Source organism: Triticum urartu, chromosome 6A (assembly GCF_056163025.1).
Source record: "Triticum urartu cultivar PI428250 chromosome 6A, HENAU_Tu73, whole genome shotgun sequence".
Taxonomy (NCBI): Eukaryota; Viridiplantae; Streptophyta; class Magnoliopsida; order Poales; family Poaceae; genus Triticum; species Triticum urartu.
The window spans coordinates 192,725,366-192,797,454 of NC_141878.1; positions in this window are offsets into that span (position 1 = coordinate 192,725,366).

Consider the following 72,089-nt stretch of genomic DNA (forward strand, 5'->3'; position numbering starts at 1 on the left):
TTTGAAATGCTTGCCTTTCTTTCTTACGGGATGCCTGCTCGGAAGAAATCGACGATGCCCCAGGTACACATTCTTCTTACAATTAGCCAAATATATACCGTCGGTATTGTCCAAATAGTGCGTGCATGCGCGGTATCCCTTGTTTGTCTGTCCTGAAAGGTTACTGAGAGCAGGCCAATCATTGATGGTCACAAACAGCAACACCTTTAGGTCAAATTCTTCCCCCATGTGCTCATCCCACGCACGTACACCTGTTCCATTCCACAGTTGTAAGAGTTCTTCAAGTAATGTCCTTAGGTACACATCAATGTCGTTGCCGGGTTTCTTAGGGCCTTGGATGAGCACTGGCATCATAATGAACTTCCACTTCATGCACAACCAAGGAGGAAGGTTATACAAACATAGAGTCACAGGCCAGGTGCTATGGTTGCTGCTCTGCTCCCCAAAAGGATTAATGCCATCTGCGCTTAGACTAAACCATACGTTCCTTGTGTCATCTGCAAACTCCTTCCCATACTTTGTTTCGATTTTTCTCCATTGTGACCCGTCAGCGGGTACTCTCAACTTTCGGTCTTTCTTCCGGTCTTCTCTGTGCCATCGCATCGCCTTGGCATGCTCTTTGTTTTGGAACAAACGTTTCAACCGAGGTATTATAGGAGCATACCACATCACCTTGGCAGGAATCTTCTTCCTGGGGCGCTCGCCCTCGACATCACCAGGGTCATCGCGGCTGATCTTATAGCGCAATGCACCGCATACCAGGCAAGCGTTCAAATCCTCGTACTCACCGCGGTAGAGGATGCAATCATTAGGGCATGCATGTATCTTCTGCACCTCTAACCCTAGAGGGCAGACAGCCTTCTTTGCTTCGTACGTACTCTCGGGCAATTCGTTGTCCTTTGGAAGCATATTCTTTATCATTACCAGCAACTTTCCAAATCCCTTGTCAGATACACCATTGTCTGCCTTCCATTGTAGCAATTCCAGTGTGGTGCCCATCTTTTTCTTGTCACCTACGCAATTCGAGTACAACAATTTTTTGTGATCCTCTAACATGCGCTGCAACTTCTTCTTCTCCAAATCACTTGCGCAGTTTCTCTTTGCATCGGCAATGGCCTGACCTAGATCATCAACGGGCTCATTCGATGCCTCTTCTTCAGCTTCTTCCCGCATTGTCGGCTCAGCTTCTTCCCGCATTACCGGCTCAGCTTCTTCCCTCATTGTTGTATCATCGTATGCAGGGAACCCATGGCTAGGATAGCTGTCGTCGTCCTCTTCTTCTTCATTGTCTTCCATCATAACCCCTCTTTCTCCATGCTTGGTCCAAACATTATAGTGGGGCATGAAACCGGACTCAAACAGGTGGACGTGAATGGTTCTTGACGTAGAGTAATTGTGACCATTCTTACAGCCAGCACATGGACAAGGCATAAAACCATCCGCCCGCTTGTTTGCCTCAGCCGCAAGCAGAAAAGTACGCACGCCATTAATGAACTCGGGAGAGCACCGGTTATCGTACATCCATTGCCGACTCATCTTCAATACACAGCACCGAAAACACCAAATTAATACAATACATAAAGATCATACAACACTTAAATGCAACAAACAAATAACTCTCTAGCTAAAGAATTTAAATGCAACAACAAATGCGATCAAGATCGCAACTAAGGTAACAATTGATCCAACATCATAATGATACCAAGCCTCACTATGAATGGCATATTTTCTAATCTTTCTAATCTTCAAGCGCATTTTCTCCATCTTAATCTTGTGATCATCGACGACATCGGCAACATGCAACTCCAATTCCATCTTCTCCCCCTCAATTCTTTTCAATTTTTCCTTCAAATCCTCGCTTTCTCTTTCAACTAAATTTAACCTCTCGACAATAGGGTCGGTTGGAATTTCCGGTTCAACTACCTCCTACATACAAATATCTATGTCAACTTGATGGGCATAATTTGTCATAAACACGAAATGCAATGAATAGTTTTAAAAGAGAATATACCACATCCGAATCATAACCCGGACGAGGGCCGACGGGGACGGATATCAAAAGCATGGCACTATGTATAACAAACAATGTATGGGTAAGATAATTATACGAGTAACTACATATCCAAATCACACAAAAATCATTTTTTTTATATAAAACTTCATGAACAAGAGGCTCACCACAAGGTGGTGCCAGCGATGGGACGTTGCGGGCGATCGACGGTGGTTACGACGGAGATTTAGAAGGCACTAAGTAAACCACACCTACATATGCAAACTAAGTGTTATTTTTGACCTCAAATTGCATATAAATCAAATACTAGCACATATATATAATTCCTCCCAAATTACTAAACTCAAAAATCAATCACTATATAAAGCATTGCACGAGCTAATCTAGCAATGAGAGATGAAAGGACAAAGTTGCTAACCTTTGTGATCATTTGAATGGATGGGGGCCTTCAAATCTTGACAAATTTTGGGCAAAATGTGTGATGAGCTTGAGAGGAAGAGGGAAAAGAACAGAGAGGAGAGGGGAAAGGGGAAGAACAGAGCGAGCTCGGGTGGATGAAGGGTCTATGTAGGACGACCTTTAGTACCGGTTCATGATACGACCCGGTACTAAAGGTGCTGGAGGGGCCCCGGAATGACAACATCCTGCCACCACTCACTTTAGTACCGGTTCATGGCATGAACCGGTGCTAAAGGTTCACCACGAACATGTACTAATGATGTACGCCCGCCTAGCCGTTGGAACCGACACTAATGGACACATTAGTGCCGGCTCAAATTCAAACTGGCACTAATGTGCTTCACATTTGACCCTTTTTCTACTAGTGATACTACGCTGCCAAGCAGCTTAGAACCCTTGTCGGTATGGTACCTTACATCATCGATGTTAACACGGTGCCGCACTTCTCTGAGTATTCTTTGCCGCAACTTGTCCGGGCGCGGACGGCGGCTGGGGAGCAGATGGGTGCCCACATGTTGTTCGTTGCAATGCCTAGAGTTGGGGAGTCGGCGTACGACGCCGATAGGGAGATGCTCAACATCATCCGGACGGAGCCGAGGAAGGAGGAGGGGGCTATGAGGACGAGCAGATGGAAGACTCGGATCCCACCCAGTCCGGCAACTACCAGGAATAGCAGTCCTACACTGAGACGGCCACACAGCAGCCCTACACCTAGACCGGCGATGACACACAATAATAATAGCATTGGGTCGCCAGAGAGCAGTAGCCAGATGGGGAGGAGGAGTGTGGCGCCCGGATAATTAAGCTACAATAATCCCTGCTAATGATGCCAGGTCATCACATTACTATTGCTAATCCTTGCTTGATCCAAATCTTAGTTCAAACTCAAATTCAAATAAAAGCTCAAAATTCAAATTTCTCAAACATGCAAAATAAAATGTTCAAAGTGTGGAAAATATTCCATAACTAATTATGGTGATGGACCAAAAAGTTTATAAAGTGGCTTAATGCCCTAAACTAATTAAAACAGTGGCTAAAACAATTATTAAATGCCTTTAATTAATAAACAAATACAAACCTATTTTGTTAGGGTGCCAAAATAATTGTGGAAGTGGTCTAACTATTAAAAATAATTTAGGGACTAATTTTGTGTTTTATAAACGAAATTGCTCCATGCACGACACGTAAATCTAGCAGCCGACGCCCTTCTCAATCAACGTTTGTCCGGCCAGATTTAATCCATCGTTTGTGCATTGTCCAATTTCATCGTGTGTGTAGCAATACTCTTTTATAAAACCTAAAATAAAAAGAAACTAGAAGAAAATAGAATCTATAAAATGAAAATCCTATAAAAGAAAAACAAAAACTAAAAAGCAGAGAGGCCCCCTCCCCCATGTTTCCCTATGGGCCTTAAACCCCCTGGCCCGCCCAAACCTTTTCCCCTCCCCGGTCGCCTCCCTGTACGACTGACCAGAGGTGTGGTCGCCGCCGAACCCCCTCGCCGGCATCGACGGGGGAGGATAAGGACCCCCGCTCCCTCGGGCTCTTCCCCTACTCCACCCACTCCCCACTTGCCCCCTCGCTCCCCACTCCTCCTCTCTCCCTTTCCTCCAGATCCGCTTCGCCGTCGCGCCCGGCGAAGTCCGCCTCGCTCCCCGAGGCCACCGGCCACCTCCCGCGTAACACCCATGATGCGGCTATATCTCCCACGTGTCAGAGCACGACTTAGAGGCATAACCGCATTGTAGGCAATGTCGCAAGAGGGGTAATCTTTACACATCCCATGTATTGAATAAGAAAGAGGTACATAGTTGGCTTACAATCGCCACTTCAAGCAATACATAAATATAGCATTACAATCATCCAGATACAATCAAGGTCCGACTACGGAACCAAAATAAAGACAACCCCAAATGCATAAGATCCCCGATCGCCCCAACTGGGCTCCACTACTGGTCGTCAGGAAAGGAAATGTAGTATCGTCCTGAGTCCTCATCGAACTCCCACTTGAGCTCAGTCGTATCTCCTGGAATGGTATCACCGACACCTGCATATGGTTTTGGAAGTAATTTGTGAGTCACGGGGGACTCAGCAATCTCACACCCTCGCGATCAAGACTATTTAAGCTTATGGGTAGGGGAAAAGGTAGTGAGGTGGAGCTGCAGCAAGAACTAGCATATATGGTGGCTAACATACGCAAATGAGAGCAAGGAGAGAAAGCCAAGCACGGTCGAGAACTAGAAGTGATCAAGAAGTGATCCTGAAACTACTTACGTTCAAGCATAACACGAGACCGTGTTCACTTCCCGGACTCTCCCGGAAAGAGACCATCACGGCTACACACGCGGTTGATGCATTTTAATTAAGTTAAGTGTCAAGTTCTCTACAACCGAACATTAACAAATTCCCATCTGCCCATAACCGCGGGCACGGCTTTCGAAAGTTCAAAACCCTGCAGGGGTGTCCCAACTTAGCCCATCACAAGCTCTCATGGTCAACGAAGGATATTCCTTCTCCCAGGAAGACCCGATCAGACTCGGAATATCGGTTACAAGACATTCCGGCAATGGTAAAACAAGACCAGCAAGACCACCCGCTATGCCGACAAATCCCGATAGGAGCTGCACATATCTCGTTCTCAGGGCACACTAGATAAGCTAAGCGTACAAGAGCCGACGTAACCCAAGTTGCCAAGGGATGGCCCTGCACGGTGCTCTGGTTTGGACCAACACTCAGAGGAGCACTGGCCCAGGGATTTAAATAAAGATAACCCTTGAGTCTGTAGAACCCAAGGGAAAAAGGCTTAGGTGGCAAATGGTAAAACCAAGGTTGGGCCTTGCTGGAGGAGTTTTATTCAAAGTGAACTATCAAGGGGTTCCCATTATAACCCAACCGCGTAAGGAACGCAAAATCAAGGAACATAACACCGGTATGACGGAAACTAGGGCGGCAAGAGTGGAACAAAACACCAGGCATACGGCCGAGCCTTCCACCCTTTACCAAGTATATAGACGCATTAATTAAATAAGAGATAATAATGATATCCCACTATAAACATGTTCCAACAAGGAAGAAACTCCAATCTTCACCTGCAACTAGCAACGCTATAAGAGGGGCTGAGCAAAGCGGTAACATAGCCAAACAACAGTTTGCTAGGACAAGGTGGGTTAGAGGCTTGTCATGGCAATATGGGAGGCATGATATAGCAAGTGGTAGGTATCGTGGCATAGGCATAGCAATAGAGCGAGAAACTAGCAAGCAAAGATAGAAGTGATTTCGAGGGTATGGTCATCTTGCCTGCAAAGTTCTCCGAGAAGACGAAAGCTTGATCCTCGAAAGCGTACTCAACGGGTACCTCGAACATGAACTCGTCTCCCAGATCTACCCAAAGCAAGAACACAAGCAAAGGGAACAACCATCAACCACGGTACAATGCGCAAGCAACCTGATGCAAAACATGTCATGATATGCGGGATGTGTTATGCAATGCATATGCGTGTTCCAGAAGGAAAAGATTGAACCAGGCCTCAACTTGGAAAACCAATAGTGCCGCTGGAAATATGAGTTGATTTCGGTCGAAATCGATATAAAGATCACCGGAATCGGATGCACGGTTTGCAAATGGCAAGCAAAACAATAATGGCACAAATCTGTGATTAACAGCACGATACCATCTAAATGCATCAAGAAAAATAAGCTAATGCACTCTAACATAGCAACAATGCACATGGCAGTGATCCACTCAAGATGCTTGAAAAAAGATTAACATTGTGCTACGACTAAATCACACAAGAGTAGGTTCAAACAAGCATGGCAAAAGAGCAAAAGATATCAGGTTCACAGACTTAGCGAAGATACTAACATATCAGGAATTAACATCAGGAAGCAATGTTTAGAGCAAGATAACAACATACTACAGTAACATATCATGGAAAACAAGGCATGGCATGAAACTACTCAAAGCATATAACAAAAGTCCCTTACTGACCATAAGCCAAAAAGGATCAGAAGATATGATAGCACCCATGTAAACATAGCAAGTTTCATTAACAGATTCAGACTTGGCAGAAAACTGGACATGGCATAAACAGAGTTATGAAGGCATGTTTGCGAGCTCGATGCACTCACCACAAGGCATTGCATGACAAACTAAGCATACACCCAGCAAGAAGACATGATAAAGAAGCTAAACATGGTAAGAAAAATCTCATAGCATGCATGGATCAACTACAACAACCTTGGCAAAATTGATTAACACGTAAACAATCTGCCAGGAACATTTTATAGCAAAAGTAGAGCAAGATTGAGTCATGCTAGGGTACTCCATAACTGCAAACAAAGACATGGATGGATAGAACATAACAATATCTCAAAATCATCCTTACTGGACATGCTCAAAAGAGGCATGGATCACTCTATAGCAACATGAATACATGGCATAAAAATAACATTAGGGAAAAGACTTAGAAGAATTCTAAGTCCCTGAAATCAGCAATATCACGAGAGCTACTTTGCATGCATGTGCTAGTCACCACATTAATCACAAAAATACATGGCATACACCCCTGTAAAGATGGCATGGCATATAACAAAACACATGTAGAGCTCATGCCCATATGCAGCACACAATAATCATGGCAAAAATGACAAATGTCCAAAATCTGATAAGAAACAGAAACTAACATTTTATAGCACTCTTGCAACAGCTATTAGGGCATCAAGATGGACTCAAACAAGCATGGTGCAATGGAATGAAATGAAGAGGGCATCCTGATGAACATTTTGATATCTCAAGCACGCCAAACGGAGCTATATCCATGAAGTTATGGCAGGTCAAGGATGCACATAAAATGTTTGAAATCTAGGACTTAGAGAAAATAACCACCTCGCGGGAAAATGGGATCAGACGGTTCAGGAGATCTGTTTGGCTTGCTGGATCCGGGACGGGATTGGACGGGGTTGTCTAAGTCGGGAGGTGGAAGAAGACCCATGGCAATGCCGTCGTGGGGCTCCGGCGACGCTCGGGATGGCCGGGAATGGATCCGTGGCGGCGCGGTCTTGCCGGATCTGGGCGCGGATGGGTTGGAGGCGACCGGAGAAGACGAATCCGGCGAGGGCGGCGTCTCCTGCGGTCTGGTACGAAGGGAGAGAGAGATCGTGAGGGAAAGAGAAGAACGAAGGGAGAGGGAGGAGAAGGCCGGGGCGGCGCGGGCTCACCGGAAGGGCGGCGGCGCTGCGGGACGCCGACGGGAAGACGAGGGCGGCGGAGCTGCGACAGAGACCGGGCCGAGCGGCGAGGAGGCAGCGAGGCGATGCCTGCGTGGGGGCTCGGGCGCTCGGGCCCGGTCGCGGCTCGGGCGGGCCGGCCTCGGGCCCCGCGGGCCGCGGCGGCGGTGGGAGGACGGCGGGGACAAGTGGCATGCTGTGAATGGAGGGGAGCGTCGGCGGGATGACATGTCGCACTCCTATTGGATGGAGCGATGTGGCGGCTGGACATGTCCGGCGGTGGGAAAAATTGTCCGGCGGCGCGAGGGAGAGGAAGGCTAGGGTTCATCTGCGAATTTTTGGAGAGGCACACACATATATATATAGGTAGAGGGAGCTAGGAGAGTCCAAATGAGGTGCGGTTTTCGGCCACGCGATCGTGATCGAACGACCGAGAGGATGGAGGGTGTTTCGATGGGTTTTGGGCCACTTTGGAGGGGTGTTGGGCTGCAACACACGCAGGCCTTTACGGTACCTCGGTTAACCGTTGGAGTATCAAACGGAGTCCAAATGACACGAAACTTGACAGGCGGTCTACCAGTAGTGAACCAAGTCCGCTTGGCAAATCTCGATCCAATCCGAGAACGTTTAACACCCACACATGAAAAGAGGCAAAAGGAGGGCGCCGGAGGACATAGGAGTGCCGGAATGCAAAATGGACAACGGGGAAAATGCTCGGATGCATGAGACAAACACGTATGCAAATGCGTTGCACATGATGACATGATATGAAATGCATGACACGCAAGAAAATGACAAGGCAACAATATTGAATAACTGGAAGACACCTGGCGCAACGCTCTCGGGGCGTTACATCCCGCCACGCCGTCGTGTCCATGAAGGCCGTCTCCATTTGCTACGTCCTCCACGCCGACGCACTGGAGCCGACGGCCGCTAAGACGCTGCCCCGAGCCGTCTTCCTCCTCGGTAGCTCACCGCCGTATCCATCAGTGCCGGTTGCCTCTGCGCTCCCGTTCACTCACCGGGCCCCCGTGCGCCCCCACTGTGAGGTCTCATTCCCCTCTGTTTTCCCTCTGTCGGGCCGTAGCCTGCTTACCGCGTCGTCCCCGCCATTGCCGAAGCTTTCTCCCCTGCGTAGGTCGTCGCCGGTTGCGCTTCGGCGACCGTTTGTTTACTCCAGCGAGTCTATCGCTTCCCTGCAAGCCGTAGAGCCTCTCCAGCCCCTTGGTTTGCCCTCGCGCGTGCGGTAGCTACGAGGCCGTGCTTGTTGGGGAACGTAGTAATTTCAAAAAAAATCCTACGCACACGCAAGATCATGGTGATGCATAGCAACGAGAGGGGAGAGTGTTGTCCACGTACCCTCGTAGACTGAAAGCGGAAGCGTTAGCACAACGCAGTTGATGTAGTCATACGTCTTCATGATTCGACCGATCAAGTACCGAACGTACGGCACCTCCGAGTTCAGCACACGTTCAGCCCGATGATGTCCCTCGAACTCCGATCCAGCCAAGTGTTGAGGGAGAGTTTCGTTAGCACGAGGGCGTGGTGACGATGTTGATGTTCTACCGACGCAGGGCTTCGCCTAAGCACCGCTACAGTATTATCGAGGTGGACTATGGTGGAGGGGGGCACCGCACACGGCTAAAAGATCAAACGATCAATTGTTGTGTCTATGGGGTGCCCCCTGCCCCTGTATATAAAGGAGCAAGGGGGGGGGTGCGGCCGGCCTAGAGAGGGGCGCGCTAGGAGGAGTCCTACTCCTACCGGGAGTAGGACTCCCCCCCTTTTCCTTGTTGGACTAGGAGAGAGAGGGGAAAGAGGTGGAGGAGAAGAAGGAAGGGGGCGCCGCCCCCTCTCCTTGTCCTATTCGGACTAGGGGGGAGGGGGCGCGACCCATGCCCTGGCCGCCTCTCCTCTCTTTCCACCAAGGCCCACTAAGGCCCATAAAGTCACCGGGGGGTTCCGGTAACCTCCCGGTACTCCGGTAAAATCCCGATTTCACCCGGAACACTTCCGATATCCAAACATAGGCTTCCAATATATCAATCTTCATGTCTCGACTATTTCAAGACTCCTCGCCATGTCTGTGATCACACCCGGGACTCCGAACAACCTTTGGTACATCAAAACATATAAACTCATAATATAACTGTCATCGAAACGTTAAGCGTGCGGACCCTACGGGTTCAAGAACTATGTAGACATGATCGAGACACGTCTCCGGTCAATAAACAATATCGGAACCTGGATGTTCATATTGGCTCCCACATATTCTACGAAGATCTTTATCGTTCAGACCGCATAACAACATACGTTGTTCCCTTTGTCATCAGTATGTTACTTGCCCGAGATTCGATCGTCGGTATCTCAATACCTAGTTCAATCTCGTTACCGGCAAGTCTCTTTACTCGTTTCGTAATACATCATCCCGCAACTAACTCATTAGTTGCAATGCTTGCAAGGCTTAAGTGATGTGCATTACCGAGAGGGCCCAAAGATACCTCTCTGACAATCGGAGTGACAAATCGTAATCTCGAAATACGCCAACCCAACAAGTACCTTTGGAGACACATGTAGGGCACCTTTATAATCACCCAGTTACGTTGTGACATTTGGTATCACACAAAGTGTTCCTCCGGTAAACGGGAGTTGCATAATCTCATAGTCATAGGAACATGTATAAGTCATGAAGAAAGCAATAGAAACATACTAAACGATCGGGTGCTAAGCTAACGGAATGGGTCAAGTCAATCACATCATTCTCCTAATGGTGTGATCCCGTTAATCAAATGACAACCCATGTCAATGGTTAGGAAATTTAACCATCTTTGATCAACGAGTTAGTCAAGTAGAGGCATACTAGTGACACTCTGTTTGTCTGTGTATTCACACATGTATTATGTTTCCGGTTAATACAATTCTAGCATGAATAATAAACATTTATCATGATATAAGGAAATAAATAATAACTTTATTATTGCCTCTAGGGCATATTTCCTTCAGTCTCCCACTTGCACTAGAGTCAATAATCTAGATTGCACAGTAATGATTCTAACACCCATGGAGTCTTGGTGCTGATCATGTTTTGCTCTTGGAAGAGGCTTAGTCAACGGGTCTGCAACATTCAGATCCGTATGTATCTTGCAAATTTCTATGTCTCCCACCTGGACTAAATCCCGGATGGAATTGAAGCGTCTCTTGATGTGCTTGGTTCTCTTGTGAAATTTGGATTCCTTCGCCAAGGCAATTGCACCAGTATTGTCACAAAAGATTTTCATTGGACCCGATGCACTAGGTATTACACCTAGATCAGATATAAACTGCTTCATTTGCTGCTTCCGAAGCAGCTATGTACTCCGCTTCACACGTAGATCCCGCCACAACGCTTTGTTTAGAACTGCACCAACTGACAGCTCCACCATTCGATGTAAACACATATCTGGTTTGTGATTTAGAATCGTCCAGATTAGTGTCAAAGCTTGCATCAACGTAACCGTTTACGATGAGCTCTTTGTCACCTCCATAAACGAGAAACATATCCTTAGTCCTTTTCAGGTATTTCAGGATGTTCTTGACCGCTGTCCAGTGATCCATTCCTGGATTACTTTGGTACCTCCCTGCTAGACTTATAGCAAGGCACACATCAGGTCTGGTACACAGGATTGCATACATGATAGAGCCTATGGCTGAAGCATAGGGAACGTCTTTCATCTTCTCTCTATCTTCTGAAGTGGTCGGGCATTGAGTCTTACTCAATTTCACACCTTGTAACATAGGCAAGAACCCTTTCTTTGCTTGATCCATTTTGAACTTCTTCAAAACTTTGTCAAGGTATGTGCTTTGTGAAAGTCCAATTAAGCGTCTTGATCTATCTCTATAGATCTTGATGCCCAATATTTAAGCAGCTTCACCGAGGTCTTTCATTGAAAAACTCTTATTCAAGTATCCCTTTATGCTATCCAGAAATTCTATATCATTTCCAATCAACAATATGTCATCCACATATAATATTAGAAATGCTACAGAGCTCCCACTCGCTTTCTTGTAAATACAGGCTTCTCCAAAAGTCTGTATAAAACCAAATGCTTTGATCACACTATCAAAGCGTTTATTCCAACTTCGAGAGGCTTGCACCAGTCCATAAATGGATCGCTGGAGCTTGCACACTTTGTTAGCTCCCTTTGGATCGACAAAACCTTCTGGTTGCATCATATACAACTCTTCTTCCAGAAATCCATTCAGGAATGCAGTTTTGACATCCATTTGCCAAATTTCATAATCATAAAATGCGGCAATTGCTAACATGATTCAGACAGACTTAAGCATCGCTACGGGTGAGAAGGTCTCATCGTAGTCAATCCCTTGAACTTGTCGGAAACCTTTTGCAACAAGTCGAGCTTTATAGACAGTAACATTACCGTCAGCGTCAGTCTTCTTCTTGAAGATCCATTTATTCTCAATTGCTTGCCGATCAACGGGCAAGTCAACCAAACTCCATACTTTGTCCTCATACATGGATCCCATCTCAGATTTCATGGCTTCAAACCATTTTGCGGAATCTGGGCTCACCATCGCTTCTTCATAGTTCATAGGTTCGTCATGGTCTAGTAACATAACTTCCAGAACAGGATTACCGTACCACTCTGGCGCGGATCTTACTCTGGTTGACCTACGAGGTTCAGTAACAACTTGATCTAAAGTTTCATGATCATCATCATTAACTTCCTCACTAATTGGTGTAGGTGTCGCAGAAACCGGTTTCTGTGATGAACTACTTTCCAATAAGGGAGCAGGTATAGTTACCTCATCAAGTTCTACTTTCCTCCCACTCACTTCTTTCGAGAGAAACTCCTTCTCTAGAAAAACTCCGAATTTAGCAACAAAAGTCTTGCTTTCGGATCCGTGATAGAAGGTGTACCCAACAGTCTCCTTTGGGTATCCTATGAAGACACATTTCTCCGATTTGGGTTCGAGCTTATCAGGTTGAAGCTTTTTCACATAAGCATCGCAGCCCCAAACTTTCAGAAACGACAACTTTGGTTTCTTACCAAACCACAGTTCATAAGGCGTCGTCTTAACGGATTTTGATGGTGCCCTATTTAAGGTGAATGTGGCCGTCTCTAAAGCATAGCCCCAAAACGATAGCGGTAAATTAGTAAGAGACATCATAGATCACACCTAGTAATGTACGATTAGGACGTTCAGACACACCATTATGCTGTGGTGTTCTGGGTGACATGAGTTGCGAAAGTATTCCGCATTGTTTCAAATGAAGACCAAACTCATAACTCAAATATTCTCCTCCACGATCAGATCGTAGAAACTTTATTTTCTTATTACGATGATTTTCAACTTCACTCTGAAATTCTTTGAACTTTTCAAATGTTTCAGACTTATGTTTCATTAAGTAGATATACCCATATCTTCTTAAATCATCTGTGAAGGTGAGAAAATAACGATATCGGCCACTAGCCTCAACATTCATCGGACCACATACATCTGTATGTATGATCTCCAACAAATCTGTTGCTCTCTCCATAGTTTCGGAGAACGGCGTTTTAGTCATCTTGCCCATGAGGCACGGTTCGCAAGTACCAAGTGATTCATAATCAAGTGGTTCCAAAAGTCCATCAGTATGGAGTTTCTTCGTGCGCTTTACTCTGATATGACCTAAACGGCAGTGCCACAAATAAGCTGCACTATCATTATCAACTCTGCATCTTTTGGTTTCAATATTATGAATACGTGTATCACCACGATCGAGATTTAGCAAAAATAGACCACTCTTCAAGGGTGCATGACCATAAAAGATATTACTCATATAAATAGAACAACCATTATTCTCTGATTTAAATGAATAACCATCTCGCATCAAACAAGATCTAGATATAATGTTCATGCTCAACGCTGGCACCAAATAACAATTATTTAGGTCTAATACTAATCCCGAAGGTAGATGTAGAGGTAGCGTGCTGACCGTGATCACATCAACTTTGGAACCATTTCCCACGCGCATCGTCACCTCGTCATTAGCCAATCTTCGCTTAATCCGTAGCCCCTGTTTCGAGTTGCAAATATTAGCAATAGAACCAGTATCAAATACCTAGGTGCAATTGCGAGCATTAGTAAGGTACACATCAATAACATGTATATCACATATACCTTTGTTCACCTTGCCATCCTTCTTATCCACCAAATACTTGGGGCAGTTCCGCTTCCAGTGACCAGTCTACTTGCAGTAGAAGCACTCAGTCTCAGGCTTAGGTCCATACTTGGGTTTCTTCTCCTGAGCAGCAACTTGCTTGCTGTTCTTCTTGAAGTTCCCCTTCTTCTTCCCTTTGCCCTTTTTCTTGAAACAAGTGGTCTTATTGACCATCAACACTTGATGCTCCTTCTTGATTTCTACCTCCGTTGCCTTTAGCATTGCGAAGAGCTCGGGAATTGTCTTATCCATCCCTTGCATATTATAGTTCATCACAAAGCTCTTGTAGCTTGGTGGTAGTGATTGGAGAATTCTGTCAATGACGCTATCATCCGGAAGATTAACTCCCAGTTGAATCAAGTGATTGAAGTACCCAGACATCTTGAGTACATGCTCACTGACAGAACTATTCTCCTCCATCTTGCAGCTGTAGAACTTATTGGAGACTTCATATCTCTCAATCCGGGCACTCTTTTGAAATATTAACTTCAACTCCTGGAACATCTCATATGCTCCATGACGTTCAAAACATTGTTGAAGTCCCGGTTCTAAGCCGTAAAGCATGGCACACTGAACTATCGAGTAGTCATCAGCTTTGCTCTTCCAGACGTTCTTAACGTCGTCAGTTGCATCAGCAGCAGGCCTGACACTCAGTGGTGCTTCCAGGACGTAATTCTTCTGAGCAGCAATGAGGATAATCCTCAAGTTACGGAACCAGTCCATGTAATTGCTACCATCATGTTTCAACTTTGCTTTCTCAAGGAACGCATTAAAATTCAACAAAACAATAGCACAGGCCATCTATCTACAATCAACATAGACAAGCAAGATACTATCAGGTACTAAGTTCATGAGAAATTTAAGTTCAATTAATCATATTATTTAAGAACTCCCACTTAGATAGACATCCCTCTAATCCTCTAAGTGATCACGTGATCCATATCAACTAAACCATGTCTGATCATCACGTGAGATGGAGTAGTATCAATGGTGAACGTCACTATGTTGATCATATCTACTATATGATTCATGCTCGACCTTTCGGTCTCCGTGTTCCGAGGCCATATCTGTTATATGCTAGGCTCGTCAAGTTTAACCTGAGTATTCCGTGTGTGCAACTGTTTTGCACCCGTTGTATTTGAACGTAGAGCCTATCACACCCGATCATCACGTGGTGTCTCAGCACGAAGAACTTTCGCAATAGTGCATACTCAGGGAGAACACTTATACTTTGATAATTTAGTGAGGGATCATCTTATAATGCTACCATCAATCAAAGCAAGATAAGATGCATAAAAGATAAACATCACATGCAATCAATATAAGTGATATGATATGGCCATCATCATCTTGTGCTTGTGATCTCCATCTCCGAAGCACCGTCTGTTGGAAATATGCCCTAGAGGCAATAATAAAAGCATTATTATTATATTTCTTTTTTCATGATAATTGTCTTTATTCATGCTATAACTGTATTATCCGGAAATCGTAATACACGTGTGAATACATAGACCATAATATGTCCCTAGTAAGCCTCTAGTTGACTAGCTCGTTGATCAACAGATAGTCATGATTTCCTGGCTATGGACATTGGATGTCATTGATAACGGGATCACATCATTAGGAGAATGATGTGATGGACAAGACCCAATCCTAAGCATAGCACAAAGATCGTGTAGTTCGTTTGCTAGAGCTTTTCCAATGTCAAGTATCTTTTCCTTTGACCATGAGATCGTGTAACTCCCGGATACCGTAGGAGTGCTTTGGGTGTATCAAACGTCACAGGTATCTCCGAAAGTGTCTGTTGGGTTGACACGGATCGAGACTGGGATTTGTCACTCCATATAACGGAGAGGTATCACTGGGCCCACTCGGTAATGCATCATCATTATGAGCTCAAGGTGACCAAGTGGTTGATCACGGGATCATGCATTACGGTACGAGTAAAGTGACTTGCCGGTAACGAGATTGAACAAGGTATTGGGATACCGACGATCGAGTCTCGGGCAAGTAACATACCGATTGACAAAGGGAATTGTATACGGGGTTGATTAATCCTCGACATCGTGGTTCATCCGATGAGATCATCGTGGAGCATGTGGGAGCCAACATGGGTATCCAGATCCCGCTGTTGGTTATTGACTGGAGAGTCGTCTCGGTCATGTTTGCTTGTCTCCCGAACCCGTAGGGTCTACACACTTAAGGTTCAGTGACGCTAGGGTTGTGAAGATATGTATATGCAGTAACCAGAATGTTGTTCGGAGTCCCGGATGAGATCCCGGACGTCACGAGGAGTTCCGGAATGGTCCAGAGGTAAAGAATTATATATAGGAAGTGCTGTTTCGGCCATCGGGACAAGTTTCGGGGTTATCGGTATTGTACCGGGACCACCGGAGGGGTCCCGGGGGCCCACCGGGTGGGGCCACCTGTCCCGGGGGTCCACATGGGCTATAGGGGGTGCGCCTTGGCCTATATGGGCCAAGGGCACCAGCCCCTATAGGCCCATGCGCCTAGGGTTTCCATATGGGAGGAGTCCCACTAGTGGAAGGCACCCCTAAGTGCCTTGGGGGGGGAGGGAAACCTCCCCTGGCCGCCGCACCTAGGAGATTGGATCTCCTAGGCTACGCACCCCCCCTTGGCCCTCCTATATATAGTTGAGGAGAGGGAGGACTTCATACCTCAGCCTTTGGTGCTTCCTCTCTCCCCGTTACGTCTCTCTCTCGTAGTATAGGCGGAGCCCTGCTACTGTGACGCCCTGCATCCACCACCACGCCGTCGTGCTGCTGGATCTTCATCAACCTCTCTTCCCCCCTTGCTGGATCAAGAAAGGAGGAGACGTCATCCGTTCCGTACGTGTGTTGAACGCGGAGGCATCGTCCGTTCGGTGCTAAGATCTTCGATGATTTGGATCACGTCGTGTTCGACTACATCATCCTCGTTCTTTGAACGCTTCCGGTCGCGATCTACAAGGTACGTAGATGCATCTAATCACTCGTTGCTAGATGAACTCCTAGATGGATCTTGGTGAAACCGTAGGAAATTTTTTGTTTTCTGCAACGTTCCCCAACTGTGGCATCATGAGCTAGGTCTATGGTAGTTCTCTTGCACGAGTAGAACACAAAGTAGTTGTGGGCGTTGATTTTGTTCAATATGCTTGCCGTTACTAGTCTTATCTTGATTCGGCGGCATCGTGGGATGAAGCGGCCCAGACCGACCTTACACGTACTCTTACGTGAGACAGGTTCCACCGACTGACATGCACTAGTTGCATAAAGTGGCTAGCGGGTGTCTGTCTCTCCTACTTTAGTCGGATCGGATTCGATGAAAAGGGTCCTTATGAAGGGTAAATAGCAATTGGCATATCACGTTGTGGTCTTTGCGTAGGTAAGAAACGTTCTTGCTAGAAACCCATAGCAGCCACGTAAAACATGCAAACAACAATTAGAGAACGTCTAACTTGTTTTTAGAGGGTATGCTATGTGATGTGATATGGCCAAAGTTGTGATGAATGATGAATGATCTATATGTGATGTATGAGATGTTCATGCTATTGTAATAGGAATCACAACTTACATGTCGATGAGTATGACGGTGACAGGATGATCATGGAGCCCCAAGATGGAGATCAAAGGAGCTATGTGATATTGGCCATATCATGTCACTATTATTATTTGATTGCATGTGATGTTTATCATGTTTTGCATCTTGTTTGCTTAGAACGACGGTAGTAAATAAGATGATCCCTCATAATAATTTCAAGAAAGTGTTCCCCCTAACTGTGCACCGTTGCTACAGTTCGTCGTTTCGAAGCACCACGTGATGATCGGGTGTGATAGATCCTTACGTTCACATACAACGGGTGTAAGACAGATTTACACACGCAATACACTTAGGTTGATTTGACGAGCCTAGCATGTGCATAGACATGGCCTCGGAACACAGAAGACTGAAAGGTCGAGCATGAGTCGTATAGAAGATACGATCAACATGAAGATGTTCACCGACGTTGACTAGTCCGTGTCACGTGATGATCGGACATGGCCTAGCCAACTCGGATCATGTTATACTTAGATGACTAGAAGAGGGATGTCTATCTAAGTGGGAGTTCATTAATAATTTGATTAGATGAACTTAATTATCATGAACTTAGTCTAAAATCTTTACAATATGTCTTGTAGATCAAATGGCCAACGTTGTATTCAATTTCAACGCGTTCCTAGAGAAAACCAAGCTGAAAGACGATGGCAGCAATTATACGGACTGGGTCTGGAACCTGAGGATCATCCTCATAGCTGCCAAGAAAGATTATGTCCTACAAGCACCGCTAGGTGATCCACCCGTCCCACAGAACCAAGACGTTATGAACGCTTGGCAGACACGTGCCGATGACTACTCCCTCGTTCAGTGCGGCATGCTTTACAGCCTAGAGCCGGGGCTCCAAAAGCGTTTTGAGAGACATGGAGCATATGAGATGTTCGAAGAGCTGAAAATGGTTTTCCAAGCTCATGCCCGGGTCGAGAGATATGAAGTCTCCGACAAATTCTTCAGCTGTAAGATGGAGGAAAATAGTTCTGTCAGTGAGCACATACTCACTATGTCTGGGTTATGTAACCGCTTGACTCAGCTGGGAGTTAATCTCCCGGATGATGCGGTCATTGACAGAATCCTCCAGTCGCTTCCACCAAGCTACAAGAGCTTTGTGATGAACTTCAATATGCAGGGGATGGAAAAGACCATTCCTGAAGTATTTGCAATGCTGAAATCAGCAGAGGTAGAAGTCAAGAAGGAACATCAAGTGTTGATGGTCAATAAAACCACTAAGTTCAAGAAGGGCAAGGGTAAAAAGAACTTTGAGAAGGACGGCAAGGAAGTTGCCGCGCCCGGCAAGCAAGCTGCTGGGAAGAAGAAGTCAAAGTATGGACCCAAGCCTGAGACGGAGTGCTTTTATTGCAAAGGGAAGGGTCACTGGAAGCGGAACTGCCCCAAATACTTAGCGGACAAGAAGGCCGGCAAAACAAAAGGTATATGTGATATACATGTAATTGATGTGTACCTTACCAGTACTCGAAGTAACTCCTGGGTATTTGATACCGGTGCCGTTGCTCATATTTGTAACTCACAGCAGGAGCTGTAGAATAAACAGAGACTGGCAATGGACAAGGTGACGATGCGCGTCGGGAATGGTTCCAAGGTCGATGTGATCGCCGTCGGCACGCTACCTCTACATTTACCTACGGGATTAGTTATAAACCTCAATAATTGTTATTTCGTGCCAAGTTTGAGCATGAACATTGTATCGGGATCTCATTTAATACGAGATGGCTACTCATTTAAATCTGAGAATAATGGTTGTTCTATTTATATGAGAGATATGTTTTATGGTCATGCTCCGATGGTCAATGGTTTATTCTTAATGAATCTCGAACGTAATATTACACATATTCATAGTGTGAATACCAAAAGATGTAAAGTTGATAACGATAGTCCCACATACTTGTGGCATTGCCGCCTTGGTCACATAGGTGTCAAACGCATGAAGAAGCTCCATGCAGATGGACTTTTAGAGTCTCTTGATTATGAATCATTTGACACGTGCGAACCATGCCTCATGGGTAAAATGACCAAGACTCCGTTCTCAGGAACAATGGAGCGAGCAACCAACTTATTGGAAATCATACATACTGATGTGTGCGGTCCAATGAGTGTTGAGGCTCGCGGTGGCTATCATTATGTTCTCACCCTCACTGATGACTTAAGTAGATATGGGTATGTCTACTTAATGAAACACAAGTCTGAAACATTTGAAAAGTTCAAGGAATTTCAGAGTGAAGTTGAGAATCAACATGACAGGAAAATCAAGTTTCTACGATCAGATCGTGGAGGAGAATACTTGAGTCACGAATTTGGCACACACTTAAGAAAATGTGGAATAGTTTCACAACTCACGCCACCTGGAACACCTCAGCGTAATGGTGTGTCCGAACGTCGTAATCACACTCTATTAGATATGGTGCGATCTATGATGTCTCTTACCGATTTACCGCTATCTTTTTGGGGCTATGCTTTAGAGACTGCCGCATTCACTTTAAATAGGGCTCCGTCGAAATCCGTTGAGACGACACCGTTTGAATTATGGTTTGGGAAGAAACCTAAGCTGTTGTTTCTAAAAGTTTGGGGATGTGATGCTTATGTCAGGAAACTTCAACCTGAAAAGCTCGAACCCAAATTGGAAAAATGCGTCTTCATAGGATACCCTAAAGAAACCATTGGGTATATCTTCTACCTCAGATCCGAAGGCAAGATCTTTGTTGCCAAGAATGGATCCTTTCTGGAGAAAGAGTTTCTCTCGAAAGAAGTAAGTGGGAGGAAGGTAGAACTTGATGAAGTATTACCTCTTGAACCGGAAAATGGCGCAACTCAAGAAAATGTTCCTGAGGCGCCTGCACCGACTAGAGAGGAAGTTATTGATGATGATCAAGATGCTTCTGATCAAGCTCCTACTGAAATTCGAAGGTCCACAAGGACACGTTCCGCACCAGAGTGGTACGGCAACCCTGTCTTGGAAATCATGTTGTTAGACAACAGTGAACCTTCGAACTATGAAGAAGCGATGGCGGGCCCGGATTCCGACAAATGGCTAGAAGCCATGAAATCCGAGATAGGATCCATGTATGAAAACAAAGTATGGACTTTGACTGACTTGCCCGTTGAACGGCGAGCCATAGAAAATAAATGGATCTTCAAGAAGAAGACAGACGCGGATGGTAATGTGACCATCTATAAAGCTCGGCTTGTCGCTAAGGGTTATCGACAAGTTCAAGGAATTGACTACGATGAGACTTTCTCACCGGTAGCGAAGCTAAAGTCCGTCCGAATCATGTTAGCAATTGCCGCATTCTACGATTATGAGATATGGCAAATGGACGTCAAAACGGCATTCCTTAATGGTTTCCTTAAGGAAGAGTTGTATATGATGCAGCCGGAAGGTTTTGTCGATCCTAAGAATGCTGACAAGGTGTGCAAGCTCCAACGCTCGATTTATGGGCTGGTGCAAGCATCTCGGAGTTGGAACATTCGCTTTGATGAGATGATCAAAGCGTTTGGATTTACGCAGACTTATGGAGAAGCCTGCGTTTACAAGAAAGTGAGTGGGAGCTCTGTAGCATTTCTCATACTATATGTAGATGACATACTTTTGATGGGAAATGATATAGAACTCTTGGACATCATCAAGGCCTACTTGAATAAGAGTTTTTCAATGAAGGACCTTGGAGAAGCTGCTTATATATTAGGCATCAAGATCTATAGAGATAGATCAAGACGCCTCATAGGTGTTTCACAAAGCACATACCTTGATAAGATTTTGAAGAAGTTCAAAATGGATCAGTCCAAGAAGGGGTTCTTGCCTGTGTTACAAGGTATGAAATTGAGCTCAGCTCAATGTCCGACCACGGCAGAAGATATAGAAGAGATGAGCGTCATCCCCTATGCATCAGCCATAGGTTCTATTATGTATGCCATGCTGTGTACCAGACCTGATGTAAACCTTGCCGTAAGTTTGGTCGGAAGGTACCAAAGTAATCCCGGCAAGGAACACTGGACAGCGGTCAAGAATATCCTGAAGTACCTGAAAAGGACTAAGGAAATGTTTCTCGTTTATGGAGGTGACGAAGAGCTCGTCGTAAAGGGTTACGTCGACATTAGCTTCGACACAGATCTGGATGACTCTAAGTCACAAACCGGATACGTGTATATGTTGAATGGTGGAGCAGTGAGCTGGTGTAGCTGCAAACAGAGCGTCGTGGCGGGATCTACATGTGAAGCGGAGTACATGGCAGCCTCGGAGGCAGCACATGAAGCAATATGGGTGAAGGAGTTCATCACCGACCTAGGAGTCATACCCAATGCGTCGGGGCCAATCAAACTCTTTTGTGACAACACTGGAGCTATTGCACTTGCCAAGGAGCCCAGGTTTCACAAGAAGACAAGGCACATCAAGCGTCGCTTCAACTCCATTCGTGAAAATGTTCAAAATGGAGACATAGAGATTTGTAAAGTACATACGGACCTGAATGTAGCAGATCCGTTGACTAAACCTCTCCCTAGGGCAAAACATGATCAACACTAGAATTCCATGGGTGTTCGATTCATCACAATGTAACTAGATTATTGACTCTAGTGCAAGTGGGAGACTGTTGGAAATATGCCCTAGAGGCAATAATAAAAGCATTATTATTATATTTCTTTGTTCATGATAATTGTCTTTATTCATGCTATAACTGTATTATCCGGAAATCATAATACACATGTGAATACATAGACCATAATATGTCCCTAGTAAGCCTCTAGTTGACTAGCTCATTGATCAACAGATAGTCATGATTTCCTGGCTATGGACATTGGATGTCATTGATAACGGGATCACATCATTAGGAGAATGATGTGATGGACAAGACCCAATCCTAAGCATAGCACAAAGATCGTGTAGTTCGTTTGCTAGAGCTTTTCCAATGTCAAGTATCTTTTCCTTTGACCATGAGATCGTGTAACTCCCGGATACCGTAGGAGTGCTTTGGGTGTATCAAACGTCACAACGTAACTGGGTGACTATAAAGGTGCACTACAGGTATCTCCGAAAGTGTCTGTTGGGTTGACACGGATCGAGACTGGGATTTGTCACTCCATATAACGGAGAGGTATCACTGGGCCCACTCGGTAATGCATCATCATTATGAGCTCAAGGTGACCAAGTGGTTGATCACGGGATCATGCATTACGGTACGAGTAAAGTGACTTGCCGGTAACGAGATTGAACAAGGTATTGGGATACCGACGATTGAGTCTCGGGCAAGTAACATACCGATTGACAAAGGGAATTGTATACGGGGTTGATTAATCCTCGACATCGTGGTTCATCCGATGAGATCATCGTGGAGCATGTGGGAGCCAACATGGGTATCCAGATCCCGCTGTTGGTTATTGGCTGGAGAGTCGTCTCAGTCATGTCTGCTTGTCTCCCGAACCCGTAGGGTCTACACACTTAAGGTTCGGTGACGCTAGGGTTGTGAAGATATGTATATGCAGTAACCCGAATGTTGTTCGGAGTCCCGGATGAGATCCCGGACGTCACGAGGAGTTCCGGAATGGTCCGGAGGTAAAGAATTATATATAGGAAGTGCTGTTTCGGCCATCGGGACAAGTTTCGGGGTTATCGGTATTGTACCGGGACCACCGGAGGGGTCCCGGGGGCCCACCGGGTGGGGCCACCTGTCCCGGGGGTCCACATGGGCTATAGGGGGTGCGCCTTGGCCTATATGGGCCAAGGGCACCAGCCCCTATAGGCCCATGCGCCTAGGGTTTCCATATGGGAGGAGTCCCACTAGTGGAAGGCACCCCTAAGTGCCTTGGGGGGGAGGGAAACCTCCCCTGGCCGCCGCACCTAGGAGATTGGATCTCCTAGGCTGCGCACCCCCCCTTGGCCCTCCTATATATAGTTGAGGAGAGGGAGGACTTCATACCTCAGCCTTTGGTGCTTCCTCTCTCCCCGTTATGTCTCTCTCTCGTAGTATAGGCGAAGCCCTGCTACTGTGACGCCCTGCATCCACCACCACGCCGTCGTGCTGCTGGATCTTCATCAACCTCTCTTCCCCCCTTGTTGGATCAAGAAAGGAGGAGACATCATCCGTTCCGTACGTGTGTTGAACGCGGAGGCATCGTCCGTTCGGTGCTAAGATCTTCGGTGATTTGGATCACGTCGTGTTCGACTACATCATCCTCGTTCTTTGAACGCTTCCGCTCGCGATCTACAAGGTACGTAGATGCATCTAATCACTCGTTGCTAGATGAACTCCCAGATGGATCTTGGTGAAACCGTAGGAAAATTTTTGTTTTCTGCAACGTTCCCCAACACCGTCATGATCACCATCGTCACCGGCGCGACACCTTGACCTCCATCATAGCATCGTTGTCGTCTCGCCAATCTTATGCTTCCACGACTATCGCTACCGCTTAGTGATAAAGTAAAGCATTACAGGGCGATTGCATTGCATACAATAAAGCGACAACCATATGGATCCTGCCAGTTGCCGATAACTCGATTACAAAACATGATCATCTCATACAATAAAATTTAGCATCATGTCTTGACCATATCACATCACAACATGCCCTACAAAAACAAGTTAGACGTCCTCTACTTTGTTGTTGCAAATTTTACGTGGCTGCTACGGGCTTAGCAAGAACCGTTCTTACCTACGCATCAAAACCACAACGATAGTTTTTCAAGTTGGTGCTGTTTTAACCTTCGCAAGGACCGGGCGTAGCCACACTCGGTTCAACTAAAGTTGGAGAAACTGACACCCGCCGGCCACTTGTGTGCAAAGCACGTCGGTAGAACCAGTCTCGCGTAAGCGTACGCGTAATGTTGGTCCGGGGCGCTTCATCCAGCAATACCGCCAAACCAAAGTATGACATGCTGGTAAGCAGTATGACTTATATCGCCCACAACTCACTTGTGTTCTACTCGTGCATATGACATCTACGCATAAAACCTGGCTCTGATGCCATTGTTGGGGAACGTAGTAATTTCAAAAAAATTCCTACGCACATGCAAGATCATGGTGATGCATAGCAACGAGAGGGGAGAGTGTTGTCCATGTACCCTCGTAGACCGAAAGCGGAAGCGTTAGCACAACGCGGTTGATGTAGTCGTACGTCTTCACAATTCGACCGATCAAGTACCGAACGTACGACACCTCCGAGTTCAGCACACGTTCAGCCCGATTACGTCCCTCGAACTCCGATCCAGCCGAGTGTTGAGGGAGAGTTTTGTCAGCATGACGGCGTGGTGACGATGATGATGTTCTACCGACGCAGGGCTTCGCCTAAGCACCACTACAGTATTATCGAGGTGGACTATGGTGGAGGGGGGCACCGCACACGGCTAAAAGATCAAACGATCAATTGTTGTGTCTATGGGTTGCCCCCTGCCCCTGCATATAAAGGAGCAAGGGGGGGGTGCGGCTGGCCTAGAGAGGGGCGCGCCAGGAGTAGTCCTACTCCTACCAGGAGTAGGACTCCCCCCTTTTCCTTGTTGGACTAGGAGAGAGAGGGGAAAGAGGTGGAGGAGAAGAAGGAAGGGGGCGCCGCCCCCTCTCCTTGTCCTATTCGGACTAGGGGGGAGGGGGCGCGACCCATGCCCTGGCCGCCTCTCCTCTCTTTCCACCAAGGCCCACTAAGGCCCATTAAGTCACAAGGGGGTTCCGGTAACCTCCCGGTACTCCGGTCAAATCCCGATTTCACCTGGAACACTTCCGATATCCAAACATAGGCTTCCAATATATCAATCTTCATGTCTCGGCCATTTCGAGACTCCTCATCATGTCCGTGATCACATCCGTGACTCCGAACAACCTTCGGTACATCAAAACATATAAACTCATAATATAACTATCATCAAAACGTTAAGCGTGCGGACCCTACAGGTTCGAGAACTATGTAGACATGACCGAGACACGTCTCCGGTCAATAACCAATAGCGGAACCTGGATGTTCATATTGGCTCCCACATATTCTACGAAGATCTTTATCGGTCAGATCGCATAACAACATACATTGTTCCCTTTTTCATCGGTATGTTACTTGCCCGAGATTCGATCATCGGTATCTCAATACCTAGTTCAATCTTGTTACCGACAAGTCTCTTTACTCGTTCCGTAATACATCATCCCGCAACTAACTCATTACTTGCAATGCTTGCAAGGCTTAAGTGACGTGCTTTACCGAGAGGGCCCAGAGATACCTCTCCGACAATCGGAGTGACAAATCCTAATCTCGAAATACGCCAACCCAACAAGTACCTTTGGAGACACCTGTAGAGCACCTTTATAATCACCCAGTTACGTTGTGACGTTTGGTAGCACACAAAGTGTTCCTCCGGTAAACGGGAGTTGCATAATCTCATAGTCATAGGAACATGTATAAGTCATGAAGAAAGCAATAGCAACATACTAAACTATCGGGTGCTAAGCTAACGGAATGGGTCAAGTCAATCACATCATTCTCCTAATGGTGTGATCCCGTTAATCAAATGACAACCCATGTCAATGGTTAGGAAACTTAACCATCTTTGATCAACGAGCTAGTGAAGTAGAGGCATACTAGTGACACTTTGTTTGTCTATGTATTCGCACATGTATTATGTTTTCGGTTAATACAATTCTAGCATGAATAATAAACATTTATCATGATATAAGGAAATAAATAGTAACTTTATTATTGCCTCTAGGGCATATTTCCTTCAGTGCTCACTGAGCTCCTGGCCGCCACCGCGCTTGATTGCCCCGCAGCCACTGCTCCGCAACCGCACCCCGTCGCATTCCAGCCCCGCCTGACCGCACCTCTAGCCGCGCTCGCTCGCCGCTGCGCCTCCCTTTGTCGCCGTTCCCCTGCCGCCTAGCGTCCGCACCCGCGAGAGTTTCCCTCCCCCGCGCGCACCCACCTCCTTTGCAGCCACCTCCACTGCCCCCTTGTTGGGCCTGCTGCCGCCTACAGCGCGTCCCAACCGCGGCCGTTGCGCCCCTCCCGCTCGCCCCCGCGGACTCCCGCTCGTCGCCGTTGCACCCCGTGCCGCACGCAGCTCGCCTCGCCGGCGCGCGCACTTCGCCCCCCCACCATCGACCTCCACACGCCGCACGCGCTACCCGCCGCTGCCTAGTGCCGCCGCTCGCCGCTACTGGCAGCTGTCGGCGCCCCGCCATGCACGGCGGCCTTGCCCGGCACCCAGACGGGTTCGCCCGCCCCGTTTGCCCGCTATGCCCACCCCGGCTGGCGTCCTGGGCCACTGGCCTATAGGCCCCATTGCCCTGTTTTTTGAAAAAGATTTAAAAGATTAATAATAAAAATAAATATAAATTAATTAGTTGTTTAATTATTTAAAAAGTTAATTAACTTAATTAACCAGATGTTCAATCTGTAATTAGTTAAAATGTGTAAATGACAGGGGGCCCACCCCCTGTTGACCAGTCAAACGTTGACTAGTCAACTGGGACCCCTTGGCCCACATGTCACCCTCTGGGTACACAGAGTGTACATAGAGCTGGGTACCCATAGCATTTAACCTTTAATTTTGAATTAATAATAATTTCAAAAAGTGCTAAAACTTTAATAATTCATCGAAAAATATCCGTAACTCGGATGGAAATACTTTATACATGAAAGTTGCTCAGAAAAGCGAGACAAATTCGGATACGCCCTCCGTTCGTCTGTCACACCTCCCTAACATAGAGAACCTGCAATCGCCCCCCTCCGTTTCATCTGCCCGAAAATGCCAAAACTCGGGGAAACATTCCGGGATGTTTCCCCCTTTGTCGGTATAGCATAGTACTGAGTTAGAACCCCCTAGTATTGCATGTTGCCTGTCATGCATCTATTTGCTCTGTATTTGCTGTTTCCCCCCCTCTTCTTCTCTAGTAGACCCCGAGACCGCTGCCGATGCCGCTGTGATCGACTACGTCGACGACGGCCCTTCTTCCCTTTCAGTGGAGCTTCTAGGCAAGCCCCCCCTTTGATCATCCCGATATCGCCCATTCCATTCTCTCATGCTTGCATTAGATTTTTCTACTGTAATTGATTGCTCCTATTTTGATGCATAGCATGCTTTTGTACCTACTGTTGTACCTTGCCTGCTTATCCTAAACTGTTAGTATAGGTTGGTTAGTGATCCATCAGCGACCCCCACCTTGTCCTTATTGCCCCTGCTTCATCATCGATGACTCGGTCAACATGATCGATGACCAGAGCCCGACACCTCAAATCACATCACGCCCCTTTTGTTGCTCGATTATGCAGAGCTAATATCGAGTGCCGAGGGTGATAGCTCGTAACGCACTCCTGATGTTAACTCTGTAGTGTGGCTATTCGGTCATGGTCATCGAGGGTGATCCCTCCTTCACCACCCCAAATATGACCCTGTCGTGCAACCTGTCGGATTTTGGGTTCCGGCAGACCCTTAAGGTTCGAACTCTGGGGTGCGCATGGAGATCTTTCCCCTACCGACTCGCGCTTCTATGGCTCGCAAGAAATCTCGGCTAGAAAGAAGAACACACAAAGGATGCGAGGTTTATACTGGTTCGGGCCACCGATGTGGTGTAATACCCTACCCTAGTGCATGGTGTGGTGGATTGCCTCAGGGGCTGATGATGAACAATACACGGGGAAGAACGGCCTCACGAGAGGTGTTCTTGAGCTAGTGCGGTGTGTTCTACTCGGTCTAGATCTCTCTCTCTCTTCCTCTTCTCTTTCTCCCCTCTCCCCTCTTTTCTCTTCGGGGGCTAGTCCTATTTATACAGGCCCTGGTCCTGTTCCCAAATAATGAGCGGGAAGGGCGCCAACAATTGGCCATTTTGAAGGGGAACATCTAGTACAAGTTATCCTGACCAAAGGTGGTCTTCGGCTGCCAAAAGCACTGGTGATGACACCGTCTTGGGCTCCACGGTGACCTCCGTACTGCCGCTCTGCTGGTCTTGGTCTTGTTGCACCGGAATGGTAACCTTTGCCCGATGCCTTGGCCTGTGCTCGCTCCCTTTGCACCGAAGAGGAAACAAGGACACTGCGCAGGCCGGCGCCCGCCTGGCGCCCGCCTAATCTCGATCGTCATGGCTTGCATCACGGGCTCCTCGCGAGGTACCCCTGCCTTGATCTCTCTGCCTCCTCGCGAGCCTGCCTGATGAGGCTGCTCCTGAGGAAGCCTCCTGTCGTCCGCCCCGCAAGGGTTGGCCCCTTCCGAGGGTCTTGAGCTTGAGCTGATGAACCTGGGCCGCACTGGGCCCCCACTCGAGCCACGCTGCAGGCCGCAGGCAGGCAAGTCTGGGGACCCCCGTTCCCAGAACGCCGACAGTAGCCCCGGGGCCCAAGGCGCGCCCAGGCTTGGCTTAGCAGAGAAGCGAAGGGGCAAGCGTGAAGCGCTGAAGCCCCAATAGCCTGCGGCCTTGGGCTCCGCATGGCGATTGATTGGACGTGGGCGTCTACGCTCCCCCACGACGCCTCGGCAACTGTCCATCTGAAAAAGAGGTGCCCGGGCCAGGCTTACTTGCTTTGTTCTCATTCGACTTGCCCCAGATCCCCTTTCTCGCTCTTCTCCTTCCTGCTCTCGTTCTTCTTTGCTGTTCTCCACCAATACAACTTGCAAGCTCTGCATCTCCACCCCAACTCTGTTCTTCTCCTGGCAATTTTTGCTTACTATTGCGAGGCTCACGTCGGGGTGAAGCCCTCGGTGGCCTTGTTGCACCACTATTTTTCCCTCCGGGTTTCTCGTGCCCATGTCTCCGCATGCGTGAGCTTTATTGCATACTCCAACTCCAATACTATCTCGAAGCCTAGGAAGAGAATTGAAGGCTTCCGGAGCAAGTGGGTCATGGTGGACGACGGGCGCCTCCACCCCCGACTGGTGTTGCCTACGGGGCAGCCCAAGGCCGTCGACACGTGGTCCCGCACGGAGCTCGTCGACCCCCGTGCGAAGGCGGTGCTAAAGAGGATGAACGCGGACCTGAGGCCAGGCAACTTGGGGGCGGCGAAGCTGACCGGGTCTACACTCCTGAGGGAGTTCTTGGAGCACCAGGTGGCTCCACTCCAGGAGCACTCGCTCCCATTGTGGAGGCTTGGGGAAGTGAACGCCGCCCTGCGCCTAAGCTCCGAGGCTTTGACCGATGAGGATCTGGTCGCGGCCCTCCACTCCTTGGTTGGGGGAAACGTGGCGAGCCCAGTGGGCGCCCCCGTCCCCCTGTTCCTTCGTGATGACTGGGACCGAGGATCTGGCGGCGCTGGCGATGGTGGACGTGTCCTCCGGCAGCTCCAGCGGGAGTGAGAGGGAAGAAGAGGCAGAGGAGGAAGAGTCTGACTCTGAGGCGACTGGCGGGGAGTCCGGGGAGTCCTTCCCTTGGCACAGGTCCCGGGCCCTCTGCTCCATGTCGGACGACGATGAGGCTGGCGCCAGGTGAGAAGGGGAGGACTCTCCCTTGGTCACAAGGAAGGGCAGGTCGGGGCCGGTTCTCCCAGGGTCTGCTCTGGTCCCCAGGCGGTCTTAGGCCAGCTCCAACTCTCCTGACATGCCTTCTGCTTCTGGGCCTCCCAAGGCCGACCCCAGCCGCAGGCTCTCGGGCTTCAAGTTTGGCCGGAAGCTGCTAGAGTCCGCGAACGACGATAGTAAGTGCTTGATTTGTGCTTCGCTTGGTTTCTGCCACCGAGGCTTGACGTCTGCATTCTTTTGCCAGGCCGGCACCTCCAGCGAAGAGGTTGAGAGGGGCTTCTGCGGCCCAGCTTGGGGCGAGTCCATCTGCCGGGGTGGCGCCTTCATCTGCCGGGGAAGGAGACGGTGAGGCTCGCACCTCCCCTGCCCGATCGTCTTCGCGAGGCCAACTGGGACGCTTCGGCGAGGAGTCAGCCCCCGTGGCCCCGCTGACCCTGGAGGCGGCTGCGCTCGATGCTGTAGCCGGGGTAGCCAAGGCCCAGGGGGTTCCTTCCTCCCAAGCTGTGATCACGCTACCGTCCTCTCCGCCCGCTCCACTGGTTCCCGTCTCTTCTGATCCCTCTGCCGCCGTCCTGGACCAGGTCGCCAACGAACTGAGCCAGCTGCTGGAGGATCTTCTGAGCGCGGACCCTCGCCTAGTGGCCGGGCACCTGGAGCTAGCTTCTGGCTGGGCCCGTTCTGCCGCCTCCATCCAAGCAGCGCTGAGCCATGCCATGTCGGCCTCCGATGGGGAGAAGCAGGCCGCCAGCCAAGCCAAGGCCGCTCGCGATGCTACCCTGGGCGACGCCGCAGCTGCCCAGGGCCGCTGCAAGGCGCTGCAGGTCGAGCTGCAAGGCCTGCGCGACGAGCTCGCCAAGGAGGTCCGCGGCCGCCAGGAGAAGGAGAAGTAGATGAAGGCTTGGGAGGCTGCCATCAAGGACCGGGGCGCCAAGCTTGATGACCGCCGCGTCCGGTTGGAGACGCTAGAGCGGTTGCTGAAGGCGGAGAGGACCAAGCTAGACGCCAAGGCGAAGGTGCTGGCCGAGGATCGGGTTGCCTTCGCGCAGCTAGAGAAGAAAGCTCACGCCATGCTGAAGACGCTTTACGAGGGCGGCTTGGAGGAGCCGTTGGCTGGTGCGGAGGATGGCCCTGCCGAGCTGCTTCCCTTCCTGGTCCATGCGCTTGAAGATGTCGCAGACCGCCTCGGCCCCACGGCCGAGGCCGAGGCGCGTGCCCTGTCTTCTGCAGCGCTGACGTATGTCCTCAGCCACGTCTACCTGCGCGACCCCAACGTCGACTTCGACAGCCTGCGGGAACCCGTGAGCGGCGACCTTGTCGCTGCTGCCGCTGAGGCCGTGAAAGGCCGAGCCAAGGCTTTGCTGGGGAGGTTCCGCGCCTTCAGTACCTTGCCCGGGCGTGGTGCCGCCAGCTCCGCGGCCTCAGGAGGCGGAGTCGCCCAACGTGTCTCCACCATAGGCGGCGGCGCCACTGGAGAGTGATCCCTTCGTGCCTTCTGTCCTGTTTTTACTCCTGCAACATGCACCATGCCCCGCGGAGGCATTTAAACTTGTGTTTGGCGTCGTGAAACAATCTATGGCTTGTAATATTTGCTTTAAATTCCCTGGAATTTGCATTTTCCCCTCCTATTTGCTTGCGCTCTACGTCGGCAGGGTCCGGCCCCGCGCATACCTCAACCGCCGTTAGCCCCGACCGGAAACCAGGACGGGACTAAGGAGTGAGGGGCTACGTGGCAAGTTAGGCTCCTGAGTCGCGATGCTCAGGAGTCCCCCTTGACGCGCGAGCAACAAGTAGGGAAGGGGGGGAGCAAAGGAGTGGATTGGTCGTTCTGCGTCGGCAGGGCCCGACCCCGTGCATACCTCAACCGCCGTTAGCCCCGACCGAAAACCAGGATGGGACTAAGGGGTGTGGGGCTACATGGCAAGTTAGGCTCCTGAGTCGCGATTCTCAGGAGCCCCCCTTGACGTTCAAACAAGTTTTCATACCTTGGCTCCGCTCGGGGAGGGGCGCGCGACGACCAGGTCCGAGGGACCTGGCTGGGTGGTGTGCATTCGAGCATGGCCCGGGCGTAGCCCCCGTGTCCAGCCCCCTCGTGCGGCACTCCCGAGGGGAGGCGTTACGATGGTGCCAGACACTGAGCTCCGGGCTCCCTAAGGTTGGTACAGCCGTGGGCCGCCCTCAGTTGTTTATCACCAGCACGGAGCATAGCGCTTCCGTATGTGTACGGGCATAGCTGCTCCTCGGCAGTGTCGTCAGCCAACACGGAGCATGGTGCTTCCACTAGTACATGGGAGGGGGGATCCCCTCCGGGAGGAGCCCCCGGGGCGTGTACAGCCCCGCCCTGACACGTGGCCGGCACGGTAGGGCTAGGAGAGGTGTATCTGGGCACTCGTGAGCCAGCGCGGGACTCACGAGGCCCTACCTCGAGGCGGGTTGCGCCTGGCTCTGGGCCTTTATCAATGGTGTGTTCCTGCAGGGTGGTTAGAATGCAAATGCTCTATGCCCTCAGGTCCCGGCCCTCGAGCGAGCTCAGCCGCCGCTCGTATGACAGGTCGCGATGCCGTGGGTCAAGGCCAGGGGGTGAGGGCTGGAGAGCCAGTAGGAGCCCATGAGTCGCGATGCTCAGGTACCCCCTTTTAACGTGCAAGCGCTTTGCATGAGAGCGGAGAAGTCCGCGATAAGCAGTAGATGACAATCATGGGAACCAGATTAAGCACGGAGGAGCAAATTCATTTCAAGTAGATGCGGGAAAAGCAAACGCCGCCGGGCCAGGCCCGAGCAGCTTGGGGATGATGCAGCCCGAGGGGTGCCCCCAACAAGGTAGGTAAAGAGCGTAAGCAAAATGGATACATGCCGCAGGGATGGACCCACGCGACCTGGGAACGACGCAGCCCTATGGGCTCTCGCAGCTAAAAATGGAACTTGAAAGATGTCACCTGACGCCGTTGAAGATGAAGTGATGCCGAAGAAGTGGGTGACGCATGGTGAAGACGTCGACCCTCATGAGCCCCTAGGCCCAGGAGCCTCGGGAGGTTCCGGGGGCACAGGTAGGTCTTCGAGGGCCATATCCACCTCCGCCAGGACCGCACAATGCCTGACCTCCTGAGCCTCCAGAATGCTCCTCAGTAGGTGCTGATGAGCGGCGACCGTGTTCGGTAGGCCGAAGGGCATGCGAACGTAGCTGTGAGGTGGACCCTCGCAACGCCCCACGCGTGAAGGACAGAGGCGCTCCTGAGATGCGGCTCGGTTGAGTCCTGGCACATCGATGCAGACGCGCAGCCCACCATCCTCGCCTGGATGTAGGGCCACGGCGGGCAAGCGGCGGCTGCCGCGCATGACTCTCGACTCCTGTAGCTCCTGGGTGTTTCCTGCGATGAACTCCTGAGGGTTTGGTCTTCCTTGCCTCGCACCTTCCAGAGGGAAACATGCCTGGAAGCACCGCTCCAAGTGGTTCTCGAGCACCTCCCTCGTGACCTCAGCAAAGTCGGTGGCTCTCCAAGAAAGAGCCCCCGAGCCCTACCTGAGGAGGGCGCCGGGCGCGCTTTCCTACGCGACAGAGGGTGGCGCTCCCTGAACGGGCGCGAATCCTGACGCAACGCCTCCGGAGACGCCTGCCTCCTTATGGCTTGGGCCAGGCAAAGCCTTCTTCTTCTTAAGGGTCGCCTCGGGAAGTCTTCCGCTCCTATGATCTGGGTCTTCGATTGCTGCGGCTTGGAACCCACGCTCAAGTGAACACACCGCGTCCCTTTATTCACAGGGTACGGTGATGACTCCACCGCTTCCTGGCATCTTGAGGACATTGTAGCCATGGTGAGTCACTGCCCTGCTAGGGCTGGGTACCCGAGGATGGCGTTGTATGGCAGGCGAATGTGGTCGACATCGAAGTCGATGAGCTCGGTGCGGTAGTTGTTGCGCTGCCCGAAGGTGACTGGCAGGCGAACTTGCCCTATCGGAACAGTGGAACCATCAGTGACTCCTGAGAAAGGCTTGGTCGGCTGGAGCTGATCATATGGCACTTGGAGGTTGTCGAACGTCTCGATGGACAGGATGTTGAGTCCTGCTCCGCCATCAACGAGGGTCCTGGTGACCTGCACATTGCTAATGACTGGGGAGCAAAGCATCGGGAGTACTCCAGCCATTGCCGCTCACTTGAGCTGATCCGCTGAGCTGAATGTGATGGCGCACGCAGACCACCTGAGAGGGCGCGTGGCCTCAAGCTTGGGGAGGACTGCATTCACCTCGCGAGCAAACTGCTTGACGATGCGCTGTGATGCTGGGGCCTGGGCGCCACCCAAGATGCAAGCGATTGCGCGCGGCTCCTGGAAGCCCCCAACCCCCTCATCTTGATGTTGGTCTTCGTTCCTTCTTGGTGGTGGCGGTAGAGGAGGGAGGCCTGCTTTGTCGTGTGGGCGATCCTCACGAGGCTGATCCCTCCAGCCTCCCTCACAAGGCTGGTCCTGCCAGCGATCCTCGCGAGGTCGGTCACGCCACCCCTGGCGAGGGCCACGGTCTTCCCATCGTCCTCCACCTCTTCCTCCTCCTCGGCCATAGCCCCTGTCATTGCGCTCTGGGCGTCGGCCGATACGCCCATCTCGCACGGCCCTGAGCTCTTGGCATTCGTTGGTGTTGTGGGTGTGGAGGTCGTGGTACACGCAGTATCGGCTGCCCTTGGATGACTCAGGCTGATCCCTGCCTCGCTTGGTGTCTGGTTCCGCTGCGTGCATGGCAGCTCCCTTACGCTTCACGTCCTTGGCCTTGGGCTTTTTCTCTTCTGGGTTGGCAGCCGGGAGCTCGAGGAAGGAGAGGCGCCCTTCCTCAGCCCTGGCGCACTTGGTCGCCAAGTTGAACCGCTCCAGGGATGTGCACAGGTCTTCATGGATTGCTAGCTCCTCCTTCATCTTGATGTCGCGCACACCATCGGAGAAGGCTGAGATAATGGCTTCCTCAGTCACCCTGGGGATCTTGAGGCGAGCGTTGTTGAAGCGCTGGATGTATTTCTGCAGGGTTTCCCCTCGCTGTTGCTTGATGCGACGCAGGTCGCTTATGGCCGGGGGCCGGTCACGCGTGCCCTGGAAGTTGGCGATGAAGCGACTGCGCATCTCGTCCCAGGAGGAGATCGTGCTGGGAGCCAGGTTTAGGAGCCAGGTGCGGGCGCCATGGGAAACCAGTTTGCCATGACCTTTTCGTCTCCATTGGCGGCTTCGATGCCCAACTCGTAGAGCTGTAGGAATTGCACAGGGTCCGCCGTGCCATCGTAGCGAGGGGGCAGATCAGGCTTGAACTTGCCTGGCCATGTGACGCCACGTAGCTCGGGGGTGAAGGCGCGGCAGCCTGCTGTGGCCACCGGTGCCCTTTGCTGGTGCTGGGCCTGCTCCTGGTGGAGCAGCGCGGCGTCTCGGCGTGGAGGCGCAGGGACGCGATCTTGGCACGCCGGTGCTGGGAGCGCGTGAGCACCTTCTTGGGGACGAGGGATCTCTTGGTAGCTCCCTTGCCGCGTAGGCGCCGGACGTGGAGGGTCTCGCCATGGGGCTGCGCGCCTTGGAGCCAGGGCACCTTCTTGGGGAGGAGGTGGCAGAGGCGCCTCCTGATCCTCGCCCCCTGCACGGAATGGAATGCGAGGCAGCGAGAGGGACGGCAAGGGAGAGCCCCTGCGGCGCTGACGAGCTCGGTGAAGCGGGCGAGCCAGTCCTCGTAGAGGTCGTCGACGGGGAGGTAGTGCAGGAGCTTTCTTGCCAGGAGCAGCACGGCGTGCGCGTCCGTGGGGGCGCGACGGGCGTGGGACGACGAACCGACTGGAGTCAGTGACGGGGTTGCGATGCGGCCCTCCCGCCGCACCGAAGGATGCTGGGACGAGGCCTGCTGCTCGTTCCCTGCCGGGCCAGTGGCGGCGTTGGCGGCAGGCGACGGGGAACGACGAGGGAGTCCGCCAACGGGCGCCATCTGGGCGACGTGGGTGGCGAGAGCAGCCCGGCGCTCGATGCGAGCCCGACGAGCGTTAGCCATGGACACGATGGAAGATCACACGCGAATAGCGGAAGAAAGATTCCGACGCACCCCTACCTGGCGCGCCAAATGTCGGATTTCGGGTTTCGGCAGACCCTTCAGGTTCGAACTCTGGGGTGCGCACGGAGATCTTTCCCCTACCGACTCGCGCTTCTATGGCTCGCAAGAAATCTAGGCTGGAAAGAAGAACACACAAAGGACGCGATGTTTATACTAGTTCGGGCCACCAATGTGGTGTAATACCCTACTCTAGTGCATGGTGTGGTGGATTGCCTCAGGGGCTGATGATGAACAATACAGGGGGAAGAACGGCCTCGCGAGAGGTGTTCTTAAGCTGGTGTGGTGTGTTCTACTCGGTTTGGATCTCTCTCTCTCTCTTCTCTTTCTCCCCTCTCCCCTCTTTTCTCTTCGGGGGCTAGTCCTATTATAGAGGCCCTGGTCCTCTTCCCAAATAATGAGCGGGAAGGGCGCCAACAATTGGCCATTTTGAAGGGGAACATCTAGTACTAGTTATCCTGACCAAAGGTGGTCTTCGGCTGCCAAAAGCACTGGTGATGATGCCGTCTTGGGCTCCACGGTGACCTCCGTCCTGCCGCTCTGCTGGTCTTAGTCTCGTTGCACCGGAATGGTAACCTTTGCCCAATGCCTTGCCCTGTGCTTGCTCCCTTTGCACCGAAGGGGAAACAAGGACACTGCGCAGGCTGGCGCCCGCCTGGCACCCGCCTAATCTCGATCGTCATGGCTTGCGTCACGGGCTCCTCGCGAGGTACCCCTGCCTTGATCTCTCCACCTCCTCGCGAGCCTGCCTGATGAGGCTGCTCCTAAGGAAGCCTCCTGTCGTCCGCCCCGCAAGGCTTGTCCCCTTGCGAGAGTCTTGAGCTTGAAGTGATGAAGCTGGGCCGCACTGGGCCCCCACTCGAGCCACGCCGCAGGCCGCAGGCAGGCAAGTCTGGGGACCCCCATTCCCAGAACACCAACACAACCTCTCAAGTGTGGACACCGAGGGTGATTCCTCCTATGTTCATCTTGATGATCACATGGAGTGGACTCCACCGAGGGTGATTCCTCAGGTTTCCCCCCTTGATGTTTTGGACACACGGTTACCCGGACTTTACTTAAGACCTTTGTTTAAGTCGGGTTGGCCTTGAGGGGTACCCGCGAATTGATGTGAAAGTTGGACAGGCCCGTAGAGCACCCACGAGTTTTCTACGAGGCACGACTGAGCATTCTAGGCCCTTGCCGTAAGTCCACGAGACGGGGAGGCGGGGTCACATTATCGTGAGTCTCTGCTCGTCTCTGTGAGTCCCCAATGCACTAACAGTTTTGGGTATTTGTTCTGAGTTGGCCTATGGCCTTTACGCACTAACCACCACTCGAGAATAGTTATGGGCCTCGACGTCGTAGTATCAACCGAAGCTTTGTCAGATGTCCAGTTCAGCATGGCGGCACGGCTGGGCCGGCACCATCCTGTAGTGGTGGAGCCTAGACCCACCCTGCATGCAATGACCCAGAGTGCAACGGGCAATGGGCCCAAGACCCCAGAGTGGTTAGGATGTAGACCGGCAGGGACCTCTCTGCTGAGCCTAGGTAGTGCTGCGACGTGTTGATCTTCCGAGGTCAGGCATTGACTCAGAAAAGTGTGTCCGGCCAGAGTAATCAAGCGTTTTGGGTAATGTGGTGCACCCCTGCAGGGAAGTTATCTATTCGAATGTCGTGTCCACGGTAATGGACGTTTAGACTTGTATCCTAATCTATTATAACTAGAACTGGTTACTTGAGACATGTGATGGATATGTGGCTCCAGGATTGCTTTTTCACAGGGAGACGAAAGGATCTCTAGGCATTATTACTACAACATGCTTGTTAAATATAAAATGCTATTCTTTACTCTTCTACATGCTGCAAGATGCTTGGAGTTGCTTGAAGATGCTAGTCTTTGATAGGCTAGGCCTTCCCCTCTATTCTGGCATTCTGTAATTCAGTCCCCAGATACAACACTACAAAAAAAAGACACATCCGTGACATTTTGGGCCGAATGAAATTTTTTCTGTCATACATATGACACTTCTATGACGATAATTGTGACAAAACCCGGTATCATCATAGATGTGGTGGGCTCCTACTTCTATGACAAAAAATCATGACAGAAAATGGGCTTTTCGTCCTGGGCGGGCTGGAGATGCAGCTGCATGAAATTCTTTGGGCCGTCCATGACGGAAAAAACCGTGGTAGAAGCGAGGGTGAGGAAAATTTCGGGGAGTTCCCGGTTATGGTGGGAGCTCGGGGCCGAGCGATGCGCGTTTCTCTCGTACACGTACGCGCGTGTGTGCGAGGCGTTGGCTCTAACTGAACCCGAGCGAGGCGTTGGGCTCTAACTGAACCCGAGCGATTGCACTGTAGGCTACGCATTACTGAACCCGAGCGATCGATCGATGGCTGTTAACTGAACCTGATCGAGCGATTCCTTCGCTACTACTGCTAACTTAAGCCGATCGATGCTGCCTCTGGATGAACAGTGAGCGTTGCGGGGGGGGGGGGGGGTGGTGGGTGGATGAACAGTTCCTGATGGGGGTGGATGAACAGGACCCCGTGGTGTTGCCTCTAGATGAACAGGACCCCGTGGTGTTTCCTCTAGATGAACAGGACCCCGATCGATCGAGCCGGTTGGGGGTGGATGAACAGGACCCCGTGGAGGGCTGGATGAACAGGACCACCCCGTGGAGGGCAGGATGAATAGTAGATGGTGGAGGGTAGGATGAACAGTAGCCCGTGGAGGGGTGGTTGAACAGGAGCCCATGGAGAGGGCTGGTTGAACAGTAGCCGGTGGAGTAGCGCGCGGTGGAGGCTGGACGAACAGGAGCCCGTGGATGAACAGTCGCAGGTGGAGGCTGGAGGAGGTCGACGGTGGATGAACAGTAGCTCGTGGAGGCTGGAGGGGTCGACGGTGGAGATGAACAGTATCCCGTGGAGTCCCGTTTTGCGGTACGCCACACCCCTCCCGATGAACAGGACCCCCGTTTCGACCGTAGCGCTCCAACACAAGTCCGTTTCGTTCGTTTTGCGGTACGCCACACCCCTCCCGATGAACAGGACCACCGTTTCGACCGTAGGAGGTCCAGTTCCTCCGTTTTGTGGTACGCCAGACCCCTCCCGATCAACAGGACCCAGTTCCGAATGTAGGAGGTCTGTTTCCTCCGTTGTGCGGTACGCCAGGCCTCGTTTCCATCGCCTATTCCGTCCAAGCCCTCCCGATGAACACGACCACGCATTCCGTTCCAACCCAGCGGGTTGGCTCCCATGCGTTTCGCTGCCTCCCGATGAACACGACGCATTCCGTTGCCTCCCCATGAACACGACGCATTCCGTTGCCTCCCCATGAACACGACGCATTCCGTTGCCTCCCCATGAACACGACGACGACGCTGTTTCTCCATTCCGACCCAGCCATGTCAACGAGCCCTCGCCGTACGTATGCGCGAGTAGGCGTTCAAGACCCCGCCCGTATGTACACATACGCGGCCGTATTTTCTTTCTTGCACCCTGGCCGCCTCTACTATGACACGTGCGCGCCTCTACATCCACCAGTATATATGTACGTACATGTTCGCGACCAGAATGACAACGCTACGTACGCTTCGACCAGGTGGGTCCCGACTGTCAGGCACTTCCTTGCGTGCGAAGATGTAGCTGGTGGGTCCCAGCAGTCAGGGGGGCGAAATACGGTGGCCCGTCCGGTGGGTCCCCGCTGTCAGGTGGAGGAATAATTATTTTGCATGTAATAAGGAGGCACTTCCTTGCTGCGGCCGTGGACCCAGCTGTCAGCCTCTCCACGTACAGTCCACGTCCGATGGAAGCTGTTCCTTGACCACGTTGACCACGCCGCGCCGAGAGAACCAGGGCGGTGGACGACGGCGAGGCATAAGAAGGGGATGATGCGGCAATGGATGCCCACGCGTAGAGGAGTACGAGGGTTCACTGGTTCGCTGCGGTGTGAGGCTGCCGTCACCGCAGAATAACAAGGGGTGTGGGTGAGTAGAGGGATGGCCTGGCCAGCGGTGGGAGTAGTAGGGGGCGGTGAGGCCTCCACCCCATCGCAGCCTGCCGCGGGAGGCAGGAGCACGAGGCACGACAGGCGCTGGTTTGGGTGGCTGGAGCAAGAAGACCAGAGGTTGAAGAAGCACTACGGCCGTTGGATGGACATCGTACAGTCACTGGAGCTAGAATTGTGCATATTGACTAAGTTGACAAAGCCCTCCGTCCCGGTCAACTTAGTAGGCCCACAAGTCAGCCTCCCACCAAGGTGGGTCCCAGCTAGCAGGGGGGTATTCATTTTTTTGTGCGTAATAAGGAGGCACTTCCGGTGGGTCCGAGCTGACAGCAGGGGGACCGTTTTTTTCATGAAATATGGTGGCCCGTCGGGTGGGTCCCAGCAGTCAGGGGCAAACGTTTTTTTCGCGATATATTGGTGGGCGTCCGGTGGGTCCCTGCTGTCAGGTGGAGGAATAATTATTTTCCGCGTAATAAGGAGGCACTTCCTTGCGGCTGCCGTGGAACCAACTATCAACCTCTCCACGTACAGTATTCTTCCGATGGAATTTGGTCATTGACCACATTGACCACGCCGCGTCGACAGCACCATGGCGGTGGACGACGGCGAGGCCTAGGAAAGGGACAACGCGGAGCCGGGGAAGACGCTGCAGTGGATGCCCACGCAGAGAGGAGTACGAGGGTTCACTGGTTCGGCTGCGCTGCCGTCGCCGCAGAATAACATGGGGTGTGGGTGAGTGGAGTGGAGGGATGGCCTGGCCAGCAGTGGGAGTAGTATGGGGGCGGTGAGGCCTCCGCGGCAGCACAGCCGGCCACGGGAGGCAGGAGCATGCGACACGACCGGCGCTGCTTTGGGTGGCTGGAGCAAGAAGACCAGAGGTTGAAGAAGCACTACGGCCGTTGGATGGACATCGTACGGTCATTCGAGCTAGAATCGTGCATATTGACTAAGTTGACAAAGCCCTTCGTCCCCGTCAACTTACTAGACCCACTATACTGGGTCCCAGCTAGCAGGGGGAGTATTCATTTTTTTTGTGCGTAATAAGGAGGCACTTCCTTGCGTGCGAAGATATAGCTGGTGGGTCCGAGCTGTCAGCGGTGGTAACGTTTTTTTCGCAAAATACAGAGGCCCTTTCGGTGGGTCCCTGATGTCAGGTGGAGGAATCATTATTTTGCGCGTAATAAGGAGGCATTTCCTTGCGTGCGGCCGTGGACCCAGCTGTCGGCCTCTCCACGTACAGTCCACTTCAGATGCATGTCGGTCGTTGACCACGTTGACCAGGCCACGCCGAGAGCACCAGGGCGGTGGACGACAGCGAGGCCTAGGAAGGGAACGACACGGAGGCAGGGAAGACTAGGCAGTTGTTTCCCACGCGGAGGCGAGTACGACTGTACGAGGTTTTACTGGTTCGTCTGCCATCGCCGGAGAATAACAGCAGGTGTGGGTGAGTAGAGGGATGGCTAGGCCAGCGATGGGAGTACGGTGGGGCGGTGAGGCCTGCGTGGCAGCACAGCCGACCGCGGGGAGGAGGGAGCAGGCAGTCCTCCCACCGGCGCTTGTTTGAGCGGCTGGAGCAGGAAGAGCAGAGATTGAAGAAGCACGACGGTCGTTCGATGGACATCCAATAGTCACTGCTTGTGTGTCAACCTTTTTTTAGGAAAGCCTCAAATCTATGGAAAACAGCATACATCCCATTTTCTAATTCTTAAGGTTTTTTTGGAGCCCATATTCTTTTTGTTAGCATTACAACCCATATTGTGGCCACGGTTAAAAAATTATATGAAAATTTGCATATTTCGGTGCGGTCCGAACTGTTTTTAATCCTGAAATTTCGACTCGCATTCAAACTGATTTTAAAAATAAATCTATATCAATATAAAATCCAACAAATTCTCCACGCATAAAAATTAATGTAATTTAAAATCTCGAAATGAAAAAAAAAGATATTTGAAACTAATTGCCGGTTTGATGTGTTTTAAAAATGTACAGCCCATTTCTCATTACTGATGGGCCATTTTCTCGGCCAGTCGAATGAAAGCTCTCCTCGTGTTGAAAGATTTGCAGCCCAACCAGCCTAACAAAGCGACTTACTTGGCAAATCACAAAAAACTAGGCTGTGACCATGGACCCAGCTGTTAGTCCATTTGTTTTGGGAGGAAGGAGATTCAAAGCACGGCAGCCGAGAGAACTAGTTTTTTTTACGGACAAGTGAACTAGTTTAGATACATAAGAAAATAGCCACTAAAAAGAAATCAGGTTAATGGGTTCTTAAAAGAAATATTTCGGACAAAACTGATAATTACGACACATAGGCTAATGCATGAAACACTCAGATGATAAAGGTGCTTATAAATAGATAAAGTACAACTTCTAGACCTTCCTGGCACGCTTGATCATGACGCTCCGGCTGTCCGTGTACTCGTCGGTTACGGGAAGCAGACACGCCCTTATGTCCAAGATCTGGATGTACATGTCGTAGCATGCGTATGCGTCCTTGGCCGCGTAGGTTATGTAGGCTAGATTCAGAGGTACATCCCACGTGTTCAGGTCGTCTTCTTTCATGTTGGCGTATCAGGGGTCGATGATGGTCTCAATGAGGTCAACCACAGAGTCCTTCTCCTGCCCGTTGCTGATGATCTTGTATTGCTTCTGGATGTCGACAAGCTTGTTGCACCAGATGGCCGAATCGTCGCGTTCTTCCTTCTCTCCACTGTAGCGAAGGTGCAGTCGGCGCTGCCGATGAAACGGGTGAATGCTCCAGAACCTGATGCAGCCATAGGACTGAGGCGAGGCAGAGCTTCACCAAGTCCGTATCGTTGGTGTACATCACATTCAACTTGGTGCAGCCATAGGACTGAATGCCGAACTCAAAGGGGAACTCCTTGCTGAAGTCCATATCCAGCAGGCTCACCTCTCAGATCGCCATTGGAGTCTCTTTGAGTGAACGAGTGTGTAGGCGGCGGCAACACTTCGTTTTTCAGCTCTTGGGGAACTGGATTCAGCAGTAAGCTAAATGTGTGTACAGGCGACAACAGTTACAACCCCTCCCTCGTCCGCTGCATGCCCGACAGAAGATGCACCCTCGACCACACGTCGGTTCACGAGCGGGTCTGTATTGGTACTGTAATAACAGGAGTTAGTGGTCACTTTACTTAAATTTAATTAGCTTTAATAGAAATTTGTACTTAAAAGAAGCAATGCATTCGCTCGTTCTATCAGTGCCACAGGATCAACATGCACAACAATTAGAATTATTATTCTCAGGACGCACATGATCAGCACATTTGTCGCACTTTCACAAAGATAATACTACCAAGTTTGAACTGTTTGTTATGGTTGTTGTCCTCTGCATCATCATGCCATGTTTCCCAGCTTGCAAGATTCAGAACCAACAAATAAGATCCAAATAATAAGTACAACAAAGATGCCTACACATCTCATTGATTCCCAGCTTGCAAGATTCAGAACCAACAAATAAGATCCAAATAATAAGTACAACAAAGATGCCTACACATCTCACTGATTCCCAGCTTGCAAGATTCAGAGCCAACCCATTAGAGCCTTTTGATAAAGTGAATATCGGGATTAAATCCATCTTGGCTAGCCATGTCATACAATCGAAGAACTTGGCGAATGCTCTTGATCGTCACAACATCTGTAGTTGAGTGTTCCTGTTTGCACAGCACAAACAAGGAGACAGGAGAGCATGATTTCGCTTTAATAGTGGCCTCCTTGAACTCAACCTCCAGCTCTACTTGGATGAGGTCTGCCTGGAGTTCCATGATTCAATTCATGCGCCTTTTTCTGCAGTTCACCTGAAATGAAGTAAAGATTGCATCATTCAGCTAGCAAGAAGTACTTGCTCTTGTGAGCTGGCAGGTTCTTCTTTAGTAGTTGCACTAAAATTGAGGAACATTAAGGTTGGCTGTCCGGCTCATGTAAGGTGCAACTATAATTTTCTTATCCTTTTGTGCAGTTCCACTAAAATAAAGTGCCATTGTGGTGATAGTGACGGCACCATATTGCAAAGGCTAATAAAATGTTGCACGAGATTACCAGCAGAACTTGACGGAGATTTTGGAAACTCCAATCACCATTTTGTGCAGTTCCACAAAAATTGAGAGATGTTTCCCACGTGACATTTTAGTTGAACTGCAGAAGTCACTCATTCCAAAAAAAGTGTTTTGTGCAGTTCACCAAAATGTCACAATAGCAACAAGGTGAAATGGATATCCCTATCTGCACAAAAAGATAAAAAGTAAAAGTTGCTGGTCAATAAGAATATACGAAACATATACAAAATGAAAAGAAGCATCTTAATTATGTTCATGGCAATCATGCAAGGACAGTAGAAATTTTAAAACGTCAGCAATGCTTCATGTTACCAGAAGCATTACGATCAACAATGAGATTCCTCAAATATGGGATTACTTTAATGGTGGCATTGCTTGTTTACTAGACACAGTAAATCAACAGCAGCTAAAGAGTTGGTTTAAGGGCATGGGACCGTGGGGACACCAGGAAACTCAGCAGCGTAAAGGAGCAACTTACTTATCATACTGGGGAAAACAACAGGAGTGCCATTGTACTATGTGAGGGCAACAAATCTAATCTTGGAGACCTTTTACTATGTGAGGGCAGCAAATCTAATAATGGAGACCTTTTACTAGGTGAGGGCAGCAAATCTAATCCTGGAGACCTTTTACTATGTGAGGGCAGCAAATATAATCCTGAGACCTTTTACTATGTGAGGGCAGCAAATCTAATCCTGGAGACCTTTTACTATGTGATGGCACCAAATCTAATCTTGGACATACTCTGTTGACTTGTCCACCAGCCGCCACTTTCTATCCTTTTTTCAACCAATTATAGATCTGTTCCTTATCCAGTTTGTACTGCGTTTTCCCATTATTTCCCTTTTCAACCAAGAGACCGGTTGGGTATCCGGTCTCTACTACTTTCACCATATTATTTCCTCTTTGAATCAAGTCCTAGATTCATGCTACAACTTTCCCCCATTTCTTCGTTGTTTGAACAAAGCCCTAGATTCGAATGCATGAAGTAGCTTTACCTCTAATAATACTAAAAATTTAGGTGGCTTTGGAAGAGCTGATGGGAGTAGAAAAAGATGCACATGCAGACACGTGGGGAGCTGAGGCAGTAGAGCAAGGCCTCTTTCGAAGAACTTATACCTGAGGGTCGCCGGGATGTCGGCGGCGGTAGGTCGGATCTACGGACAATACGGCAGAGAGGAAGAAGGGTCGGAGGACCTCCCGAGCCGGCCATGTGTCGGAGAGAATGGCACGGGCAGAGGATCGGGCCCCTCCGGCAGCTGTGGGTTTCCTCCCTTGGCGGCGATGACCGCATGAATGATGCACCTTTTAGTCCTCTACACACACCGACCGAAGGGATCCGGCCGGATCTGTGACTAGCGGTGAGCAGAGAGAAAATGTCGCTACCGCTGTCTTGTTTATATCTGGAGAGGATGAGAGAATGAAGAGAGCAACCCTAGTAAAGCAAGCGCTCAGGCCCCTGCGTCCATATATAGTGGAGTGATTATCTTTTTTCTCTCCACAACAAGCGTTTCAATTTGTGTACGTGGCATTAAAGAAAATAAACTCTCTATTTAAGGTGACTACTGTATGACTCCTACTTACTACTACTAGTACTACAGTATTGTTCACTTGTGCTCCCCGCCCCTCCATTCATTGAACAACCCCACAGGTGAATAAACATACAGTAAGTACTGTATTTATATAGAACGAACAAGCTCGAACTATTTTCGCGTAGTTAAAAGTTGAGGGCGGGGCTTTTCCCAGGCAGTACGCGTGGCAGTTTTCGAGTAGGGCTAGAAGACTATTTTAATTTTTTTTAAAAACTTCAAGACGGCCACATAGCATGGAGCCGACCCCAACGATTTTAAGCTTACATGCATGGTACACGCTATCCTAGACTACTATACACATGAAATTGCCACACGAGCGTCCGGGCTGCGCTTGGCTCTTCGCCTCTTCGAGAAGTCGAATAATGATGGAATACTACTGCACTGGAGGAGTACTACAGTACGCTTCTGGCCATCTAACACCGATTGAACTGCTGCATGTCCACCGCGTGCGGGAGGGAGAGCGTGTAGCGAAAGCTTCTCCTAGTCTTGCCAGCCACCACGCTCATGGGCGAGGGAGGGATGCTCCTGCCTTTGTGTGTATGACAGGTGGGCCCTACAGGTGTGTGGCCAACCTGTCATACAACCAAAGGCAAGTGCAGTTAAGTCTGTGAGGGAGAGGATAATCAAACTTCTCGTTGATGTACGAGTTGACGCGACACATCAAGGCACTGCACTCGATATATTTCAACAATTTGCGTGTGTGACTCCCAGATGCAGAGGCCGGGGGTCATCATCCTCCTTTTCAAGAAAAAACAGACGCGTGTGTGAGAGGACGAGTGCGTGCGTGCACCTCTTCTCTTCCTGTATAACGTACTACTAAACTCAGAGTACAAGTTTTTGTGGGTGGCACGATGGTGCGTGCGAGAAGTCCTGAGAGGTAGGTTTAATTCATTAATTGCAATGCATGCATGCATAAAGTACATGCATTGGTCAATTTTCTCTTAATACTTGCATGTAATGATTTAATGCACCTTGGAATCTGAACATGTGTTGGGGACAACCAAATTGAGCCTTATAAAATGGAAAAACTAAAATTTTGAGATAAGCCCTATAAAACCGGAAAGGAGGGAGTAGAAAAAGAAGTACTCCATCCGGGAATAGTGCCGCACTTCGAAACTAGAACCGTGAATAAATTTTGAGCTTGCGTCTCGTCACATTCCAAATTACTCCATGCTATATTGAATTGCAAACCTGTTCACACCGATCACAACCTAAACGGTTTCCCACTTAGGAGCGTATTAGTACTCGGTTATAAATACTAGTATGCCAAGATGACTGCACATTCCTCCTCAACTCCTCATCCACAAAAACAAACAAGTCATTCAGCATCCTTCCCTTGCGTCTGCCATGGCCAGCGTGAGTTCTGGGTCGAGAGATTGCCACCAGGGAGAGGCGAGCATGGAAGCGAAAGCACGAGAGATGTCCCGCCTCGCTGCGAGAGCAGCCGACATGTCCTGCTGCGCGGAAGTAGCAGCACAGAGGTCCCGCCGCGCCGCTGAAGCAGCACGGAGGTCCCTCTGCGCCGTCGATGCAGCAGACTGGTCCAGCCGCGCTGCGGAAGCAGCAGAGATGTCCCGCCATGCCACGAATGTAGCAGAGATTTCCTGCTGCACCGTGGCGTCCTGGGAAAATTTCTCGCGGGCAGGCGACGACTGTTACAGGCGCATGGATGTGATCGGCCATAGCCAGATGGATCGGATCTCCGGCTCGGCGAGGTTGTAGGACAACATGATAGCCTCGTTTGAACAGGCTACCCGCGTCATCCGACAAGTAAGGGAGGGCAATGAGAGGCTCCGGGCCAAGCGCGACCTGCTGAGGGAGAAGATCGTCCGAAGTGCAGACTTGCAGGAGGAGACCAGTGCCTTGTTGAAGAAACTTATGGACGAGAATGACATGCTCCGCAACGAGCGCCAATGGCTGGTGGAGGAATCCGTGGATGTTCTCAAGCAGCGTCTTGAGGACAAGAAAGAGCTCATCGCCGCTCGCCGCGGAGACTAGTTTCCTGGTTTCTTTTGATGTAATAATCGGTTTAGGATGTGGATTGTGTCGTCGGTTGTGAAATGTTGGGTTCTAGCGCGGATGTTTGGCCTTTGTTGGCCTCTTGGGATGTTGCGATTTCAATTTGATAGCTTTTAGTCCTTTGTGTTAGGCTGGAGTTGTGTTGAACTTCTTGTGAATTGTGGTGGTTTTCAGTAATGAAAATCGAAAGGGGCAAGCCCTTCTTTGATCAATTTTTTAATCGTCCTTATATATTCATCAGTCTTTCTATAAGTCGCAGTAGATGCTATATAGGTCCGTCGGATCTTACATCAAGATCCGTGCTTTCAGATTTTCTTTTTTCTCTCTTAAATCTTAGTCGAGTGAGACATAGCCATGCCATTAAACAGAGGCTCGGGCGCCATTAATGGAGACCTTGGGAGAGAGGTGGATGACAGATGGAGGTCAAAGGGCTCTCCTCCTGATAAGCACGCGCAGGGGTCTGATCGCATGCCTCTCGTACTCAAATAGCTACCCTGCACGACGCCTCCTAGCTAATAAAAAATGGGGACGCGTGGCGGCATGTAAATGGTACTAGTAAGTAGAACGCCCACTGTTTCAATAATACTTGTGTTTCCGATTGTAACGTGACAGCACTTGTTCCAAAATGACTTTGTTGATAGTTAATGTGTGCGCCTTCGCAAATCGGACTGCAAATTTACCACAGCATGTTGGTGCCATGTCATGGCACCAAGCCAAGTTTTATTATTTTCATGCGTGTTTTGGATTTACAGGAATTAAAAAACTAAGTTTCTCAATGTTTCCAACCCAGCCACGACGCCCAGAATTTTGAATTTCATTCCCATTTCTTGCATGGAACCTAGAAATTTACCCGAGGGCACACATGTGATTTTTCAACCAACTTTGGTGCACTGGAACATGTGCTTGTATTTCAAATTTGAATTATGCACACAAAGGTGACACGTTCCCTCCCAGAACCACGAGCCTTCTTGAGAGAAGCTCCGATTTGCAAGAATCTCATACCAAAATTTGTTCCTATTCGGCCAATGTTTTTTACCACGGCATGGTACTACCATGACATGTCACCATGCCATGTTTCATGATTTTAAAACCAAGTTTCTCAATGTTCTCGACCGAGCCACGATGCCTAGATGTTTGAATTTTATTCTCATTTTTGCATGGGACCTACTCCCTCCTTGCATCTATATAGGGCCCAATGTGTTTTTCAAGAGATCCTTTGACTATTGACAAGATTAATAGCACATGAGATGTATACTATGAAAATTATATTATTGGAAGCTCCTTTGACATACAAAATTGAAGGTATGCTTTGTGTAAGTTGCATGTCATATATTATTGCTCTAACGTTTGGTCAAAGTTAGCCTCGAAAAACGCATTAGGACCTATATAGATGGAAGGAGGGAGTAGAAATTCACCCGAGGACACAAATGTGATTTTTCAACCAACTTTGGTGCACGGGAGCATGTGCTTGTAGTTCAAATTTGAATTATGCACATTAAATGACCAAAAACTCAATTAATGTGTAAATAAGGCCAAACGAAGCCGGAATAATTCCAAAATTTAATAGGGCACTCATGTAGTTCTCTGTTTCCTTTGTAAATAAGCTCAAGGGGGACAATGTATATCGTTTTGCACTCAAAGGTGGCACGTTCCCTCTCAAAACCACGAGCCTTCTTGAGAGAAGCTTCGGTTTGCAAAAGCTTATACCAAAATCTGTTCCTATTCGGCCATTTTTTACCACAACATGGTAGTACCATGACATGACATCCATGCCAAGTTTCATGATTTTCATACGTGTTTTGGATTTACAAGAATTTTAAAACCAAGTTTCTCAATGTTCTCGGCCGAGCCACGATGCCCAGATGTTTTAATTTCATTCTCATTTCTTCCATGGGACCTAGAAATTCAACCAGGGACACACATGTGATTTTTCAACCCACTTTGGTGCACCGGAGCATGTGCATGCAATTCATATTTAGATTATGCACATTAAAAGTCCAGAAACTCAATTAATGTATAAAAAGGCCAAATGAACCCGAAATAATTCCAAAATTTAACAGGGCACTCATATGGTTCTATGTTGCCTCTGTAAATAAAATCAGAGGGGAGGAAACGTATATCGTTTCGCACACAAAGGTGACATGTTCCCTCTCGGAACCACGAGGCTTGTTGAGAGAATCTCCGGTTTTGCAAGAGGCTTATACCAAAACTTGTCCCAATTCAGCCAAAAATTATATGTATTAAAACAGGGTTTAGATTATCCCAAACATCTCGCTACCTAGACCAATAATGTACTATGATTTGAATTCAACATAAAATGGATACAAATATTTGAATTGGAGAGTGTATGGTACATGTAGATCATAGTGAAATATGATTACTGCTATATGTATTTTTTTGTTATCAAGATAATATTTAAATTATTGTATAACTTGACAACAATCGTATTCAAATAAGGAAAATTGATTCAAATTTAGTCCATATGGTAGATGACAATATATATGTTCACATGGTGGAGTAAAATGTTCATATATGATGGAAGATCAAAATGTACGACTACATCAATTATAAACCGCAAGGTCACCTAACGATATATTCGAATTCAACATAACGTGGATTCAAAAATTGTAATTCGAGATCATGGCATCTGTAATCATATAAAAAGGGACATTACTCTTTCTTTGGTGGGAATTGATTTGTTTTTTGTTGTTGTTGAGGGAAGTGCGAATCAATTTGGTACTGTGCAGGGTAATCTTGTTCTCCCGATTTTTTTTTACATTTTTCTTGTAGTTTTTTCAATGGCATCTATAGAAATATAGTAAAAGGGGACATGACTCTCTTGTGTCTTGTATGAATTGTTTTTTTACATGTTAAGTTTGTTCTGCCGAACAAGGAATCCACACCTTGTTATCTCGAAATTTTCAAGCTCGAGTATCTTTTGTCTCACCTGCTTTGAAACTCCCGCTTCTTCAACCCGCGCCGCGCCTTGTTATCCCGAAATTTGGACGCACGTGAGAACTCCCTCCTCATCCGAAATCGCTCCCGCCGCCCAGACACGCGAAATCCCCCTTCTACCCCTCAACCGGAAATGAAGTTCCACGTCGCGGTGTCAAAACTGGTGGGGGTACGCTGGTAACTTACCCTACATTTCGGACAAGCGCGTCCCTAAGCTTGGCTCACCCCTCCCCCTTCGCCCCCCCATTCGTACACCAAGGCCGCCAAAACCCGCGAAACCCCACGCTCCTCCGTCGGCCTCCCGACCGCCGCCCAACCGGAGACTCTTCCCCAACTACGTCGTCCACCGCAACAGCTCGCCGTCCCTCATCCACCGCACCGGATGAGGATCTGTTGTCGATCTCGTCATCCCGCCGGATCAGCCGCCCCGTCCTTCACCTCCAAGGAGCTGCCCCAACGTTCGCCTCATCTATCGCGCCATCTCAATCCCCACAGCACCGTCTTTACCTGCCCCACCAGAACCGCAACACCCTCATCAATTCCTCTGATGAAGCCGAGGCCAACTCGGCACTACCAAGGAGGTTCTGCACTCACCGCTGCATTTTATCTTTTATTCGATCTCAAGGGGCTTCCGGTGCTCGATACCGAGCAGACATGGCGTGTCTCCATCGATGGCGCCATCGACGGCCACATCATCCACAACATCTCTCCCCCATGTCGTTGCTTCCTCGGCAGCGACTTCCACAACGGCACTAGCTCCAGCTGCTCCGGCTCTCGCTCGCGTTGCGGCTCTGTTCTTGTTGTCGGTCGCGCTGCTGCACTGCTCCTGGTTTCGTTCGTGCTGCTGCTCTGCTCTTGCTCTCGCTTGCGCTGCTGCTGGTATTGCTGCACGACCTCCGGCAGCTACAGGGGTTGCTGCTTTAACACTCGCTCGCGGTGCTACTACATGACTTGCTCTCTGCTAGTGCGTTCCCTGCTCGAGCGTCTCCTGATTTAGATCACTACTTCTCTGCTACTAGTGCTTGAACGCCCTAAACATCTATTGCAATGCTCTGTTACTAGTTCAATCAGTTTCGACAGTAAAATTCAGTTTCGATTGTGAAGTTCATTTTCTTCAGTTAAGTTCAGAGTGAACAGTACTTACAACATCTGTCGGAACAGCCGTGGCGCGGCTGATGCGTTTTACATCTAGAACTTTTTGGTGATATATTTTACATCATCTATTGCAGATGATATTAGGGTCCTACTTCAGATTAACGTTGTTTGTCTTGTCATGCTTCAGCCTCGTCGCCGTACACCTTAGCGGATCTGCTCCAACGACGGAACTGTCCATCATAGTGGAGCAGTACCCTCGGCGCCGTTTCCAGAGGCCTTGGATCTTCTTCCCCGCCTCTGACAGTCACACCAGCATCATCACCATCCTCCACGTCCAACCCAATGATGCTGAGGTCCACAAGGCTATGCCAAAGAGGTTGTACACTCGTCGCATCACTTTGTTTCTCCATTCCTCTGTTCTTCCAATTCATGTGAGCCAAACACCCAGGTTGACTGAAATCCTATGTTTCCAAATGCTTTGTTTTGCACATGCATTCCTATCCTATTCCTGTGTTTTTCCTGTCCCTGCGTTTATAGAATCCTCCAATTCTAAGGAGCCCTTATAGATTTACTTCATTTTCAGATATGCGTCAAAGAAAACTCTGTGTGTTATGTCCTGCTCCTGCCGTGCCGTCATCCACCCCACCTGAGGTGCACCATCGACAGAAGCAGTCACTGCAGCAGAGATCCCCCTGCAGACTTCCTTTCACCGCCTCAGATCATCTTCCCCGTTGCCGGCAGCCACGCCAACTACATTACCATCATCGACTTGAGCCGATGAACCTGAGGACTACACAGTTCCAGAAGAGAGGTCGTAGTCTTTCGTGTTTGCTTACGTTATACATCGGTTATTATTACGTGCTACTTTATCGTTCAATCTTGAGTTTTGAATTGCCCATGGGTCTCATATCGAGCCAGCAATGAATAGTATCTGTCTACTATCTGGTTCATCTGGGTCTTCTATGTGGTTCATGTTGGGTGGGCAACAAACAATAGATGATCCATTGTCTATCTTTTTAAACTGAAGCTATAATCTACCTGCTATCATTAGTTTTGGATCCATCCACTCGTTTGCTACCATCGGTCTTGATTTTTGCATGCACCCCTTAGGCCTTACAAAATCTAACTATTTTTTATTATGCATGTCAGATATTGTACACAATCTTACTGAACAACAACAACAACAACAACAAAGCCTTTAGTCCCAAACAAGTTGGGGTAGGCTAGAGGTGAAACCCATAAGATCTCGCAACCAACTCATGGCTCTGGCACATGGATAGCAAGCTTCCACGCACCCCTGTCCATAGCTAGCTCTTTGGTGATACTCCAATCCTTCAGTTCTCTCTTAATGGACTCCTCCCATGTCAAATTCGGTCTACCCCGCCCTCTCTTGACATTCTCCGCATGCTTTAGCCGTCCACTATGCACCGGAGCTTCTGGAGGCCTGCGCTGAATATGCCCAAACCATCTCAGACGATGTTCGACAAGCTTCTCTTCAATTGGTGCTACCCCAACTCTATCTCGTATATCATCATTCCGGACTCGATCCTTCTTCGTGTGTCCACACATCCATCTCAACATACGCATCTCCGCCACACCTAACTGTTGAACATGTCGCCTTTTAGTCGGCCAACACTCAGCGCCATACAACATTGCGGGTCGAAACGCCGTCCTCTAGAACTTGCCTTTTAGCTTTTGTGGCACTCTCTTGTCACAGAGAATGCCAGAAGCTTGGCTCCACTTCATCCATCCGGCTTTGATTCGATGGTTCACATCTTCATCAATACCCCCATCCTCCTGCAGCATTGACCCCAAATACCGAAAGGTGTCCTTCTGAGGTACCACCTGGCCATCAAGGCTAACCTTCTCCTCGCACCTAGTAGTACTGAAACTGCACATCATGTACTTGGTTTTAGTTCTACTAAGCCTAAACCCTTTCGATTCCGAGGTTTGTCTCCATAACTCTAACTTCCTATTTACCCCCGTCCGACTATCGTCAACTAGCACCACATCATCCGCAAAGAGCATACACCATGGGATATCTCCTTGTATATCCCTTATGACCTCACCATCACCAATGCAAAAAGAAGGGCTCAAAGCTGACCCCTGATGCAGTCCTATCTTAATTGGGAAGTCATCAGTGTCGACATCACTTGTTCGAACACTTGTCACAACATTATCGTACATGTCCTTGATGAGGGTAATGTACTTTGCTGGGACTTTGTGTTTCTCCAAGGCCCACCACATGACATTCCGCGGTATCTTATCATAGGCCTTCTCCAAGTCAATGAACACCATATGCAAGTCCTTCTTTTGCTCCCTATATCTCTCCATAAGTTGTCGTACCAAGAAAATGGCTTCCATGGTCGACCTCCCAGGCATGAAACCAAACTAATTTTTGGTCACGCTTGTCATTCTTCTTAAGCGGTGCTCAATGACTCTCTCCCATAGCTTCATTGTATGGCTCATCAGCTTAATTCCACGGTAATTAGTACAACTCTGAACATCCCCCTTGTTCTTGAAGATTGGTACTAATATACTCCGTCTCCATTCTTCTGGCATCTTGTTTTCCCGAAAAATGAGGCTGAAAAGCTTGGTTAGCCATACTATCTCTATGTCCCCGAGACCTTTCCACACCTCAATGGGGATACAATCAGGGCCCATTGCCTTGCCTCCTTTCATCCTTTTTAAAGCCTCCTTGACCTCAGACTCCTGGATTCGCCGCACAAAATGCATGCTGGTCTCATCAAAGGATTCGTCCAATTCAATGGTAGAACTCTCATTCTCCCCATTGAACAGCTGAACATGTAGAGAAAAAGAGAAGACTGTTGCGTGCGAATATAATGTCATGCAGACGCCGCTCCATGGTGGGCGAAGTGCCCCCCCTCCTGCATTTCCAGATTGTATTCCAGAGGAAGATAACTGTTCAGATGGAGATTCAGAAGGAGCCGACCACGCCTGTTTACCACCTGAGGTGTTTGCTCTAACCTAGCATGCTAATGTTGGTCATATCATGCATATGGTGCCTTGCATTGCTTACATTATAAATCTTATATGTCATCAGCTTAGTTTAGATTTGCTTTGTGTGAATGCCACCTGTTTGGTTTCTATATCATACTCCCACCATTCCTAAATATTTGTCTTTTTAGAGATTTCAACAAGTGACTACATACGGAACAAAATGAGTGAATCTACACTCTAAAATGTGTCTATATGCATCCATATGTGGTAGTCCATTTGAAATCTCTAAAAAGACAAATATTTAGGAACGGGGGGAGTATATGGGAATTATGCAATGCCATCTTCTTTAGCCAGGCATCATATACGTGAATCATGCAATGCCATCCTGTTTAGCCAGTCATCGTATATGTGAATTGTATCGTGCCATATTTTTTCCATAATGTATTCCATTTGTCAACAATGTTTATACATTCATCTACTCTTCCTGTGCATCAGCCATTTGAGTCGGTCATGGGAAAATCTGGAGTGAAAACAAGGTCTTCTGAGCAGTCAGTGCTACCTGTCGATGCAGTTTCTTGCTGGTTACAGATAGCTCCTCAGAGGAGGATTCAGAGAGAGATGACTAGTCGTATCCCCCCCCCCCCGAGGTGCATGCTCTAACTTGGCTGGGTTATATTGCTCATATCATGCATATGGTATCTTGCATTGCCATGCCATCTGCTTAGATTACACATGCTTTGTCCTCCTGTTTGCTTTCTATATCAAATATGTGAATTATGCAATGCCATGTTTTTCAACCAGTTATCATATATGTGAATTATGCACCGCCATGGAGCCAGACATCATATATGTGAATTATCTCATGCCATGTTTTTTTATTACGTATTCCATTTGTCGACAATCTGTGTATATTGAACTACTCTTCATGTGTATCATCCATTTGAGCCGGTTATGGAAAAATCTGGAGTGAAAACAAGGTCTTCAGAGCAGGCAATGGTACCTGTTGAAGCATATATCTCGATGGTTACAGGGAGCTCCTCAGAGGAGGATTTAGAGACAGATGACCAGTCCTATATCCCACCTGAGGTGTATGCTCTAAGTTGCAATGTTTATATTTCTCATATGATGCATATGGTGTCTTGCATTGCTTAGTTTAGACATCATATGCACAATATTGAATTCTATCTGCTTAGTTTAGAGATCATACATGCGAGTGCCAGCTACTTAGTATATGAATCAATTATGTCAATTATATCATGCCATCCTGCATACTTAGACAACATGTATGTGAATTATTTCATCCCAACCTATTTTAGAAAGACATCATATAGTTGTGTCATGTCATCCTGTTTAGGTACTCATCATATGTTGAATTATGCCATTATATCCTGTTAAGTTATCCATCATATATCTGAAACTGTGTCATGCTATCCTGTTTAGTTAGGCATCATATATGTGAAACTGTGTCATGTTGTCCTGTTTGGTTAGACAACATATGTGAATTACCATACTGTCTATCATACAATGTCTGTACATTCAATTTCTTTTCTTGTTTATCAGCCATTTGAATTGGAGGGGGTTCTTGAACAGGACAGCCGTACTGGCCAGCTACAAGCGCTTGTGCCAGCGGTACTGGCCAGTCACTCGAACAGCAAGTAACTGTGGCTGATAAACACCAGTCCTTTCTTGTGCAACAGCAAGTGCTGGAGGATTTAAGCGCCAAACAAGAGAAAGTTAATATGCTTGCTAAGCATCTTGCCAGCATTATGGGTACCCAGGATATTGTTTCTTGAACTCTTTTGAAGTGGTTTCAGTTCTAGACTTGTTTTGCTACGGCGTTTATATGCTGCTTTGTTCCCTATATTTGCACTGGTGGCGAACTTTGATGCCCAGTGGATGTAATATGTGTAATAGTCGTGATAGCCTAGCATAAGTTGCTTGCTTATTTATTTCCTTGTTGTGTTGTTTATTTGTTTGCTTCTAGTCAGTGCAGTTCTTTTTCCACGGTTTGCTAGTGGCTGCAATAACCTATTTTTTAAAACTAGGCCACAATAACCATGGGCTAATATTTACTGTAGTGACACTGGGCCTCCTACGGGCCGTAGAAACAATGGGCCTTCTACGGGCCGTAGAAACAGTAGGCCTTCTATGGGCCGTAGAAACAATGGGCTTTCTACGGGCCGTAGAAACAATGGGCCTTCTACAGGTCGTATCATCAATGGGCCTTATACGGGACGTATGATCGATTGGCCAAACATGGGCCAATAACAGGCCGCATTATGGCTGTAAACGGGCCATCGTTAATAGGTCGTATTTGATGGCGCTATGAAAATGGCCCAACGTATTAACGAACCACAAACGGGCCGACTGTAACCACGGGCTGAATTTGGCCCACAAGCAGAAAATGACAGTAACGGGTCGTAAGTAAACGAATGCTGGAAATGAGCCCAAGAATAAATGGGCTCTGAGAAGGCCGAAAGATAACATGGGCTGGAAACAGCCCAATGGAATAACAGGCCATTAATGGGTATAAAGTGATACACTATTCATTACGGGCCAGTTTCACCAAGGGCCGTTAATGGGTGTAAAGTGATACATTGTTCATTACGGGCCAGTTTCACCACAGGCCGTTAATAGGCCAAGAGTTACATAGGGCCTCATATGGGCCGAAAGACGTCATGGGCCATACATGGGCCAGAAGTGAAAACAGGCTGGAATCATATTGGATGGCCCAGATGACGCTACTGGGCCTAATTCGGATAGGGCGTAACGGGCCTTGGGTTAGCGGGCTGTAAATGGGCTATATGCGAATAGGCCGTTAACAGGCTTTCCATGGGCCGGCCTGCCACCTTTTGACCAAGTCAAATGGGCCGACCTTTTCACAGTAATGGGCCTCTGTTGGGCCGTGCCATGTGTCGACGTATCATAGGCACCTTCTGTCCAATGAGTGGATGACATCTGTCCCAATGACGACACATGTTTCCTCCAGCCAATGATGATTTTACACGTGGAAAATCACCATTGGTCGGGGCTGTTAACGGGTTATCGGATCCAAAACCCGACCCGATAGCTTAACGGCGTCCCGTTACAGTGGATGCCACGTGTCGGTCACCCTTAACGAAAGCACTTCTGTGACGCGCGATTTATCATCATGGAAGTGCACACTTCCATGATGATAATTTTGGTAATGTCATGGAACACTTCTACGACATCACATGTATGACTATCTTGATTCTGTCATAAATTTGTCATGGATGTACATGCATGACAAAAAACACGACCTACTGTGACAAACACGTATCATCACAGAAGTGTATTTTTTTTGTAGTGCAACCCTTCCATTTGATATCAATGCATACTTAGTATAGATCTGATGCTTGCGATTACTTTGGATGAGTACTCACAGTTGTGTTGCTACCCCCTTTTCCCCTTCTTCCTTCTTGCCGGTTGTTGTAACCAGATGGTGGATCCCTTGAGCCAGATGCCACCGCCGATGGATACTACTACATGGAGGCCGTCGAAGACCAGGAGTAGTTAGGAGGTCCCAGGAAGGAGGTCTTTCCTCTTCAATCGCTGTTGCTTTTGTGTTTGCCTTCTTAAGTCATCCTTGTCTAACTTTATGTCTGTACTAAGATATTGTTGCTTATGATGACTCTTGTGTATCGAGCTATGTATTCGAGCCCTCGAGGCCCCTGGCTTGTAATATAAAGCTTGTATTATTTTTTTGTCTAGAGTTGTGTTGTGATATCTTCCAGTGAGTCCCTGATCTTGATCGTACACATTTGCATGTATGATTAGTGTATGGTTGAATCGGGGGGGGGGGGTCACAAGGAGGACAACGACAACGATGATCCGGATGACACTGCCGGTGATCTGAAGAAGAAGGGAAGAGGAGAAAGCTTTAACATGCGGGGGGACGAGTTGTTGTGCGATGCATGGTTGGCCACTAGCATTGATCCAATCCATGGCACAAAGCAAAAGGGCACAACCTTTTGGAGGAACATTTACATATGGTCCCATGAACATAAGCATTTCACACCCTACTCCGAGGCGGTTATCCGCAACCATGAATGGAAGTCCCTTAACCATTGATGGTACACCATCCAAGAGGCCGTGTCCAAGTATTGTGGGCACTTGAAGCATCTCATCGCACGGTGGCCTAGCGGTGCACAAATCACTGAGGAAGTAAGTTTCTCACTAGCCAGATATGCTTTTGTTTTGTTGATCACTACCCGAATACACTTTAGTTTTGTCGATCACTAGCCGGACATGTATTGTTTTGTTGCTCACTAGACGGATATGCATTGTCGACATTGTTTCACTTTGGAGCCTACTCGTGCTTGTGTGGTGTACAAGAAGTTGGAGAAGATGTCCTTCACCATCATGCATTGTTGGTTGAAGTTGAATGGGTAATATAAGTGGAACCTTTTCATTGACAAGACCAAATCCCAAGACAACAAAGAAGAAACTAGTGACTCTATTGACCCAACCCAAGAACCGCCAAAAAAGGTGAGAAATTTTTTACGAGGGAATAAGTTGGAGGAGGAGAGGGCAAAGCGAGAAGGTGTGGCAGCCAAGCTGACGGAGAGGTTCGAGGACATCTTGGCGAAGGAGGAGGCATGCATGAGGCACTCGGACATCAATGAGAAGAAGAAGGCGGATAGGTTTAAACTGTTGATGGAGATGATAGACAAAGAGCTCAATTTCAAAGAGAGGAGAGGACCATGATTGAAGAGAGGAAGGCCACGCTTGAGGAAAATAGGGTGAAGATCGCCGCCAACGTGGAGGACACCAAGATGTTGACCTTGAAAAGTGACTCTTTGGATGCCGACGCAAAAATGATCGTGTAATCCGTCCGCTATGAGATGTTGCAGCAGAAAGATGAGTTGGCGGCGGCGGACTACGAGCGGAGGCGGATTCTACCTCTTGAGCTTCCGTTGGTTTTTCCCTTGAAGAGGAATGGGTGATGTAGAAAAGTAGAGTAAGTATTTCCCTCAGATTTTGAGAACCAAGGTATTAATCCAGTAGGAGACAACGCAACAAACCACCGAATACCTGCACAAACAAACTTGCACCCAATGCGATAAGGGGTTGTTAATCCCTTCATGGTTATTTGCAAAGTGAGATCTGATATAGGTGGATAAATGGTAAAGTAATATTTTTGGTATTTTTGGTTTATAGATCAGAAAGTAAAAGATTGCAAAGAAAGTAAATAGGAAACTAAAACTATAGATCGGAAACTTATATGATGGAAAATAGACCCGGGGGCCATAGGTTTCACTAGAGGCTTCTCTCAAGATAGAAAGTATTACGGTGGGTGAACAAATTATTGTCGAGCAATTGATAGAAAAGCGCAAAGTTATGTCGATATCTAAGGCAATGATCATGAATATAGGCATCACGTCTATGTCAAGTAGACCGAAGCGATCCTGCATCTACTATTATTACTCCACACATCGACCGACTCCTACCTGCATCTAGAGTATTAAGTTCATGAAGAACAAAGTAATGCATTAAGTAAGATGACATGATGTAGCGGGATAAACTCAAGCAATACGATGGAAAACCCATCTTGTTATCCTCGATGGCAACAATACAATACGTGTCGGTTCCCCTTCTGTCACTAGTATCGAGCACCGCAAGATTGAACCCAAAGCTAAGCACTTCTCCCATTCCAAGAAAAACCAATCTAGTTGGCCAAACCAAATCAATAGTTAGAAGAGACTTGCGAAGATATCAAATCATGCATATAAGAATTCAGAGGAGATTCAAATAATATTCATAGATAAGTTGATCATAAATCCACAATTCATCAGATCTCGGCAAACACACATCAAAAAAGTATTACATTAAATATATTTCCAAGAACATCGAGGAGAACATGGTATTGAGAATCAAAGAGAGAGAAGAAGCCATCTAGTCACTAGCTATGGACCTGTAGGTCTGTGGTAAACTACTCACTCTTCATCGAAGAGGCAATGGTGTTGATGTAGAAGCCCTCCGTGATCAAATCCCCCTCCGAAAGGACGCCGAAAAAGGCCTCTAGATGGGATCTTGCAGGTACAGAAGGTTGCGGCGGTGGAAAAGTGGTTTCGTGGCTCCCCTGGAAGGTTTTGGGATATTTGAGAATATATAGGCGGAAGAAATAGGTCGGTGGAGTCACAAGGGGCCCACAAGGGTGGGGGGCACGCCCTACCCCCTGGGAGCGCCCTCCAACCTTGTGGCCGCCTCGTGGCTTTCCTGATGTGCACTCCAAGCCCTCTGGATGTCTTCTGGTCCAAGAAAAATCATCGCGAAAGTTCCATTCCGTTTGGTATTCCTTTTCTGCGATACTCTAAAACAAGGAAAAAAAGGAACTGGTACCTGGGCTCTAGGTTAATAGGTTAGTCCCAAAAATCATATAAAATAGCATATTAATGCATATGAACATCCAAAACAGATAATATAATAGCATGGAACAATCAAAAGTTATAGATACGTTAGAGACGTATCAAGCATCCCCAAGCTTAATTGCTGCTCGTCCTCGAGTAGGTAAATGATAAAAACAGATTTTTTTATGTGGAATGCTACCTAACACATTTATCCATGTAATTTCTCTTTATTGTGGCATGAATGTTCAGATCTGTATTATTCAACACAAAATTTTAATATTGACATAAAAACAATAATACATCAAGCATACTAAAAAAATAATTATGTCTTCTCAAAATAACATGGCCAAAGAGAGCCTATCCCTACAAAATCATATAGTCTGGCTATGCTCCATCTTCATCAGACACAAAATTTAAATCAAGCACAACACCGATGACAAGCCAAGCAATTGTTTCATACTTTTGATGTTCTCAAACTTTTTCAACTTTCACACAATACATGAGTGTGAGCCATGGACATAGCACTATAGGTGGAATATACAGTGGTTGTGGAGAAGACAAAAAGAAGGAGATAGTCTCACATCAACTAGGCGTATCAACGGGCTATGGAGATGCCCATTAATAGATATCAATGTGAGTGAGTAGGGATTGCCACGCAATGGATGCACTAGAGCTATAAGTTTATGAAAGCTCAAAAAGAAAACTAAGTGGGTGTGCATCAAACTCGCCTGCTCATGAAGACCTAGGGAAATTTTGAGGAAGCCCATCGTTGGAATATACAAGCCAAGTTCTATAATGAAAATTCCCACCATTATATGAAAGTGATATCATAGGAGACTCTCTATCAAGAACATCATGGTGCTACTTTGAAGCACAAGTGTGGTAAAAGGATAGTAACATTGCCCCTTCTCTTTTTTCTCTCATTTTTGGGCCTTCTCTCATTTTTTTTGCCTCTTTTTTCGTCTGGAGTCTCATCCCGACTTGTGGGGGAATCATAGTCTCCATCGTTCTTTCCTCACATGGGACAATGTTCTAATAATGAAGATCATCACACTTTTATTTACTTACAACTCAAGAATTACAACTCGATACTTATAACAAAATTTAACTCTATGTGAATGCCTCCGGTGGTGTACCGGGATGTGCAATGAATCAAGAGTGACATGTATAAAAAATGATGAATGGTGGCTTTGCGACAAATACGATGTCAACTAAATGATCATGCATAACAATATGAAAATGATGGAGTGTGTCATAATAAACAGAACGGTGGAAAGTTGCATGGCAATATATCTCAGAATGGCTATGGAAATTCCATAATAGGTAGGTATGGTGGCTTTTTTGAGGAAGGTATATGGTGGATTTATGGTACCGGTGAAAGTTGCGCGATACTAGAGAGGCTAACAATGGCGGAAAGGTGAGAGTGCGTATAATCCATGGACTGGACATTAGTCATAAAGAACTCACTTATTATTGCAAAAATCTATTAGTTATCAAAACAAAGTACTACGTGCATGCTCCTAGGGGGATAGGTTGGTAGGAAAAGACCATCGCTCGTCCCCGACCGCCACTCATAAGGAAGACAATCAATAAGTAAATCATGCTCCGACTTCATCACATAACGGTTCACTATATGTGCATGCTACGGGACTCACAAACTTTAACACAAGTATTTCTCAAATTCACAATTACTCACTAGCATGACTTTAATATCACCATCTTCATATCTTAAAATAATATAAGTGAAGTACGAGAGTTCATCAATTTCTATAAAATAAAGCCACCACCGTGCTCTAAAAAAATATAAGTGAAGCACTAGAGCAATTTTTCCTAGCTCAAAAGATATAAGTGAAGCACATAGAGTATTCTAATAAATCACGATTCATGCGTGTATCTCTCAAATGGTGTGTACAACAAGGATGATTGTGGCAAACTAAAAAGCAAAGACTCAAATCATACAAGACGCTCCAAGGAAAACACATATCATGTGGCAAATAAAAATATAGACTCAAGTAAAGTCACCGATAGACAAAGATGAAAGAGGGGATGCCTTCCCGGGGCATCCCCAAGCTTAGGCATTTGGCCTCCTTGGATATTACCTTGGGGTGCCTTGGGCATCCCCAAGCTTAGGCATTTGGACTCCTTGGATATTACCTTGGGGTGCCTTGGGAATCCCCAAGCTTAGGCTCTTGCCACTCCTTATTCCATAGTCCATCAAATCCTTACCCAAAACTGGAAAACTTCACAACACAAAACTCAACAGAAAATCTCGTAAGCTCCGTTAGTATAAGAAAATAAATCACCACTTTTGGTACTGTTGTGAGCTCATTCCTTATTTATATTTGTGTAATATCTACTGTATTTAAACTTTTCCATGATTCATACCCCTGATACTAGCCATAGATTCATCAAAATAAGCAAACAACACGCGAAAAATAGAATCTGTCAAAAACAGAACAGTTTGTAGAAATCTGGATATTTCGAATACTTATGTAACTCCAAAAAATCCTGATAAATTAGGAAGTCCTAAGAACTTTGTTTATTAATCCTCTACAAAAAGGATCAGTATTTTATCGTGCTTCTGCTAAAACTAAAAACTAATCTCCTGAGCGCAAAAGTTTCTGTTTTTCAGTAGGATCAAATCAACTATTACCGTAAGCTATCCCAAAGGTCTTACTTGGCACAAACACTAATTAAAACACAAAAACACATCTAACCAGAGGCTAGATGAAATATTTATTGCAAGGCAGGACCTAAAAATCAAGAACAAAAATAAAATTGGGTTGCCTCCCAACAAGCGCTATTGTTTAACTCCCTTAGCTAGGCATAAAACACGAATAGATCTAAGTATTGTCATCTTTGGCATGCAATCCATAAGTGGCTCTCATAATAGATTCATAAGGAAATTTAATTTTCTTTCTAGGTAAGTGTTCCATGCCTTTCCTTAACGGAAATTGAAATCTAATATTTCCTTCTTTCATATCAATAATTGCACCAATCGTTTGAAGGAAAGGTGTACCAAGAATAATAGGACATGTAGGATTGCAATCTATATCCAAAACAATGAAATCTATGGGCAAATATTCCTATTTTCAACAATAAGAACATCATTAATCCTTCACATAGGTTTTTTAACAGTGGAATCCGCAAGATGCAAATTCACAGAAACCTAACACACCACATAGAGTTTCTGGAATCATGGAAACACTAGCACCAAAATAACACAAAGCATAGCATTCATAATCTTTAATATTAATCTTATAGTAGGTTCCCACTCATCATAAAGTTTTCTAGGGATAGAAACTTCCAATTCAAGCTTTTCTTCAAAAGATTTCATCATAGCATCAACAATATGTTTAGTAAAAGCTTTGTTTTGATTATAAGCATGAGAAGAATTCAACATGGATTGCAACAAGGAAATACAATCTATTAAATAACAATTGTCATAATTAAATTCCTTAAAATCCAAAAGAGTGGGTTCATTGCTACTTAAAGTTTTGACCTCTCCAATCCCACTTTTATCAATTTTTGCATCAAGATCTAAAAACTCCGAATAATTGGGACCCTTTCTAACTAAAGTTGACTCATCTCCAGTTCCATCTTTATCAAGATTTACATTGGAAAACAAAGATTCAATAGGAGTCACATCAATCCTTTTAAGATCTTCATCATTATTTTTAGCCTCTGGTTTGGCGGCCATTTTGTTTACTAAAGTAGCTTGTTTACCAAAGATTTGATCTACCAAATTTTCAAGATGCACAAACCGAGACCTCAGACCATAAAACTCCTTAGACATATCATCAAGCTCTTTATTCATGTACTCCATAAAACTTTTGTGCTCCTTGAGCTCGTTTCTAAATAAATTGTTGTGCTCAAATTGCAAAGACATGAAGTTTCTAACATTATTCTCAATTTCTTCTAACCTCCTAAGGTGAGGGTAAACGTTTTTTGGAGAATCATTGCGACAAAGCAAACAATCCAACACACGAGCACACAAAAAGCAAGCGAAGAAGGCAAACAGAAGAGGGGCGAAGAAAAGGAATCTTTTTGAAAATCGTTTTAGAAGCGGGGGAGAAGAAAATGAGAGGCGAATGGCGAATAATGTAATGCGAGGGATGAGAGTTTATTATGGTTACTTGGTATGTCTCGGCTTGGCGTAGATCTCCCCGGCAACGGCGCCAGAGATTCTTCTTGCTACCTCTTGAGCTTGCATTGGTTTTTCCCTTGAAGAAAAAAGGTTGATGCAGCAAAGTAGAGTAAGTATTTCCCTCGGCTTTTGAGAACCAAGGTATCAATCTAGTAGGAGACAACGCAACAAGCCACCAAATACCTGCACAAACAAACACCAACTTGCACCCGATGCGATAAGGGTTTGTCAATCCCTTCACGGTTATTTGGAAAGTGAGATCCGATATAGATGGATAAATGGTAAAGTAATATTTTTGGTTTATAGATCGAAAAGTAAAAGATTGCAGAGAAAGTAAATAGGAAACTAAAATTGTAGATCGAAAACTTATATGATGGAAAACAGAAGATTATATGATGGAAAACAGACCCGGGAGCCATAGGTTTCACTAGAGGCTTCTCTCAAGATGGAAAGTATTATGGTGGGTGAACAAATTACTGCCGAGCAATTGATAGAAAAGCGCAAAGTTATGACGATATCTAAGGCAATGATCATGAATATAGGCATCACGTCCGTGTCAAGTAGACCGAAACGATTCTGCATCTACTATTATTACTCCACACATCGACCGACTCCTACCTGCATCTAGAGTATTAAGTTCATGAAGAACAGAGTAACACATTAAGTAAGATGGCATGATGTAGTGGGATAAACTCAAGCAATATGATGAAAACCCCATCTTGTTATCCTCGATGGCAACAATACAATACGTGTCGGTTCCCTTTCTGTCACAAGAATCGAGCACTGCAAGATTGAACCCAAAGCTAAGCACTTCTCCCATTGCAAGAAAAAACAATCTAGTTGGCCAAACCAAATCGATAGTTCGAAGAGACCTGCAAAGATATCAAATCATGCATATAAGAATTCAGAGGAGATTCAAATAATATTCATAGATAAGCTGATCATAAATCCACAATTCATCGGATCTCAGCAAACACACCGCAAAAAAGTATTACATCGAATAGATCTCCAAGAACACCGAGGAGAACATGGTATGAGAATCAAAGAGAGAGAAGAAGCCATCTAGCTACTAGCTATGGACCCGTAGGTCTGTGGTAAACTACTCACACTTCATCGAAGAGGCAATGGTGTCGATGTAGAAGCCCTCCGTGATCGAATCCTCCTCCGGCAGGACGCCGGAAAAGGCCCCTAGATGGGATATCACGGATACAGAAGGTTGCGGCGGTGGAAAGGTTTCGTGGCTCCCCTGGAAGGTTTTGGGATATTTGAGAATATATAGGTGCAAGAAATAGGTCGGTGGAGTCACGAGGGGCCCACAAGGGTGGGGGCGCGCCCTCCAACCTTGTGGCCGCCTCGTGGCTTTCCTGACGTGCACTCCAAGCCCTTTAGATGTCTTCTGGTCCAAGAAAAATCATCAAGAAAGTTTCATTCCGTTTGGTATTCCTTTTCTCCGAAACTCTAAAACAAGGAACAAATAGGAACTGGCACTGGGCTCTAGGTTAATAGGTTAGTCCCAAAAATCATATAATGTAGCATATTAATGGATATGAAACATCCAAAATAGATAATATAATAGCATAGAACAATCAAAAATTATAGATACGTTGGAAACGTATCAGTGGACGCATACGCGAAGGTGGCGTACACGGTGACGACGTCACCTCCTTAATCGGGGAGCACACGTCTGGGATTGCCGGCCCGGCAGGGCAGAAATGCACAGACTGCAGGACCGTTGTTCTTTTGGATTTGGACATGTAAAACCTAAGCAAATTTGCCCCTTTTTGGTTGCGATCGAGCATGGGATCCGGCGTTGGTGTGACCGGCGCGTTGTGTAAATCAGAGTACATTTGAATTTGAATTTACTAACGTACATATACATGATAGCGTTGGATGACGGCCTCCTGCACCCGTGTCTGCGGGCTGGCCCCCCTGTACACGGACGGATGCGGGAGAAAATTTACGGGTTGTCGCTGGAGATGCCTTAACCCTGTATATGTAGCATTACCGATCTCTTCTACCATCGCAATCACCGGAAGTCTGAAATCCCGCAAGTCCAGGGCGCACCTTGGCATTTAGGCTGTCATGAGTACGGTCGCGCCCGCCTGCATAGTAGCCATGCGGGCCAACATCGCACATGTTTTCTGCTTAGAAATTTATGTACACAAAGACAAGAACAATGTTATACACATGACAATTTCTGAACAATTTTCAGAGGGCAAATTTGATGTTTTGACCCTTTTCCAAACTTTATCCGTATCTGACCATGGTTGCAAAAAAAATCAGGATTTGACCGTTTTTTCCTACTGCCACCTGATCCGGCGGTAGGGTATCACATCCTACCGCCACACCCCCAGGCGGTAGGTTAACGACATGCCATTGATAGTCATTTACACAGCTGTTGTGGCAAAGTGGCCTGCCGCCCAGGACCCCGGCGGTAGGGTGCTCGAGCCTACCGCCAAGCACCCCAGCAATAGGTCTGTGTAGTGGATAAGGTGTTGGGGTGGATGGGTGGGCCCCCACCCACCCATTCACATCTAATATCCTTCTTCCCACCGAGCTCATCCTCTTTACCCCCTCTCTCCCCACCAAAGCACCCACTAAATCTCTCTCCATTGCTAGAGATTTATCTGGTGGATCTGAAGCATTTGCATCACCCAAGGTACCTCTTGCACTCCCCCTTCTTTTGGTTAGTTGGAATCATATATTTTGGTAGGATTTATCACATTGTTGCAAACCCTAGTTCTTGCTCTTATTGTTGTGAAATCAAACAATATGATGCATTTATGGTTGTGTTTGTGCTTTGCCTATGTATTTTGTGCCTAGCATTGTTGGGGGTAACAAGATCTTGTGCAAGGGTTAGTGGGTTTTTTAGGGGAGGGTTAGGGTTAGGGTTATAGTTAGGTTTTGGGTTAAGGCTATGGATTTAATTTGACCATGTTTGTCTTGTTGTTTCTATGCAATGCATACAAGTTCCTTGATTCAAAGTATGCATATTGTAGGTAGTTCATCCATATGAATTGGCCATCCCATGGATGACTTGATTTTTTTTCTCCATTTTTCTTAGATGTATAGACTCGTTAATGTGTTGTACTTGGACAAGGAGGCATTTATGAATGGAAATTCCGGTGAAGGGGAGGAGCCCATGGTTTTTTGACAAGTTCAAGCTGTGAGGATGTTGTAGTGAAAGTGAGAACCGTCTTACATTGGATTAATCCAAGTGATGAGGTGAAGCTTACTGGAGGTATGATGTTAGAGTGGGAGTAAAGTTCGGATTAAAGAGTATGCCCATCACCTTTGAATTGCATTGGGATGTGTACAAGGATAAAGTTGAGGGATCACAAGGCAAGTCACTTGAATTATTTTCCACAAAATTTGAAGTTCCTCAGTTACAACTCGACTTGAACCAGAATGTGTCCTCCCCAATAAATGATGGTCAGGTCGAGGTGTATGTCCACGATTCTTCTAGCCAATCACCAAGTAGCCAACCAAATCAAGAGGAGATCAATGATAGAGCTATAGTAGTTCGTGGTGATGCTATTGCTCATGTTGATGATGATGCTATTGCTCATGTTGATGAAAATGCTATTGCTAGTGTTGATGATCATGCTATTGCTCAAGATGATGCTTACGCGGAAGAAGAAGAAGAGATTCATTACAATCCCATTGGCGACTTGGATGTCATTGTGTACCAACAAGACATGGACCGTAATCCAACGCATTATCGTCATCTTGTTGGGAGTCTTGTCTATCTAGCTGTCACTCGTTCAGATATCTCTTATCCAGTCCATATTTTGAGTCAGTTTGTCTCTGCTCTCACTTCGGTATAGTCACCTCCTTTGTGTTCTTTGAGATCATCGTAACACGATCTCTCACCGTCTATTTCCCCCCTCTCTAGTTCATTACAGCTTTAGGCCTATTCGGGTGCTACGTGCCTAGTGATCCCTCAGATCGCCATTCATTTTCTGCTTACTATGTTTTTCTTGGTGGTTCTCTCATTGTATGGAAAACGAAGAAACAAATTGCAGCTTCCCATTTGAGTGCAGAGGTTGAGTTGCGAGCTATGGCTCTTTTGACGGCAGAGGTGACTTGGTTACGGTGGTTAGTCTAGGGCTTTGGTGTTTCTGTCACTACACCTACTCTACTATTGTCTGGCAGTATGTATGATATTAGCATTGCACGCGACCCTGTGAACCATGAGCTCACGAAGCATATTAGCGTTGATGCTTTCTTTGTGCACACTAGTGTGTTGGATCAGGTTATTGCTCTTCAGTATGTGTCTTCCGAGTTATAGTTTGCGGATGAGGGAGTCCTGGATTGGGGGCTGTTCGGGTAGCCGGACTATACCTTCAGCCGGACTCCTGGACTATGAAGATACAAGATTGAAGACTTAGTCCCGTGTCCGGATGGGACTTTCCTTGGCGTGGAAGGCAAGCTTGGCGATGCCGATATTCAAGATCTCCTACCATTGTAACCGACTTTATGTAACCCTAACCCTATCTGGTGTCTATATAAACCAGAGGGTTGTAGTCCGTAGGCAATCAACTCCATACACAACAATCATACCATAGGCTAGCTTCTAGGGTTTAGCCTCCTTGATCTCGTGGTAGATCTACTCTTGTACTACCCATATCATCAATATTAATCAAGCAGGAGTAGGGTATTACCTCCATCGAGAGGGCCCGAACCTGGGTAAAAAACACCTTGTCCCTTGTCTCCTGTTACCATCCGGCCTTGACGCACAGTTCGGGACCCCCTACCCAAGATCCGCCGGTTTTGACACCGACATTGGTGCTTTCATTGAGAGTTCCTTTATGTCGTCGCCTTTAGGCCCGATGGCTCCTTTGATCATCAACAACGATACGGTCCAGGGTGAAACTTTTCTCCCCAGACAGATCTTCGTCTTCGGCGGCTTCGCTCTGCGGGCCAATTCACTCGGCCACCTGGAGCAGATCGAATGCTACGCCCCTGGCCGTCAGGTCAGGTTTGGAAGCCTAAACTACACTGCTGACATCCACGGGGACTTGATCTTCGACGGATTCGAGCCACAGCCAAGCGCGCCGCACTGTCTCGATGGGCATGATATAGATATGCCGCCGAACAACGCCTTGGAGGCCGCATACGCATTGGTTTCGACCATTGATTCGGAGCATACTGCGCCGATCAAGGATCAGCGGTTAGACGCTGCCTCAGGGGCTGCGATCTCAGAGGCGATCGAGCCAAACTCCAGCCCGGCACTCCGCATGGCCCGTGACCCCGAGGATCCGGACTCCTCCCCGGACTCCGAACCCCCGCGCCCCTGCCAATCGAATCCGATTGGGCGCCGATAATGGGGTTCACCGCCGCAGACATCTTTCAGCATTCGCCTTTTGGGACATCCTGAACTCTCTTAAGTCTCTCTCTTTATTAGGAGAGCCCTGGCCGGACTACGGTCAGCGAGAGTGGGATACGGATGATAAGGAAATTCAAAGCCCACCCACCACCCACTTTGTAGCCACTGTCGACGATCTAACCGACATGCTTGACTTCAGCTCCGAAGACATCGACGGCATGGATGACGATGTAGGAGACGAACAGGAACCAGCACCTATAGGGCGCTGGAAGGCCACCTCATCATATGGCATATATATGGTGGATACTCCAAAAGATGGAGATGGCGATGGAACAGTGGGGGATGACGCCCCCAAGAAACAACCGAAGCGCCGGCGTCAGCGGCGCCGCTCTAAATCCCGCCAAAGCAAAAATGGTGATTCCGGTACGGAAGATAATACTACCCCGGATAACGCCGAAGAACACCCACCTCAGCAAGATTCGGCACAGGAAGATGGAGAAGCCAGCCCTCGTGAGAGAGCGGCAGACCGAGAGGTCGAGGATGATAACTATACGCCTCCCTCCGAAGACGAGGCAAGCCTCGATGACGACGAATTCATCATACCATCAGACCCCGCCGAACAAGAGCATTTTAAACGCAGGCTTTTAGCCACGGCAAGCAACCTCAAGAAAAAGCAGCAACAGCTTAAAGCTGCCCAAGATTTGCTAGCTGACAGATGGACTGAAGTCCTTACGGCCGAAGAGTATGAACTCGAACGCCCCTCCAAGAGTTACCCGAAGCGCAGGCCGCTACCCCGATCAGAGGAGGAAGCACCTACATCACCAACGCATGACATGGCAGACCGGCCACCTCGCGGCCGCGACAGAGAGGCCACTTGGCCCTCCACCCAAGCCATGCCCCGACGCCGCTCAACTAAGGCACGGGAAAATGCGCCCGACCTGCGAGACATACTGGAGGATAAGGCAAGACAAACAAGATCGATCTACGGATCGTGCAGGAGCCCTACGGCATGTGACAATGATCTTCACTCCAGATACAACAAATCCGGCCGGGCCGAACACAACAGACATAGCGCTCCCGAGCTACGTCGTGATATAGCCCAGTACAGAGGCACCGCACACCCGCTATGCTTCACGAATGAAGTAATGGATCATAAAATCCCAGAGGGTTTCAAACCCGTAAACATCGAATCATACGATGGCACAACAAACCCGGCGGTATGGATCGAGGATTATCTCCTTCACATCCACATGGCACGCGGCGATGATCTACATGCCATCAAATACCTCCCGCTCAAACTTAAAGGACCGGCCCGGCATTGGCTTAACAGCTTGCCAGCAGACTCAATCGGTTCTTGGGAGGACCTGGAAGCCGCATTCCTCAACAACTTCCAGGGAACTTACGTGCGACCGCCAGATGCCGACGACTTAAGCCACATAATTCAGCAGCTAGAGGAATCGGCCAGACAATTCTGGACACGGTTCCTAACAAAGAAAAACCAAATAGTCGACTGTCCAGACGCAGAGGCCCTAGCAGCCTTCAAGCATAACATTCGCGACGAGTGGCTTGCCCGGCAC